Source organism: Tachypleus tridentatus, chromosome 4 (genome assembly GCF_004210375.1).
Source record: "Tachypleus tridentatus isolate NWPU-2018 chromosome 4, ASM421037v1, whole genome shotgun sequence".
Classification (NCBI taxonomy): domain Eukaryota; kingdom Metazoa; phylum Arthropoda; class Merostomata; order Xiphosura; family Limulidae; genus Tachypleus; species Tachypleus tridentatus.
Window position 1 is genome coordinate 55,341,979 of NC_134828.1, and position 64,876 is coordinate 55,406,854.

A 64,876-nucleotide genomic window follows, 5' to 3' on the forward strand; every position below is an offset into this window, starting at 1 on the left:
CACAGTATTTTGATATAACAATACTCCACATAAAATACTTCTAAAGATTTTTTTGTGTACTTTGTCTATTTTGTGATGCAATGACTATTTAGTTATTAAGAAAAGTATTCGTTTTAACACAACAATTTCACAAAATGCTACATTATATAAACTTTTAATTTACGGTAGTAACAATAATAACTACGCAAAGACGTATTTTTGTCTAGATTTTATTACGGAATATCAAACAAGAAATACTGGTAATTACATTACTATTAAAGTATCTTAGACAAATATAAGAAACCATAAAACCCGAGTGTTTTCGAAAAGAGACTTTTCTTCATCAAGGGTAAACTCGAACATCCTTGTGATTCGACGATAAATGTGAGGGCTTATAATACTGAAAATATGGTTTCGATATTCACGTTTAGCACAGACATATAGTAGCTTTGCGATTAATGATAAATAAGCAAACGAGATACTAGTAAAGACTAAATTAAGTATGAAAAAAAGTGCAGTGACATCACGGTGACATAACGTAGACTAGACACCAGCAAGTTTTTGGTTAGCTGTGAAAAGAATGTTGCAAGCGCTTGATTACATCACACATATAAAATAATCGTTAAATAAAATTAACAAAAATAAAGAAATTACACCACAGATGAAAAAAGGAAAATAAATGGCTCTTTCGACCCTTTATGTGCAAATTGAATAATAGTAGATAGAATGCGTTGGTAAGTTACCGTAACCAACATTTTTTGAGGCGTGTAATTCACATTCTTTTCAATATGTATAAAAAAAATTGTACCTCAGGTTTGGAACCACTGGCATACTGTGTAGCTTTGTGGTTTTGTGCTTAAATACAAACAAACAAGCGTCATTACGTAGTCAGTCTGATGGGTATTAAGGCTGCTCCTAACTATCCCCTCTTCCTTCTGGTCAGTAGTTCCAAGTTTTGTTACAGTGGCAGATAGCTTTTGTAGTTTTTCCATAATACAAAAAATACAAATGCTTCTATTTACACAAATATTCAATATGATTAAGGAGTTAAAATTATAAAAACAAAATAACACTACCAAAACTTTAAAACACACACACACACAAATCTTGCCTTAATTCAGTTTAATTGTACAGACAACAAATGATAGATCACAGTATATTCACTACAAAAGCTGTCTACCCACCCACACTGAACAGAATAGCTCCGAACCTAAGAAATCTGTCCTGATGAAACAAATTACATAAAAACTCACCGAGAATCTAGATAAACAATGTTACAAAGAGGTTATAGGGATACTTAATTACCGCTCTACTTCTGAAAGAAGAGAAATATTAACTTATATCTTTGTTCATGCAAAAGTGGATTGTAGTCCACTACAGAATAGTTGTCATACATGTCATATATATGTAAATCTCATAATCACCGGTACGTAGACCAAACCCACATCACTCTCAGAGAGCAATTAAAAAAATAAGTCTTCAATTAAGACCGCAATGGCCTACCTGTTGTCTAACACTTGAACCAACCAGGTCATAATATTTAGGAAATAACTTTCATAACCATTGAAACTGGTTTCAAAATTAATTAATAAATTAAAGGATTGCTACATTAAATGCCGTTTATCCTTGTGGAATAAAACTTACATTCTGGAATTAGTAATCATCGTCCATTAACTTGTTTCCTGGCTGACAGTTATTCTTTTCTTTAACACATGCGATGAAATTTTTTAGTTTCGCCCCTAATTTTTTTCAGTACATATTATTTAATCACAAAATAACGCAATATCGTGTTTAGAAGTTAGAGAACAAATATTTCTACTAGTCTTGACTTCTATCAGTTTGTTCCATTTACTGTTGTTTTTGTTTTATTACTTGCTTTTACGATCATTTCACTTTCTAAATTATTTCTACTTAATATTTTCTAGCTAGTCCATTTTCATACTCTGTCTTTACTTTACTTTATCAATACCAAATACTGATTCTCTTTTACATTAATCTTTTTAAAACAAAAATTTTATAGCCTCTTTATATCTGAGATACTCGTTTCCTGTCATGCTGCCCAAAAAATAAATGAAACTCACAACATTCGTTGAAAAGCCAACTGAAACACTTCTTGTTATGGTAGATAGTCTACTTTTCGTAACCATGACGTCACTTCACATTTTTTTGCGTCTTACTTATCTTAGTAATTCTAAGCCTGTCCCTGATGAAGAAATGTCAACCTTCTGAAAGTGCTATGGTTATATTGTTTCTTTTTTTTAATCTTTAATCGACAGTTTTGTACCTACGTGCTTTTCTAGCATCAAGAACCTCAAGTTAAAAATGATTCAAAAACCACAATGCATTAAGAAACCAAATTTTCAGTACTAATTTGAAGTTTTCTAATCTTTAAACTGGAAACATTCCTCTTTCCACCAGTCTTCAAGTTAACAACTTTATTCAAATGTCAGTTTCTCTTGAGGTGTAGTATCTTCACCTTCCAACCAGTATGTTCGCATTAGTCCTTTACCCTGTAAATGTTATACATGTATTATATTACATGCATATATTTATTCTTGCCGAATTCTAATGGACTGCGATAGACACAAAGTCTTACAGAGTGGTTAAAGACTATTTTGCCAGAATTTAGTTTAATCTATTAATACATTTGTTTGATTATCTATGAAAGCTATTTGAAACATGCTGTTTTTCAGTAGCATAAAATTGATTGTCTTGTAAGTAGTTACATAAGTTTTAATGTTTGTTTGTTTTATGTAGATTATTTTTGTTTAAGCAAAACACATTGTCGCAATGGATATGACAAATATAGTGTGGTTGGGATATTATTATTATAAGCTCTTTCAGTTCTCGAAAATCTCCAAGGGACCAGATTAAAAATGTTGTGTTTGAAAATGTAATAGGCCTAATACGAACGTCTTATGACATGTATTATTGTAGCCAATTTTCGCTGGTTTGTGAAAGGCATACACGCCATAACAATTGTTATTGTATCAAATAACTTGTATAAACAGTGTTCCAATCACTATTATGTTTTTTTTTTTTGTATCCAAGCCGACCTATAGAACTCTAGAATAAACGAAATACTTCCTTTTTTATTTTTATAATAAAAAATGTTTTTTTATCGGACATGTATAGGTTTGTTTTGAAGATAAGACTAGAGATAAGACAGCTAGCCATCATCACTTACTCTTGGGCTACTATTTTATCAACGAATAGTGGGATTTGACCGTCACATTATAACGCTTCGCGGCTGAAAGGGAGAGGATGTTTGGTGTGAAGGGTATTCGAACCCGCGACCGTCGAGTTGCGATTCCAGTGCATTAACCACCTAGTTATGCCGAGCCCACGAAATACGTAGTTTGTAAAGGATATGACAAATATAGTTTGGTTAGAATACTATTATTATACACTCTAATAATTTTTGAAATTTCTTAAGTGCCTAAATTAAGAATGTAGTGTTTGAAATGCAATAACTAATACAAACGTCGTATGACAAGTATAACAGTAAATATATTTGTTGATTTTATTACTGAGTGTTGCCAAAGGCGTCGCTAGGCACTGGCATATGGGGCCCTTGCCCTGATTCTATTTGACGGTGCCTTGAATCCCCAGTTGGTATCGTGAAAAATCAGAACAGAAGGCCATGATAGATGTCATAATGAAACGCCGAATGTTCCCATACCTTTGGAGCACCTCGACAAGCCTCTGAGTGTTTCATTTTAGCTGGAAAAAATCCGAATTTTAGTGCTATGTTTGGGTTAGTGTTGGAAATAAACTTAGCGTTAGCGCGAGGATTATTGTAACAAAATGTTAAAATAATTTCTAACAATAACTTGACAAAATATGAGATCCGAAAAAATTATTGGAGAGACATTAGAACATAAAATATTAACTTTAATTAATTGTTTTTAAGACCCGTAACGGTTGAACACGATGTAGAATTAACAAACTTTTCTCTACGATAAGAGTGCGGAAAGCTTGAAAAAATAAAAGTATTTTAACGTAGAGAAAAGTCAGTGTATAATTTCTACATGGACTTTAAGTATTTACTATTCTAGCATTCAGATATTATTTCGTTTAATCGATTTATGTCTAGATCTTCAAGTCTCCCGCTCTATTAGTAGAAATACTACAATAGTGAATAAATATTTCTTAGCCTCAGAGGTAAGCAAAGAGTAAAAGATAAATATGTACTTATTTTCGTAAAAACAAGTGTATAACTGGTGTTAGCAACTGTGAAACTTGTAGGAAGAGAAATAAATTAATATTTGATCCATGTAAAACTCTAAATAGAACTAGCGGCCTACGGCCCACATCCAGAGGGTCGCTATTATGCAAATTTAGTTTATTTAACTAAGTTATGAATGTTAATTAGCTGGTCTACTTATTTACGTGCTTTAACCCGTTGACTACTAATTTGTTTTGGAATTGAATGCGAGTGTTCTGTGTATAATGTATGGCTCGCAAAAAAACATTTAAAGCAGCTGTAGTCAAAGTGTTAATGTAAATAAATGCTAAATTTGGGGTCCATTTTTGTGAAATCCCTCTGAAAGTGTTTTTGTGAAATACGTTTCCTAAAGGGGCCTGGGTGAAAATGTTTACCTTTTTTGTAAATCTCGGGAGCGAGACGATTTGCTTGGCACTGCTTAGAAGTCGGTGAGACCAGTGGCTTAGGGGAGTTACGTGACACAACACACACATAGAATCTTATAGATATACAAAAATCCATGGAAACGTATGAAATATATATAACATAAATTAAAATATTTTATATGATATAGTATCTATCTACCTTAAGACGACATATAGTGGTGCTGAACTAACACAATTCATTAATTATTCCACTGTTCGATTAGTGACGTAGCCACCATTTGTACACTACGTTATCTTTGTGATAGTAAGAAAGCTAGACATTCTACAATTAAAAAAAATTGTAGGTTTTTATAGGATAGTTAATTAGCAGATTATTGTAACTAAGGTGGTGGTAGCGTTAAAAAGCAAATATAATAATAGTTGCGACTAGTGTTATTTTATTAGTGCCCAATTAATTATTCGATTAAAATAATTGTCATCTTATTTTTGCTAAATAACATGTATATTAAAACAGATATTGCCGAAGTAAGGTATGCTAAATATACAAGAAGAAATATGCTTTAACTAACAATTACATATTGCTACTTACTTTGATTTCAATATCTCCTCGAACCGATAGACGAAATTTTCCAAAAGTGTCGAGAATGCTTTTGGTATCGTGGCTAACATGAATTTTCAAAGCTAGAAATAAATATAACTAGCATAAATGCACTCAGTTAGGTATATAAATATTGTCTGTATGTTATAAAACTATTGCTGATGTGCCTTTTTTCCAACTGTTGCTAATAAAATAGCCTAACAAAGAATTTTAAATTCTAGATAAATATTTCAAAGCTTCTTACCACATATCTATTTAAGAAAAGTAAAATTTAAAAATAAACGCGAGCAAAAGTTGTTTCAGGAATATTGCTTTAAACAATCTGTAAAGCAGAATTACTTTTCCCAGTTTAAATAAGTAAATTTATCTCAGCAACTTTTCCTAAGTTAGTGTTCCTCTCAGCTTTATTTACAACTTCTCAACTAATGATAGACTACTTATTATGTCAAACGCAGCTTTCAAGTCTGTATAAAATACACACAACCTTCCGTTCTTCATTTTATATAGTTTTTATCAATAAAATTCATACGTTATTCACACATATATACTATCAACTGACATCGTCTCTTTCCTAAATCCCATCTGACACACAGATAGAACTTTATTGTATTGGATCTCCTTCTCAGCTCTTTTTTCACCATTATTGTAAACAATGTGTAAGATGTTTGATGATAAAAATCTTATTCCGTAATTCCCTTTCTTTCTTATTTATATTCAAGGTTTTGCATTTTATGTTCATTCTAATCTTTTTTATTCTGTCTTGAATGTTTGTGTTTTTCTTAATTCTTCATCAATAGCAATGTATATGTTTTCTCTCTTCCTTAATTATGTTATTAGATTTATTGAATTTTCTTAGATGCCGACTCTTTGTTTAATCACCTGCAGAGTAATTGTCGAGTTGGAATTTAAGAATTTTGAAAGTATTTTTCAAACTTATGTTTTGCCGTTCTTTCACACTGACATTATATAGCCTTTTTTCGCAAGAATAAAAATAATCATATCAATTAAATCAGATTTAGACACGATAGTTCAAATTGCTTCTCTTAAGTAATTTGATTACTTTGTTGAATAAGTTGCTCAAATTATCAGATGGAAGCTAGATTATTTGTTTACCTGAACTACGTCTTATGCACAAAATGGGCTAAGCCTTATTTAGATTTAAGCATAGCCGTTCATAATTTTGACCAGGGTTAAATCAACTGATCAGCAGCATTCACTATCTGAGCAGGTACTTTAAACAGGGTAGCGAGACTGGGTGTCACTTTTATAAACTCACTCACAGTTGATAAGAAGAAGCGTATTTGATAATACCATGTCTTGAACAAGTGAGCCTAGGGTTTACCAGACGAATACTTTAAGCACCAGACCACTTTTGACCCGGATACAAGTGATTATACCAATCAAGTTTATGATAATTTCAACTCCATCTTCATATTTTTACGCAGCTAAACAATAATCGAGATATTCTAGAATTAATAAGGAATTACTTATGAAAATGAAGCAAACTATCTGAAATATTCCGTGTAATTAGAAACAATAAAGCTATACTCAGTGATGACGAGAAACCCACTTGTTGAGAAAATTTATATGCAAAAACGGCTCGTTTGGGCTGAGAAAACACTTTACATGGAAGAGCGAACAACGTTTCGACCTTTTTCGGTCATCGTCAGGTTCCTTTGTGAACCTGACGATGACCGAAAAAGGTCGAAACGTTGTTCGCTCTTCTATGTAAAGTGTTTTCTCAGCCCAAACGAGCCGTTTTTGCATATAAATAAAGCTATACATTTGCACCTTTAGTTTAAAACTCAGAAAAAGACGAAAATGGCCGTTTAATCTTTATCGAGCACTGTATGCACACAAACCTGGTTTAAAAAGCATAATTATATCTACTATTACGTTTTCTGTGGAAATATGTTTCAATGTGATCTTATGTTTGTGTCTCTGCAGAGAGACATTCTGTTTTTTCTATTGTTTCTTCTTCTAAGAAAAAACTTTACTATCGACCGCCATTCCTTCAATTTTTCGCGGGTTGGCTTGAAACTTCGTAGGGTTATACTTTGGTAATATATTTTAGTGTGATCTCATGCCCATGGTAGTTTTACAACGTGGTAACGATTTATTGCTCTACAACTACCAATGTTCAACAAAAACTTATTCCGGGAAACGCAATTTTATGTTCAACATAAAATGCTACTTTATCATATTTATCACTATTCTATACATTTTGCGATCTGTTTTTTTTTTACCACAAGTCACAAGTATTGCATCATAGAAGCATTTTTTATCTGTTTGTTGTTATATTCTACAGGTATTTCATTACACACAATATTTTTGAAAAGATTTGCATCCTGAAAAGTTTTTGCTGATTGTGACAGGTATCTGGTGGGTATGCACAAATATAGTATTGGTTTTGGTTCATCACGTAGGATTGTTTGTTTTTGAATTTCGCGCAAAGCTACTCGAGTGCTATCTACACTAGCCGTCTCTAATTTAGCAGTGTAAGACTATAGAGAAGGCAGCTAGTCATCACCACCCACCGCCAACTCTTGGGCTACTCTTTTACCAACGAATAGTGAGATTGACCGTCACATTATAATGCTCCCACGGCTGAAAAGGCGAGCATGTTTGGTGCGACGGGAATGCAAACCTGCGACCCTCAGATTAAGAGTTGCACGTCTTAACCCACCTGGCCATGCCGGGCCCATCACGTAGGAACTCTGAGAAATAGACAGTTAACTGTTTACCGGCAATAACGTATTTAATTGCATTTATGTTTCTAATACGTTATTAAGTTCAACATAATTAAAAGTGTTTTGCTCCTGATTTTCGTTTGTATTCAATGTCCAGTGCATCACGTTGCAGTGTCCAACAGTAGTCAGCAAACATTGACGGATTCCAGTTGCCCTGATATCGTTTTTCCATTGTAGTAAACCTGAAGATTTCGATGAAACGGTACGTGATGGGCACATTTGGATGTGATTTTTGTGATCAGCAGCCAAAAATCTATTAGGAACACCCAACAGTGTTCAAGAAGCAAAAACTTTGTTGTAGAGTGTTATTAATCAATTTTATATTCTCTAGTGCAAATATCTGATTTGTGTTCAACATAGTCCTTCTCTTTATCATTAGATTCCATCCAAGCAGTCAATATTATGACATTGCCTCACCTTTACCACTGTCTTCCATATTGTAAAATTGTTCTGTGTTTAACGTGATTCGTAACTTCACTGTCAGAACTGTTCCAAATATAGCAATGTTTTATACCGATTACGTTATTCTACATATTTACTTTGAGTATAACACAGTTCTTACCTTCACCATGAGGTATCTTCCAAGCAGCCTACAATATATCTTTATTTCCTTTCCTTTCTACATAATTTGATTTATGCACAACAAAGTTCTTACCTTCGCCGTTAGACTCCATCCTGGACGCTGTGTTTACAGTGTCACCAAATAAACAATACCGTGGCATTCTAAGGCCGACTACACCTGCCACACAAGGACCTAATGAAAAATGTAAAATGGAGAAGCAGAAAAACGTGCTTTTAAATGTTTTCATATATGACAAACTATTTTATTAAATGTATTATTGCTTATACTAAATAAAAGCAATATATACATATAGAGTGGTTAAAGATTTTTTGTAAAGTTAACTAACCTATTTGGATGTTGCTACAAATTGTAAGATCACATATTATATTGAATTTGTTGATAAGCGGTACAATAGCCCAAATTACACATAACCAGAAATATATTTTAATTCACAAAATTCTTAGAAAAATTGTATTAAGGAAACTAACCAAATTTCACAACTGGTTAAGATGTTGAAATAGCTTTAGAAATGACGATTATTCGCTTTTAGAACTGGTAATATTACATAAGCGTTGCTTGAGAAACGTATGTCATATTTTTATGCATTAATGATTATATAGGATATCGTATTATAAAATATCATACCGGAATGAATTCCAATTCGTAACTTCAATTTTCTCTCGGGCCGGTGTCGGATTTTGAAATTTCCTATTGCAACAAGCAAAGCAAGGGATAAACGAGCTATTTCTCGCGCGTGCTCATTGCCGTTTTTGATTGGCAAACCAGAAACCACCATGTATGCATCACCGATAGTTTCCACCTTTGAAAACAAAACCTCTGATAATTAATACCTAATCTCAGTTCATGTGGTTTAGAAAAAAATATATATAAATATATATAATTTAAAATCATTAAAAATGAAATTATTAGACGAAAAATAATTCTGTTAATCATGACAATTACTGCAAAATAGCCACATTTCTTTGCTCCTTATATACGTATAAATGTATTTTTACAGTACACTTAGAAAAAAATACTTGTAGTCAAAAAACAATCACATAATTTTATAATAGTTAAACGTATATTTTACATGGTACTGAATTTTTTATTTCAAAATTCATGTAATGATAATTAAAATATCGGTATTTGCTAATATTACATTCTTAAGTTTACAGTATTTTGCACATACTTAAAATAAAGGTATGCTGCAAGTAACAGAAGTTATTTAAATGAAATACATCTAAGAATTACCTTGTAAACATCATAGTTCTCGATGGTAGAGTCAAAACAAGTGTAGAGGTCGTTTAGAAAATCAACAACCTGGTCAAAAACACGGTAGGATTTATTATTAAGCTATTTTTCCAATTAAAATTTCAAAAGATATTCCTTCTGAAAGATTTCTACAAAATTACTTTTATGATACTTTTCTTAACCACGTGACCTAGTTAATTTTAACTGATAAACCCAAATATTTCTCAGGGTTCTCTCTTGCGATGCACATATAACAGCAACATTCTTTTGGTTCTGAAAAACTTCATGAAAATTATGTTTATCATCATATTAATTCACAAATTTGATTTCCAGTCCAAAGTTTTAGTTTCCTACTTGGCCTACTAGCTTAAAAATCTGAATTTAATATGACCTTGGAGTTTATTTATGTTGATTTTTATTTACTTCTAAATTATTAATATTTATCTTCTAATGTTTATCATTAAATGCCAGAACACTTTTGTTTGTTTATTTCAAAATGTTTCACTATGTTTAAAGTGAATATAGCTGTCTGAACTGATAGATTAGAAGAAAAATAACTGGATCGACAATAGTACTCACTGCAAAGACGTGAGCAACTTTTGTGTGATCGAATAATGGGACTTGACATTCATTTTAATAGCGCATCCATGGTTCAAAAGGGGTAGGGCGTTTTTTCTGCAACAGGTCAAAAGCCATGATCTCTTGGAATCACAGCAAGGAATATTAACCAGTAGGACGCTTTCTGACTCTAATGTAACATACATTTACTTTTGTCATATACGTTTAAATCTACTGTTATATACGATCAAAATCATTATGATGATATACCTTTTATAGCTTGTCATATACCCTCTTTAATATACCTTCAAAGAGATTGTTATACACATTCAAAACAATGTGACTCACAGCTTACTAAAATGGACAAGAACACCGTATCTAAATCACATTTGTGTAACTAAAACTGTTAATTTTAATAAGACAAGTTTTACCCGGTTCGATTGCAGTACGGACTGCAGCTCGCTTTGTCATAATCCTAATTGAAGTTGACTTAACACAGACTAAATCTGGTGGGACTTTATTTAACTCAGCTTTCTTAACATTTACATTTCGGGTCTTGTGTTTCCAGGATGTTATTTTATTTTGAAGTATAAAGACGAAGATAAAACCATCCTAATGAAAGCAAAAAGCGAAAGGTCAATACGAATAAACATGTTTTCAATTCTGAAATGGATCGTTCTTTTATTTACAAAATCCAAAGTTTTATAAACGATGTTAAAAGCAAACATTGGGTACATGATATAATAATATAATAACGTGAAAGCCCTCCGTGGCTCAACGATACATCTAAAATTTTATAACGCTAAAACCAGGTGGTTTCAATATTTGTGGTAGGCGTAGCATAGAGTAATCCATTGTGCAGCTTTGCGTTTATCAACAGACAAATGAAATATCAAAAATTAAGAACAGTTTCAAGGCAAATAAAGTACCTCCATCGGTGTGCTTTCTGCTGATAGAGCTGTAAAACCAACAATGTCACTGAAGAAAATAGTCACACATTCAAAGGCTTCAGGTCTCACGTGATTACCCTTCTTTAACTCTTCTGCAACAAATCTGAAAAATTAAGACAGAATATGCTTTGTTGTTAGATTTAATAAAATTGTCATAATTCATATGGTTTATATAAATGCATAGTTTTTCATATTTAATAAAAACATTTCTGAGTTCACATAGGGTATTATTATTAAAGTAAGTACTAACGACAGTATATTTTACAATTATTTCTAATAAGCATTTCTCAACTACTTAACATTATCCTTAAAGTATTAGTTAACAGTGGTATATTGTTAGTTTTGACAAACATGGCGACGTTTCAACGGGTTCCCCGTTGGTTAAAGCGATAAGTCTACAGATTTACAACGTTAAAATCAGGGTTTTGGCTTCCCTTGGACTTACCAGATAGCCTGATGTGGCTTTGCTATAAGAAAAACACACAAACATACACGATTTAACGGGAATACATGATACTATTATTGATCATAAAACCGTATCGTTCAAATTCTGTCCAGTACTTTGATCTATTTTTTTTTACTACACTTGTTCTTTCGAATAATTTGTACTATGATTCGAAGAACAAAGGTTTTTCTGTTAAAAATGCTTTTTGACAGTCGTATGGTAGCTTGTTTGTTTCAGAATGTTCACATAAAGCTATGGAAAATGTTAGCTGCATTTAGCCGTCTCTAATTTTACTAAGTCAGCGAGTGAAACAGAACACCACAATCTGTTCTTGAACTATTCTTGTTTGTTTAAAAACACACAATTATTTTAAAACATTTTGTGTATTAAAGAACCGTTTGATTGATTATTTGGAATTAAGCACAAAGCTATTCAATGAGCTATCTGTGCTCTGCCCACTACGGGTATCGAAACCCGATTTTAGCAATGTGAGTCCGTAAATATACCGCTGTGCCATTGAGAACTTGTTATATTAAATAATGAGGGTTTATCGTCAGTCTATATAATACCCAACCACAAATTATGTAATATGAAAGCTAACCATATCGAACGAGATATTGAAAACAGATTTACGTATCAAGACTTGACCTTTTACATGTCTTGTATTAGTAAGGAAAAGAAACTTTAGGATGTTAATGGTTTATAAATAGTTGTAACTTCTTTAAATTTCTTTTTTCGCCTCTTGAGGCACTAAAAGTAACTATTACCAATGAAATCATCTTTTTTTTTCAATTATTTTCGTTTTATTAAGGCTAATCGAGATAACTTCATTCTTTATCATATTTTTCCAAATATATATTAGAGATGTTTGAGTTTTTTTTTTTATTACAGCAGATGTTCCCAGAGAGATGTTGTAAGTTGCATGTTCACATTCTTTTCAGGTATAATGATGTATTTCAACTCAGAAACATTAAAAATGTTTCAATCATTTCAATAGTATGATTAGAAATAACTCATTTACATAATGAATACGTACAATATTTTGTTTAGTTATCTTGAATTAAGATATAAAAATTATAAAAGAAAACCTAAAGAATATGAATATATTTTACAATTTGAAATAATTTGGTCTCAGTTACGTTAGAAAGAAAACCTAAAAGTCTGCATAACAACCTATATAAACATAAATTGAAACTCGAAAGAAAGTAAATCATTGAAGTGTCCACAGCAAAGTTGAATTTTTGTAGTAGAACATGCGTTAGAAGTTGTAAAATCATATTCAGTTTTAAACAGATATTCAACATAGTAACAATAGAATAAAGTTAAGAAAACGTATTCACAATTACAAGAAATTTGCGTATCTTTGTTAAAGCCAATAATTTTTAAATCCTTTTGAAATAAGTATTGCATCAGAAAACAAATCTTTGGAAACGTTATAATTCGATTTAATTGGTTTAGTTTGATATTTGAAGATAGAAGACGTGGCAGTCAAGTTTAATGGACGATGTTTGAAATTTAAATATAAGTAGAAATAAGTTATATGATGTAATTATTATATTTTAAAATAGATTTGGAGTCATCAGAGTTTCAGATAAGGAAGACTGGTTTCATCGTTAAGCCTTTTATTTTGGAGCAAAAGTATTTAAACGTGATAAAAATTTAAGTTATACATCAAAACATTTAACTATACTCTTCAAAACAAGAAACCCAAAAGGGACATTTTTGTTATTTTAAAGAGAAATATATGTAATAACGTTACAAGCTCAGAGTATGTGATGTTACACGTGTTAAGGCACTGATTGTCAAACCAAAATGACAATAAAAGTTGTGCACTTTGAAAACGGAGGAAAACCTCGGATTTTTCGCCAAAACGCGTGCATGTCCAATAAATTTGTTTGAGAGATCTGCATGTTCTGCAAGTGCAACATGTGCAAAATCCCTATAAAAGTGACGGGTTTTCGGTTTCCATAGCTCTGTGTTAAGCCACCGACACGCAATACAGTTACGCCAAGACTGACTGAAGCACAACGCAACAACGCCATTGATCGCTTGGAAGCAGGCGAATCTCGATCAGATGTTGCCAGAGCTGTGAATGTCCACCCAAGCACCATCACAAGGCTATGGAATCATCACCAACAACATGGATCAACTCGTGACCGTCCACGATCTGTCAGACCTCGTGTGACCACGCTAGCACAAGATCGCAACATCCGGTTACGTCACCTTCGGGATAGGACCACCACTGCGACGTCACTGCCTCAACCATATCAGGGCTGCGTAGGATTTCCGTTCAGACCGTACGCTACCGTCTACGAGATTCTTAAGCCCCATGTGCAACCCATCATGGTGAACGTCAACGATGTTTTTCAACATGACAACGCCCGTTCTAACACAGCCCGACTCACCACTGTCTTCTTGAGACACCACAACATCAACGTTCTTCCCTGGCCCTCTAGATCACCAGATTTAAACCCCATCGAACATCTTTGGGACGAGCTGGACCGACGTCTGCGACGGCGACAACCTCAACGGCAGACTCTACCTCAGCTTGCAGCAGCTTTACAGGCTGAGTGAACAGCCATTCCACAGGATGTGATTCGTCATCTCATCGCTTCCATGGGCAGGAGATGCCAAGCAGTTATTGATGCTCACGAGGGGCGTACTCGTTATTGACGTTGAGTGACGTTAAACTTCACTTAGTGACCGTGGACTTCGCCTTTGCAGACTTTGGATGTTCAGCAGTGAATGTGCAAAGTTTCACACATGTCATACAGAACTACCCGGAATAAACTTGTTAACAATTTGTCTCATATTTTGCCTTTTGCGTTTGTTTTTTTGAAGAATATATTAATGAGTTTGGACTAAGGCATATTCATGGAAATAAATTTGTTTTAATAATAGCTACAGTATTCAGTAATTACGAGTATATGATTATTCTGACCTTGGAAGAAGCTGACACAAAAGCTCATCCGTTTTCTTCTTCTCCTCAATTAGTGACTTAGATTTCTCTTCAACCAGCTGTTCAAGGTTGTTAGCATACTGTTCCATTCTGGCCAGCAGGTTATCAAGAAAGTTTTGATTGGACGCACCTCTGAAATCGTAAAAAACAAAACAAAAAACATTTCGAACCATGCATGAACTTTCTGTTTCACAGTCTCACACACTATCGGCTACCTTCCCCTCACCAGCCTGGCGCAACATGATAAACAAAAACTAAGGAGCTATTTTATTTACTCTGAGTTTAAAGCATTTTTAGCGTCACATGGAAAATTTGATAGTTTGGTTTTATTAGTTGGGATATTATTTATGTTCAGATTCAAAACATTAACTTTAAGAAATGAGATTTTTGAAAATCGTCACATAAAAGAAATTACATAAATACTAATTCCAGTTTTCGGAACACTTAATTTTCAGCCTGGTATGGCCAGGTAGTTACGGCGCTCAACTCGTAATCTACGGGTTGCAGGTTCTAATCTCCGTCGCATCAAACATGCTCGTCCTTGTAGCCGTGAGGGCGATATAATGTTACGCTCAATCCCAATATTCACTGGTATAAAAGTAGCCCAAAAGTTGGCGGTGGTTTGTGATGAGTAGCTGCCTTCCCTTTGGTCTTACACTGCAAAATTATGGACCGCTAGCGCAAATATATTTCGTTACAACGCGACATGTGGAATATCGGATGTAGTTATTATGTGTCTTGAATACGGTTTACGTATTCAACTAGTATATTACGTATTTAATTTTCTATATGGTAGAGTCATTCTGACCTGTTCTCCACTGTAGACGTTGAGTCGAAAACTAACTAGTTTAAAAGCGTATAGTTAGAGCTATAACCTACTCAACATTAACAACAATGTAATATTCAGATGATCTTGAGCAATCGTTTAGTGATTAAAAACTTTTATATAGAAGTACTACAGACTTTCTTCCTTTTTTTCTTAAAAACACATCAAAACTAAAATATACTTTTTATATTCTATCGATCTTTATATTTCTTTTGAAGTTAAGCACGAAGCTACACAATGGGCTATCTGTGATCTGCCAACCACGGGTATCGAAACTTGATTTATAGCGTTTTAACTCCGTAGACATAACGCTGTGCCACTAGAGGGCTCGATTGTTTGTTTGTTTGTTTTGGAATTTCGCACAAAGCTACTCGAGGGCTATCTGTGCTAGCCGTCCCTAATTTAGCAGTGTAAGACTAGAGGGAAGGCAGCTAGTCATCATCACCCACCGCCAACTCTTGGGCTACTCTTTTATCAACGAATAGTAGGATTGACTGTTACATTATAACGCCCCCACGGCTGAAAGGGCGAGCATGTTTGGCGCGACGGGGATGCAAACCCGCGACCCTCAGATTACGAGTCGCACGCCTTAACACGCTTGGTCATGCCGGGCCCGAAGGCTCAATTTTTATACATACTTGGTAATTTTCTTGAATTGAACTTTAATATCTGCAAAGCTAGGCCTACATCCTGGTAGCTCCGACCAACAAGCACGAACCAAGTCCATTAGTTCAGCTGAACATTCATCATAGGCGATTTCCGGGCGATATGGTGGCGTTGTTCCCATTTTGACACGGTTCAAAATTTCTGTTTAAAAATCAAATGTCTTTATTTTAGTTTCGTGAAATGTTGTTTGCAATAATGTTAAATTTCTATTTATTTTCTTATGGTAAGTGTCACTGATAATGCGACTAACCTTCAGGCTCTATAATAACCTTGTTGTTTCCATGTCTTTCCTCTAATCTGAATGGTCCAGATCGAGTAATTATTTCTTGAAGTATGATAGCAAAGCTGTATACGTCGCCCTTTTTGGAACCTGTTTTTGTAGGAAAAGGTTCTCTAAGGTGTTCAGGAGCCATCCAAAAGAGAGATCCTTGAATGAGAGGGAGAAACATGAATCGTTTTAAGGTTAATCTTCAGTAACAGATGTTTATATATGATTCAGGTTTGTACGATTAAGTGTGATACTCAGAACGGTACCATAATGTTGAATAAGTATACAGCAAAATACAAATAATAAAAAAGAGCAAACCAGAATTAAGTTGTTATCCTACAGATCAGGGAATAGCTTTATACATTTCGTGGAAAATAAGCTACTCAGGATTACTTTATCTCTGACAAGGCACAACTGCTGTTATAAAATAATGTTAATGGTGATCTATGAATTTATTTTTTATGCAAAACACGTGTCAGGTGACTAGCCATGTGATTTGATATTCATATTTCAACTATTCACTCACTCGAAGTATGCTAACTCGATGAGCGACTTGCGACAGTATCCGAGGTAGTCGTGATCCTAATTAAAAAAGCTTTGTTTTATTATTTGTTTGACTGTATATTCTGTTTGTTTGTTTGTTTTTTGAATTTCGCACAAAGCTACTCGAGGGCTATTTGTGCTAGCCGTCCCTAATTTAGCAGTGTAAGACTAAAGGGAAGGCAGCTAGTCATCACCACCTACCGCCAACTCTTGGGCTACTCTTTTACCAACGAATAGTGGGATTAACCGTCACATTATAACGCCCCCACGGCTGAAAGGGCGAGCATGTTTGGCGCGAAGGGGATGCGAACCCGCGACCCTCAGATTACTAGTCGCACGCCTTAACACGCTCTGTATATTCTGTAATATCAAATAATCTTTTGTGAATATGAACTCAAAGAGTACATACTTGTATGTCAACTGACATAACTGCTGATTCAAAATTTGTTTTGAAGAAATATAAACTTGGATTTGTGATTAATAATAGTTAATCATAGCAATTGTGCTTTATCGTAGATAGAATACTGAAAACTTTGGTTATCTCTTAATACTTTTCAGTAGTGTAGTAAAAATATGAATGAATACCCATTACAAGCAACTGTTAATATTATTACATAGTAAATGTAATTTTATTGACGATTGAAAATCATAAAAATGCAATAACAAAATAAATAAACTCTGCAACAAATTAATTTATTAACAAAACGTCTAGCTAGAGCGAGGAGATCGTGTAAAGAGAAGTGTAGGTATGAGATTTCCGAAACATCTGTCAATATGTTAATAGTAAACAAATACAATAAATTCAAAAACTAACATATATTTTGGCGGTGTTTTTGCTAAACATATGTTTATTGTTTATATACATATGAATAACACATTTCATAGATATGTGTGTGAATAAAGATGTTTTATTCGTTCTAGATTAAGATAAAATTACACTCTAACATTCTTTTTTATAGCAGAAGACAATTGTTTCCTTTAATATACAAAGCATTTACTGTTTGTCTTCCAGAAGAAATTAGCAACCTAATTAGGATGTAGTTCAAACCTTACACATGGCCAGGTAGTTAAGGTGCTCGCCTCGTAATCCGAGGATCACGAGTTCGAATCCCCGCTATACCAAACATGCTTGTCCTTTTAGCCATGGAGGCTTTATCATGTGACGGTTAATCCCATTGTTCGTTGGTAAAAGAGTAGTTCGAGAATTAGTTGTGGGTAATGATGACGAGCTACCTTCCCTCTAGTCTTACACTGTTAAATTAGGGACGGTTAACGCAGATAGCCCTTGTGTAGCTTTGCTCGAAATTCAAAAGAAACATATCTTACAATGACACCAACCAGAAACATGTCAGTTTTCATCAGCTTACTTTTATGTCAACAAATACCTTTTTTGTGCGTCGTGAAGGAGGATGCGCATGTGAACAGTTATAGAACAAAGTTTAAAAAATCCAAATTAATGAAGCTACACTGAGTAAGAGAGGGATTTCTACTGCTATGAATAGCAAAACTTTTGCTGGTACTAACTACAGCTCTGATCATCTATTTATTAATATCGCTTTAAGCTCTTAGCTCAACTAAGAGAAAGTCGTTAAATCAGTAATTTCTGCGATTGGTTCAATATTCATAAGAATTTCGGAAAGGGAAGAATTTCGTTTCCATAGTTTAATTCTGTATTATAGTATTCCTGGACACTGTGGTTCTATTACTTGAAGAGTACCATATCTCTGTTTGAAATTATGATGAAAATATAAACCTGGAACTCAGTAGACACCTGCAACTAGCACATTAACTGTTAAGTTCAGCTGTATAGAAGTACATTCAAGAATCTTTCGACGTTATGTGAAGTTGCAACATCAGGAATATTATCCAGCTGATACATACCAATATTCTAATTAGAAGTATTATAACATGTGGTTGCGAAAAACAGCACTACAGAATTTGGTCTGTTAAAGAATCAACATCTGATCAATTACTATATTTTTTTTACCACAGAGCTAAGGACTTTTAAGTAGAATTTAAAAAATATTCGAGCCAATTGTCATTTTAGGTACAGACCTTAAAGAAACTTTAGACTATATGAGTTGTATTTCTGTATATTATTGGGATTTTGTGTGTTTATTGAATGATCTATTTTTAAAATATAGCCTAACAGCAGGGATACGTGTATATTTAGTTTTAGGTTTTCTATTAGATATTGTTTCATGAACAATAACAGAAACAGTTTTACGTGTGACTGGATTGTTGAAAAGTGCGATGAGAAACTTTGGTCCTCGTACAGTTGGTAAATTATTGAAAGCCAATATGGAGAATTGACATGCTTTGGACATGAAAAAAATTTCGGAATGAATTAATGTGTATTGTGCTTTTCTTATAATAAAACAACATCGGGCTATCTACTTTGTCCACCGAGGGGAATGGAATCTCTGATTTTAGCGTTGTAAATTCGTAGACTTAACACTGTCCCAGAGGGGTACGTGAATGAATCAGAATCTAAGTATTGATATGCTATTTTTATAACTATATGCGATATGATTTAGGAAGTAGCTCAAGTAAAAAGGCTAAAAGTCGAACTTTCAGTGGTATAAAAACAGTTGAAAAGTATTTCATGTGTACAACGCTGTAATGATGCGTAAAACACGCACTGAGTTTGTGAGTAAATTTTGATGGTTATACTTGTTTGATCAACAATACAGATATGTTGATCTTTAATACAAGATTTTGGGAAACAAAATTATACAGCACAGAATAAATGAAACTGACTTTTAGTACTTGGTAATTATACCTTAATTGTTGTTAAACACATAACAAAATGATTTAACAAACATTCTTTGTAAGTAAATCTTATGATACTTACGTGGATTTATTTCAGTATCTAGGTCAATCTGTTCGTGTACATATTTCAGGCCGTAGTCAGTTATTTTCACCATAAAACGTCCGTCAATCACACAATTGGTTGACTTCAGGCGACCGTGATATTCAAGTGAGCTGTCGTGAATATATTTCATACCCTGTAAAACATCAGAAGTTAATTACATAACACACCCTTCCCCCGCGTCGCGCCAAACATGCTCGCTCTCCCAGCCGTGGGGGCGTTATAATGTTACGGTCAATCCCACTATTCGTTGGTAAAAGAGTAGCCCAAGAGTTGGCGGTGGGTGGTGATGACTAGCTGCCTTCCCTCTAGTCTTACACTGCTAAATTAGGGACGGCTAGCACAGATAGCCCTCGAGTAGCTTTGTGCGAAATTCAAAAAAAACAACAAACAAACAAACACACCCTTCTAGTACTATTAAGTGAAGTTGGATTATGGAACACTTCACAGACATATTAAGAAAAACATGCAATCAACCAGTCTACTTACAAAAGAAGAAGAGCTTGGTCTAGGATGGAAACTACAAGACAGTTCAGTCACCTATCCAGAATCAAAGTTATAGTAATGATGGCTAGGACAGGACAGGTTCACTTCATGATATATATATTTCTATAATATTTGTAAGTACTGCACCGAATCGGAAGTATTTATATCAGAAAAGTTATCTGTTTGTATATTTCACAGAACGAATGGAAGTTCCATGTATATTTTTAAATGAAATAGAAACCTGGATGATAATAAGTTGGACCAATGAATCAACAACGTATGCCTTTTTGTTTTATGGTAACTATAAAAGAAGTATTCCATTCTTCGCTCTGTCGAAAACGCTTTTACACTTCTTCTTTGGTAATGCTCCACGATATATATTGTTGCATGGCAACAAAACTATCACATGGTTGTTTTCCAGCCAACTATGGTGTTTATGTTGAATGCTCAATATTAATGTTGATTTTTAAGAAAGGTTTTTTATTCTTTATTCCTTTGATAACTTCGTTGATAATAGCAAAATAGTTTAAATCAGAAGTTTTATGACACTGAGTTGTAGCCAAAGGCAATATAAATTTAACAAGAAGTATTTCAGCTGAACCTATTGTTACGTTTGTGTATTAAATTACATTTCAAATAGTCCTACTGTACAAACGTTATACAGACAGTGTTTAAAAGTTTGAAGTGAGGTGAATTAATGTTAACATTTTTTTGGGTATTTTAGTACATGTATTAGAACATAAAAAATGAGCGTTTATTACAACCAATCCTTTGTATAGTCGAAAGAGTTAAAAATTTGTGTCGGAATACCTGCATTATATTTTTAACTTCCTAACCTAGAATATAGCGAAAATGTTAAAGGGTGCCAAATCCACAAAATCCGGATTCTATTCATTTAACACCATAAACGTTAGGTATTACAAGACGAAACTGCTAAGCCTGGTTAGATAATCATGAAAGACAACGAATGTTTTAACAAGATATAAAATAAGTTATACTAATTTATTTTACTGATCATGAATTATAAGCGTCTTGTAATGAAATTTAGTTCCTGATATGCATTGATTCAGCATGCTACGTGTCTACATAATGTACTGACTATTAATGTGATTATTTGGATAAAATATACGATATTCTGATGTGGTTATTATACAAGAATGTGGTTTATCATTATCTGTTTAAATGACAGTCAGAGACAGGGCTCAACCCACAAGCAGAAGCAAAGAATACGTTCATATTAACACTGGAGCTCCTGACTGTTTGGTAGTTTAAGCAGTTACTGATATTGCATTCCGTAACTCCGGTTATGTATATTTTCGCTCCGAATTGCGACGAAAAATCATGCAATAAACAAAGGAAATAAACCATTTAATAAAGAGCAATGCAAAGCTCTCAGATAGAAAAGTGAAGGACTGTGTGTGTGTTTTTTCTTATAGCAAAGTCCACCAGAAAAGTGAAGGAAATGATGAACTAAGGAAAATATGTTGATTACTAGATGGAGTTCCTGTTCCTTGGACGGGGTTTTGAATTTCGCACAGAGCTACACGAGGGTTTTCTGCAGTAGCCGTCCCTAATTTAGCAGTGTAAGACAAGAAGAAAGGCAGCTAGCATCACCACCCACCGCCAACTCTTGGGCTACTTTTTTACCAACGAATAGTGGGATTGATCGTGACATTATAATGCCCCCACGGCTGAAAGGGCGAGCATGTTTGGTACGACGGAGACTTGAACCCGCGACCCTCGGATTACGAGTCAAGTGCATTAAGCACGTGGCCATACCGGGTCACGATTTTTGAAGGGTAGTGTAATGTTAAGTCTGTTTGTTAACCACTTGGCCCATTGGACGGGTGAAATAAAAACTCATTTGTAACAAAGATTAGGAAATTGTGCTTCCATTTTTTTCTCAACGTAATAAACATTAAAAATGTTATAAAAATACATAAAGGTACCAATACCAAAAAAATACAGTGTTTTGAATAATTATATCAATATTAAATTAAATGGGGGTTCTGCCCCCTCATGACCTTTCTCATGTCATCTTATATCACTGTATTTAGTTATTTTGGTTTAGTTTTTTTTTTTTAATTAGACATCAAATTAGATGGAAGTCCAAACTCCCGCCCTTCTCATGACCCTTCTCATATAATCTTGTATCACTGCCAAGTTTGGTATTAATTGATCAAGAAATGTGGAGAATATAGGAACAGATATGGAATGATAGTTATCAGATCGTATATTTTTCCCGGTCACACCCTTTACTTTAAATATAGTAGATTATTTTGTTTGTTTGTTTGTTTTGAATTTAGCACTAAGTTACACAATGGGCTATCTGTGCTCTGCGCACCACGGGTATCAAAACTCGGTTTTTAGTGTGCAAGTCCGCAGACATACTACTGTACTAGTGGGGGTTGTAGATTATTAACAGATTTCAATCAAATTAAATGAGCATAATAGCGTACATTATTTATTAATACCTTTCTAAGGGGTCGTTCTTCATAATATTTAAGTAACTAAAACTATTTTATTTTGAAATCTGGAATAAGTTTAAAGTATAAAAAATAATATAAATTATTGAATACCACACAAAAACGTGTGTATTTTATCCGTTAGAGTCCGTGTTTTAGTTTTTTCATAGGCTGAGTAAGATAGTAAAAGAAAAACTTGCTACGAGGGTCTAAATTCACTAAAATAATTGCTTTTCTTCTCAAAATGTGTGTGTTTTCTTATAGCAAGGCCCCATTGGGCTATCCAGTGAGCCCACCGAGGGGGATCGACCTCCTGATTTTAGGGTTGTAAATCCGTAGATAAACCATTGTACTAGCGGGAGGCAGTAGGCTCAACCTACTGGAGAATTATTTAAACTTCGAATTGAAAATACGCTAAAACAACAAAAAACAGTAGCGAATTTAAAAATTCAAATAATTCATTTACTGTTTAAACTATTAAAACAGTTTAATGTTATCGAATTTTAATGATAACTACTATATAAGAAAACTTTAGTGTTCCAAATTTCTTAAATTTACAGGACTTCACTAAGGACTTTCAGTATTTAGTTTTGTTTTTTGAATGAAAGTACAAGAAGGTTTTGTACTTTTTCTTAATAACAATCACAACATAATCCGCTTCCTACATAAAATATATCCTGAATATTTATCTTATCAGTATTATCGATGATAAATATGTAAGTAACCTATACATATATAATTCTAAGCAAAATGGACATACCTCAAGGATATCATTGACCATTGAGTATCGAAAGGTCCAATCGATATTCATGGCATCCTTCTCCAACATGTCCTTTTATAAAAAAAACAACGAACTATTAACACTAAATCTATACTATGACATTCCTGTAATGTGATTAAAAGAAGCATTAACGGCTGAAGAACATACAGAGGGCTTACAAAACTTTATACGTATATTTTCTTGCATTGGCAAAAAAGGCAGTATTTTTTATTTATATTTGGTCCACAGTGAAGTCAGTTTTATAATGATAAGCCTTATGCATAGAATAGCAAACATACATATAAACCTTTACGAAGATAAATGTTCATACAACGAGGTTGATGAGCAATATTGAATCAAATAAATGACATACTCTTTTGAAGGAGAGCACTGCCAATATTTCCATCGGAAACACGAAAATTCGCATAAGAAATGCTAATATATATCACACAGCAACGATCTCCAAAAACCACATTCAAGTTCTCAGAAATTCTCTAACTGACAAACTCAAGTTACAACCAATACACTGGATTAACATTATGGGGTGGACGACTTTAAGTCGAGTAACTTTGCTGGAAGAAACTAATATCTGTAAGTTAAGTTCAACTGCACTATGGAACGAAGTAGAGGTGAGCAAAGGAAGGCCCAACTAAGCGATTACATTTGATTATTTGATTGGTGTTGTGCTTTTAAAACTATAGTATACACAAGCAAAGAGAAACAAAAAAATATGGTAGCGAATTCTACCCCACTGTCGCCTTCCCCTTCGGAATCAGTTCAAAATTAGGGACAGTGGAAGATAGACTTAATACACTTTATATGACAAAGACAGAGCTTGCAAGTTTAATGCCAATGAGAATGAATTCGAGACCTTCATGTCATGACCCATCAATTCACCAATGCTGAACAAGTTTGAAGTGGATAGTATCAATCACTTATAAAGATAAAGATGGGCATAACACAGCTGATCCATTGTGTAGTTTTGTGTTTAACAAAAATTAACACATTAAATCTATTTCGATATTTGGTAAATCGAAAATATTTATAATCGGAAATCGTAACTCCGATAGGTCTATTATTTCATGATAGTTAGTCTAATCGAAGCTTAAATGAGAAATGCTGTAATAATTCAAAGCATATATTTTGAGTAATCGGTTAGTTACACGTGACACTAATTAACGTAATTGTTGCTTATTGGTAATAAATTAAATAGCCCAACGTAAGTCCAAAAATGGGTTAAAAATGCTGAAACGTTGTTTTGGCGAATTTAGGTTAACTACTGTACTGTGTTTGTATACACAACGGGTTCTCTGTGCTCTTTCACTACGGGTATCGAAACTCAGTTTATAGCGGTGTGAGACAGCAGACATACTGTTGTGTCACTGGCGGGCTACTGTACTGTGCGATAGTGTAAGGACAAAGTCCAATATTATATTTTAGTCTATTTTCGAAGAACAGGCGAAACATCAACACTTTATTAATCTTCATATTTAGCACAATAAAAACTCACTGGAAGTGTTTGAGTTCAACAACCACTGAATATTGTATGTGTTCCCTTTTTATTTAATAACTGCAGACAGTCTTTCAGGTATTGTTTCAACACCTGTAATCAAAATTTCCTTTGGATTTTTAAACAAATAACTCTAATACACTCCCGTAAAGTTTCTTTAGAAATAACATTTGATTTATCGAGTTTTTGATCTATCATTTCCTGGATCTGCTCAATAAGGTTGATAATGGGGTTCTATGTGGACATAACATCATCTGAATGACTCCAGCAGCTTTTTTCTCAGCTAAGTAGTTTCTGTATAGATTGGATGCATGTTTGGAGCCATTACAGTCTTGGTATACCAACAATACGCAAACAACTGGGTATACCATGATGGATTAGTATCTGATGGTACCTGCGCTGCTTCATTATTTCTTCTGCTCTGCAAATATTCCCTATTCTCTCAACCATAAATTATCGTACCGCTTCTCTACTGCTTAATTGTAGGTGCTATGCATTGAGGTAAGTACCTTTCACCTTTTTTCCGCTGGACGTTCAACCTATGCTTTGAACCTTTTATTTCAAATTTGGACCCATCCGTCCGTAACACCTTTTTCCAATCACCAATTGTCCAGTTTTTATACTTTTTAGCACATTTCAGTCTCTTGACAATATTCGGAGATTAAGGTAAAGATGTTTAACTGATACATGACCAAATATTCCATTATTATTGTGTCTTATTGATATTGTAGATCTAGATCACTTGGTACATGGTCGTTTATCTCGTGGTAGAGATCAGTGACAGTATTCCTTCTTTCCCGTAGGCTGTATAAGCAAATATACTTAACAACAGTATAACTGAGTTTAGGTGTTCTGCCTCTTTCTTTCATATTTTCAAATTTACCTGTCTCAGTCACATGATCAAACGTGTACTTGAAAATGTTTGGGGAGCATTTCAAGTCTGCTGCAATTTGCGGAGAGTCCAATCAACATCACGTAAAGCTTTGTTGCGAACTTTTTGCTCTAGTGATAATTTTCTCTACGCTTTTTTGGGCCGTCGCATGACAACAAAACTTAATATATGGTGTTAAACACTGTTTTATCAATTTTTATTTGTGGAGTGCTATTAAACTGATTTCTCGAAGCATATACAGGTACCATATGCTGTCTCGCTCTCGCTTTTTTCTTTATAGTTAAGAAATTGCATGGGACACCCATGAGAGTTATTTCAGACCCTAACTTTGATTGGTGTGCTAATTCAAGCAGAACTCTTATGAAATGCCCTTGGTATAAGTATATAGGAATTCTAAAGAATGATAAGTATTCTCACCTGTCAACAGGAATCAGTGAAGCATTACCATAATGTTGAAATTTACATTCTGTAATAGTATGGAAGAATTAGCCTCATAACATGAAAAGAATGACAAAAATATTCTCTTGTCCTAACGGTTTTGCACAATACTGTAGATTACTGTCCGAGTAATGGAAGAAAGTTCCATTAGCTTTCTATAGAAAGAACACTTAAACTAAATACTATTTTCATAATTTTTCAGCGATTAATTCCTGACTAACAGTTTTTAAAGTAAGTGAATAATGTATGCGAGCAGTAATGAAAAAGCTATGTCAACGTAATTAGGGTTATGATTATAACATTTGGACAGAAAAGTATATGTTAAGAGTATAAGTCAGGTAACAATATGGCATGGTGTGAGGTACTCATCTGATGTAATATATGGGTTGGTGCCCTGGCATTTAGCCATTAATCAATTGTTGTCTGAATAAAATCTGAATATAAGTCATTGAGGTATCTAAAGATTAACTAGATGCTTAGAAGAATGATTCTGTCAGTGTTATTTGTGTTATTCTACTCTGTTGTTATTTCAACTGGTCATGAAATACGTGTTACTGATTACACTAAGATCATATGGTCATGTCATTTCAAATTGTTATACTTTTTTGCTATGATATTTGAAACACAGTCTGCTTTCAGTTACAAAACTTCAAATGAATTTATAGAAATAAAAGTAAAATTTAGCGAAACAAGAGAGATTTTTACATTACCACAGTCTGGATGTGATTTTAAATTTGTTTTTAATGTAATGATATTTCTTTATTTCGTGAGGATAAAGTAAATAATGTTAATACTCTGGTATATATAATTTTTTGAAGCATTTTAACACTAGATGACTTAATGTTTATTGTTTGTTTGTTTTTGAATTTTGCACAGAGCTACTCGAGGGATGTCTGTGCTTGCCGTCCCTAATTAGGCAGCGTAAGACTAGAGGGAAGGCAGCTAATCATCACCACTCAAGAGCTCTTAAGCTCCCCGTCGCGCCAAACATGCTCGCCCTTTCAGCCGTGGGGTCGTTATAATGTTTAAACTGGATAACTTATCTACACGCATTGGATCACAGACACTCCTGAATCATCTGGCCCGAATCTATTCGTCTGTTTGTTGAGATTTTGGCAGAACTACTCAAGGGCTATTTGCGCTAGCTGTTCCTAAATTTTCAATGGCAAACTACACGGAAGTCAGCTGATCAACATCATTTACGGCCAATTCTTGGACTGCTTTGAAAAAATAGTGGTAGATACGGTCATATTATAAATACTTTTCTTCTGAAAGAATGGTGTTAGGTGACTAGTTTCTGTCCGTTTTGACATCACAACCTGCATCTTGCGAGTTGAGCGCTCTAACCACCATGTCATTCCAAATCGTAACTATAACATAACTATAACAACTATAACTGTTATGTTAGTTATAGGGAAAGAAAAATATAACTCTGAATCTTTAAATTTGTTGATTCGTATTCTGAAACAGGAGTGAGTTGTGTGATTTTTTAGACAAACCCGTAATCAAGAGGAGTGTTCTGTAGTTAATAACTTGATTGAGTTTGAACTTGCATAAAAAGTAAACAGATTGGGCTCATTAAAAAGGTAGTGAAAACAATATTTTTTTAATTAGCTAAAATAATAGAAAAACAACGACAACAGAAAAAACAGTGAAGAACTCGTTACCTTTCAGACTCTAAAGATAAATCTCTGTAAGACTAGTCATGATGAAAACCAACTTAAACTGGCCAAAAAAAGTGACTGAATTCAAAGGTAAATTTGCTTTATTTTGTTATCTTTATTCACTCAAAGTATTGGTCGGTTTTCAAATTTAGTGAACGTCATAGTTAGCCGGGAAAGGATATTATAGTGCCAGTCCTTTCACCATGGAATTCTATATGCTACTGAACTATTTTCTCATACATAATAGACAATATATTTATATATATACTTAAGACTCTGAAAACTAAAACAGCGTTGTCTTAGCAATTTTCTGGACGACATATTGCCATCTTTACTGTCAAGAAAATAAATAAAGGATAAAATGAAAAATCTCTTCATAACTAAATAAGGTATAAAAAGATAATATACTTGCATGTAATAGTTGAAAAGGCAAAATTTACATATTATTAATTCAACAATGAATAAGATTGATTAGACATCTTTCTAAGTTTTTATTGCTAGATTACTTGCTTTAGTTTCCATTAAAAGTGTGTTCTAAAACTAATGTTACTTTCTTAATGAATGTATCATACACGTCAAAACAAAACAAAACACTCCTACCCGAAGACTTCCACGAATACAATGTTCTGTGAGCAAAGCATAGTTTGGTTCGTCAATGCACATCCCTATGAAACGCACCAGGTTTTCATGAGTAAGCTCTCCTATCTGAAGAATAAGCGAACAAGAAGAACAAGTTACATATAACAAAAATCTTTAGAATTATTTGTTCGTTTTTACCTTAAATACGAAGATTATTTAGCAGTTAAGTTTTCTTAATCAAATATAGATTTATTACCTAGCTGTGAGAATTTCATCTACATTTTCAATGTTATTGGTAATTCAGGCTTTCTCTTATTACACAGTTTGTTCGAAATTCAGGAATTATTCTTGTCTGTTAGTATCTTTTGAAATATATGCTGATCATGTTTTTATGTACTTAACAGTTATTACTAATTCTTGGTCTTGACATGATTGTAGTCAGTATCGCCTCAAGTATTTAAATATAATAAGCAATTAAAACTGTCTTTGATCTTTTCATGCAGCCAATAACTAATACTTTCTTTGATTTTTCAATATCGTTAACAGTCACTGGTGATTTTGGACTTCCAAAACCTTTGGTTGAGCTTAATCTTTCCATGTTGTTAGTAGTCAAAACAATCTTTGACTTTTTAATATATTCAACAATCAGAATTGAGTCTGATCTCCAACTGCCCTTGACAGTTTGCCTTGCGTTTGATATTTACAGAGTTATTAACCAGGAGTGCCTTTGACTTTTCAGTGTTTGTGATCGAGACTGTCTTTTGTCTTTCAGTGTTACCAGTATTCAAGTTTGACTATTTTTTAATATTAAAGACAAACAAACAAAACTATTTTCTGATTTCTAGAGGACCACGAATATCTGTTTTGATAGAATGTATTTTACAACATGTATCATGACGTTTGATGTCGAGTGCTAAATACACAGTTGAAATAAAGTATTTAAACAGTATAATTATACGAAGACTTTAAGCAAGGGGGAACAAATTTAGTTAGAATGATTCTTCTTGTTGAAAAAAACCCATTAAATGTTTAGATAACATTTTAAAACATAAAAGTAATCACAAGATATTGTTCGAAACGGTATGTCTCCAAAACTTTCATACTACCCAATAAAAACAGCACTATGAGCTTGAGATGTATTTACTATCGATGCCGATAGGGAAAGAAAAAAAACAAAAAGAAAAGCATGGTAGAGTACAGAAGAATGTAGAAGACAATGGGTTACAATAAATTACACTGAAAATGTTTTTGAAAAACGGCATCAATGATAAGTAATCTGCCAAATTACCTAAGAACTTTGTTCCCATTTCTCAGTGGGCTTTTTCTTGTTTCCAAAATCTTGAAACAACATACAACATTTTATGCATTCAAGCGTTAAAACTGAACTTGGAAATGATAATTGTTTTTTGTTAATCGCAAACTTGTATAACAGGCCATATGTGATGTACCTACTATGGGTATTGAGTAAAAAAGTTTAGTGTTATAGCTCTCAATCTTACATGTGAGCAACTGAGCGTAGACTGAAGATAAACAAGGACAATCTTTTTATTCACTTTCCTGGGTTTTTGTTCTTTTTATTTTATTCATAAAATAAATTGCTGGTTGGATAGCGGTAAGTTGACTGACTTACAATGCTAAAAGCCAAAGTTCAATAGCTCACTGCGCATTTTTATATTAATGTAACGACTATGTGAGACCCGAAAAAAGGGATTATATCATAGAAACATCAGGATAAGTGTTCACCAGCTGTGTGTTTTGATAACCTTCTACATTCATTAATCGCTCATCCACTTTACATACATTACAGCAATAGTCTGACTGTACTGATTTACTTCCGATTTGTTTCTCCTCATTGATTTTCGTTAATAAATGCTTTAAAATCTTAAACTGCCCCATTTAACTTTTCATACATTAGGGCACTCTTCACATCCCTCACAGTTTAGAAATGAGTATTGGCTTTAGGAGAAAGCTAATGTTGTTACTTACACCCTACCTTGTTCAGAAGTTCAGCATGTATTTGTCCTCACTGACAGCACTTTACAATATATTTTTTCATTGAAGTGAAATGAGCAATTAAACTAATACCTAGGTTTGATATATATCTATGTATAAAGGTTAACACAAACAAACTGACCTGTTTCAATTCGACCATCACCTGGCGAGACAAGTTCAGTTTGCTGACACGTAGTGGTTTTACTACAACTTTATTTCCCTGAAAGGAGAGGACGTAAACAAATCACACAAACAAACACACGTGCTGTTAAGCCTTCTTTTCTTCAGTCTACTGTAATAATACGGTTCTCTCTAACAATGTAACAATAATTTTAAACGTTAGAATTCACGCACCGAAAGCCGACGAAATATCAAAAAATTAATAGGTCTAAAACTGTTATAAAATTTATATGATAATAACTTTAAAAATATCACTTGTTTCACACTTTGAAAAGCTAATGTGTTTTTAGACTTCACTTGCATTACGAACTTTTATTTGTAAGGTGAAGTTATCATATGTTTCAACATTCAAATAAAATTATCGAATCTAGGATTCCAGAATGTTAATTATAAATCTGCCTGTAAGTGGGTTGCTAAGCTACAATCAGGTTTCCTTGTTTTGAAGTCGAACAGCAATGACCTAAGTTGGTCGAGAAGTAAAATAAGGCGTTAAGAAATATGCTGCGATACAAAGAACTAGTTTTTTCCCCTATACTTTTTACGAATAGGTATTGTGATTCTTAGCTTACAATTTTCATATCGTATACTCGTGCATCGATTCTAGCAATAGGAACAATAAATCATGGCACAACTAACTTTTCCTAACTTTAGGATTTATTGAGAGCATTATATTTACCAACAAGTTTATTTTGCATTTCTAAACTGTGGTATTGACTTATTTAAAGTTCTTAGATTTATAATTATTATACTTTAAGGATGAAGATTAAGCATTATTTGACGACCTTGATGCCCTTAAGCCTTATGAACAAATATAGAACAACGAGTTTTATGAGTAAGTGATAATATAGAATTACCACGATCACTAATAGCTTAAAAAAGAAACGAATAAAGACATTTTCTTTCTAGGGTACATTGCTTATAAAACTTAATTGTACAAATAAATATTATTTATGCGAATAATTATTAATTTTCTCATCTCACTTTGCACGTTTTGAACATGGTTTTAGTTAATTGAATACTTTCTATAAACTTATTGAAGTACTGTGTCTGTGTTTAATGCTGGGTGAAAATTTCTAATCTAAGGTTTTAATGTATCAATATAAATTTATCACAATCTTTTTCATAGTTTAACAAAGTTTATATTCTTTTTTCGCGTCAAAACTATATTATATAAAACCATATAATATAAGGAAGGATAATTTCATGGAATTTGAAAGATAACGTTAATACAAAAAGCATTTGATGACAAAGATTTTATAAATAACATTTTGTCAATAACTTTTTAGTAGAAACATATTTGACATATATTTACTGTTTAATAGTATCCGAAGAAAAGGTAAGTTAGTAATTTTAAACCATTCCTGACTTGTAATGACTCTGTAAACAAAACGTTATTTCGTGTTTGAGTGTATTATTATGTTATATTTTTGTTGTTGTGAAATTGTGTTTACAACAATTAGAGAGTTAACATCTAATCACATTAACATAGAAATTATCAAAACAGATTTGCTCTGTACTACTTTGGCGTAAAAAATGCTTCAACTTCACATAAAAGTCAAAAGCCTGAACTTGCACATTCCAATGATTTACACCTTAAACATTTAAACAAGTATACAAGTATGTTACCTTGTATAAGCCAATAATCACACCACTCACTGCAGCTAGTTCTTGTGGAGAGCTGCCGTTGGATGTTTTGGGATTCTAAAGATATAAATGAAATAAATCATTTTATTTTATATCTTCAATGTTTATTTTCTACAAATAGAGCAATATGGTACATCTATCAATAGCATAAAAATATTAAACAAACATATGCCTAAGTTTTCGTTAATCAAACACGATAATCTTATATATTTTAGGTAAAGGAAGGTTGATATGTACTACATGATCGGTACTCTTCAATTTAATGAATAACAAAAACAAATAAATGTACTTTCAAATTCGGAAATAAATCCGAGGTTTATTTGAGAGTAAGCTCTATGATAAAGATTAAGTATCTTTTGTTTCACTAGAATACCACAATTTTCAATTAAATGAAGTATCATAAGGTTTATGGTTACTTTAGTTAAACTTCTGAATATATTGTTACTAGTTTCGTCTGATCAATCGAAATTGATTAATTGGAATTTTGTTCCCCTCATGGGGCCCCGCCATTCTTTAAGCGAGATTTGTTTACCAAACTCCCTTTCCTTCATTATAAAGAGAAACATTCATAATATACTGTGAGAAAATATAAACATTTTTAAAGTACACTCGAAATATCAATAAGAACGGTGGAACTTAAAGTAAAAATGGCTTATAATATGAGTATAACACAAACAAAAACTGACAAATATCACTTAAACCTTGTCGCATAACGTCCTAGCAGAAAGTGTTGAAGTATAAACGATTTAACTATTTTATTAAGTTATCTTATTAAGTGGCTCTGTGATAAATGGAAGGTTTCACAATTAACATAATTGTTGCTCGTGTAAGCAGATGTGGTCTACACGGTAAAGTATTTTTTGTTCCTGTAATCCGATGTGACAGTTAACATACTTTTTGCCTCTGTAAGCCTCAATATTATGGATAAAGAGATTTTTACTTAGCCAAGATGTTAACTCACTTCAAAATATATTAGAGTAAGCCTGATTTAGATCTTACCAAAGACTTTAAGTCTGTTTGTACTTCATCACCAAGTGGTAGACTTGTGGCAGATTTTTTATTCACTTTGTCTGGAAACACAATGTCTTGCCATCTTACTTTCCACCAATACTCACTCAAAGTAGACTTGTACTTGATGCGTCTACAAGTAATATTACACACATAATTTTAATACATTGTGGTTATCTTTTATTTGTAACCCATATAGATCATTTTGTTTTGTAATAATGAACATTCTGTATCAATGTAATGAGTTCAAAGTGATACCACAACAGATACTTTTTTATATCGAATTTTTCATAACAAATATCATTTAGCCTCTCAAAAATACTTTACAGAAAGCTACTGTGATCTTCACTTCAATATTTTATGTAACCAAGAATGTAATAGAACCAAAATGATTTCATTCTTGTTGCCGAAGGTTTGTTTGTTTGTTTGTTTTTGAATTTCGCACAAAGCTATCCGAAGACTATCTGCGCTATCCGTCCCTAATTTAGCAGTGTAAGACTAGAGGGAAGGCAGCTAGTCATCGCTACCCACTGCCAACTCTTGGGCTACTCTTTTACCAACGAATAGTGGGATAGTTCGTCACATTATAACGCCCCCACGACTGAAAGGGCGAGCATGTTTGGCGCGACGGGGATGCGAACCCACGACCCTCAGATTACGATTTGCACGCCTTAACACGCTTGGCCATGCCGGGCCTGTTGACGAAGGATATATTTATTACCCTTGCCATATATCTGCTCTAGAAAGGGCCTAGGCCCGGCATGGTCAGGTAGTTAAGGTGGGTCGCGAGTTCGAATCCTCGTCGCACCAAACATGCTCGCCTTTTAAGCCGTGAGGGCGTTATAATGTGATTGTCAATCTCACTCTTCGTTGGTAAAAAAATAGCCAAAAGTTGACGGGGGGTGGTGATGATTAGCTACCATACCTCTAGTCTTACACTGCTAAATTAGGAACGGCTAGCGCAGACAGTCTTCGTGTAGCTTTGCGCGAAATTTAAAAAACAAACAGAAAAGGCCAATAACACTATTAGTGTGTATAAAAGCATACGCCGTGTATTTGGACCAGCAAAGACCTATAAAAGGCTCAATTAAAAAAACGTACTGTGTATTTGCTCCGTAAAAGACTGTATGACGTATTTATGCATTCTGAATGCTGAAAGTGTATGTACACCAAAGTTCAAATAATAATTTGCACGTGGGTGGTCAAAGAATCTATCTAGTGTGAGAGCGTTTACGTGTTTTTATTATTATTATAATAAAACCACTTCGGGTTATTTACTGTGTCAACCGAGGGGAATCGAACTCCTGATTATAGCGTTATAAATGCGAAATTTATCACCGTTCCACCGGGGTACGTGTGAGAGCGATTTATATATTAGTTTTTGTCGCGAGTTCCTTACCATTATACACGTATAAATTTACGTGATGTTTTCATATAAGCTGACTAGAAAATGAACACGATTTACCTTTTTCTTTCTATGTTCGTCAATTAGGGGTGGAACTGAGGGTGAAAGGGTTGTATTTGCACTTGATCCCTAAACCATTAAACTTAACTCCTAATTCCCAAGAATCACTGTAATGTTAGTGTTTCTTCGTAGTTTCTGTTTGTTTATAGTTAAGCACAAAGTGTTGATTGTTTCGTTTATGTTTAAATAATCTCTGTTTTTATCGTTAATATTTTTTTCACTTTGTTTTCCGCATATCCTAATCCATAATCATTACGCTAATACCTTACCTTGCTGATAGACGATATTAGTACGCATGGAATTGCTTCATGTTAAGTTTAAGTATATAAAAGTTCTTATTCTAGTATTGTTTCAAAGACACGTGTAACACATTAAACTTGCACAAAAATTAATAATCATCAAAAATGTATTGACTTTATGTTTGTGCTTGTCCTGCAATGGATTAAAAATATACTAAAAGCTATGGACAGGTAAATCTACATGCCTACTAGTGACTGTAGGAAACTTCATTCGAAGTTAAAAAAGGTATGAAATTTCGCATAAGAAGAGGTAGTTTTATAACTTCCACAACGCCAGTTCTCAGATCTAAAATGTGTTTATCTTCTCCGACAAACTTCTGTGATTGGAGGATTCCCATTATTGTTCTCAAAGAATGACAACTCCATTTCGACTACAATATTAAATGTGTTTTCTTCATTGCTTGCGTAACATGAGTTACTTTTTTTAGGTTTGTGAATTTAGGAAAGGCACACTATTTAGAGAGCAACTTTTGTAAAGTGAGGCATTGATTTCTGATCCAAACTTTTAATGTCTACCTAACCTAATTTCAGGAGGGCGAATGTAGAAATCATAGATAAAAATAGCGGAAACAACTAATACAGAACATCTTATGTAATTATTCACCAACTCTACAAGCCTTCGCAACCAGTATTTCAACATCCTGAGGAAATTAGATGTACTTGTAGAAAGTTTATGAGAAATGGAACCAGGACACACTGTTTCAGAGCCTGAAACATTTGTAAAACCATTATATACCATAGCCAATAATTATTTCAGTTTAATATTGAAAGTTAGGATATGGTAAGCCAGATTTTGAAAAAGACAAATCCAATTAATATGTTCCACAGACGAACTGCAATAAATACTATTCAAAAAGCTTAATATATTTATACACGAATTCTAGTGTTTAAGATATTGATGATAGCTAAATCTGAGTTAAGGAACCCAGAAGAAAACAACATATGAAACTTAATGGAAAGTGCCATAAAAAAGTGTTACCTTCTTTTACGCATGGAACCATAATAATGTTATAATACCTATGAAGTGTTGTCCAAAGAGAGCTCTTTAGAAGGATAATTAAATTCTAAAAAAAAACCTATATAACGTCACATTGATGCTTAGTTGTTAAGAAAGAAAGAAAAAACCTGCAAAAATAAAGAAAACACGATATTATATAGAAAACATTTACAAACCTATAACGCAAAATTGACTATATTTCAATAAGACTCAAAAGTTTGAATATAAAAATCACTGAGAAAAACCATACGTCCGATTAATCTTTCAAATCCGGTTGATATAATAATATGTTAGCCTAGGCAATAGCGATTGATATCATATGATGCGAGCATTTTGCACGCAGTATTTTTAATGGTTCGCCGCAGAAACTTGGAAAGTTTTGCGCGTGGGGTAGTAGAAAGGTTTACGTAGGAAGAAAACGAGGACTTAAAGATTATTAAATAGACGATCTTATTTCTTCAGCAATTTTCACACAATTCACGTGGATGACCAAAAGGGAATTTTCTTAAAGAAGGGCTTTTGTCGGAAACGTTGTATATGAGTTTATGAATATATATACAATTTTCTTTTCCAACATTTTTGGGGGAATTTTTCAACAGAATACCTTAATACTTAAATTATTTTTATCACACATGTTATAAAATTTCCATATTTTTACTTGAAAGTTGCAGTTTTGCTAGTACGCACTCTTTGTATTCATAAACAAGAAAAGTACGTTGGTTGAATATGGACCAATAGCTAACATTATTAGTGCACTATATCTCACTGTCAATAATCGCCAACTATTCACGAAGTGATATGCAAAAAAGTTAATTTGTAAAATGTTAGCAGTAGCTGCCTATAATGGGAGAAACAAGAAACGTTTAAAATATGATAAAGTGACTAATATGGTGAAAGTTGTCAGTAGGAAATCAGTAATAAGAACAAACAATGAGGAATTCTAGTATAATATATTTTGTAATAACTGTGCTGGTTTTCTTAAAACCAAACTAACAGTTAATTAACTGGGTCGTAACTTGTAATAGGTCTTTGTTGGTAATGGAAACGTTTAATGACTGCACGTTAGTTAATTTAAGTACCGTTCTAAATTAAAATTTTTTTGCTAATTTTAACACATAACTAGGGGGAGTTATACTTTGTCTCCCACATGATACCGAAAGAATATGCAACTAACGGAATGATAACATTACTCAAACCTTATAGAAAGATACTATTTTGACAATAGTTTTTATGAGAAATAATATTTAACGTTATAAATATATTTTGAGAACAACTGTCAGGTTTCAAGTATCTTACACAGACTTTATTCAGTGAGATATTTAGAATAAAATGGACGAATTTAAATTGCGTTATTAAACCCTTTCTTGATATATCAGATATTAACTACTAATTCCAACCACCAGTTATCGTCATTTCTTAAATTCTGATCTACTTAATAATAATTGGTTAACTACTTGAGCTTTAGTTAAGAACTTAACAGTTGTACCTAGGAAAGGATTACACAGTTTAACTGATCATTTTCTTTCTTGTTAATCACAAAACGTTTACATAAAATATGTACAAGAATAATACCTACTTGTAAAGTAAAGCTCCAGCAATAGAACCAATGACACATAGTCCAAAAACTGTGATACCAACCGATCCAAGAACCGGGAAACTTTCTAAAATTAAACACAGAATATAGTTAATGGTAAATAAAAGAGGCTGGTATGCATACCTAACTATATCAAAACTAATAACTTTGTCAAACTTCTTATTTTTTAATATTATGAATCAGTATTTCAGGATATCTCCTGAAGTACTTTTCGCACAAATAAAACAGCCTGAAAGAACACAACAAGTGTAAATAAACTGAGCAAATAATTGTTACACCAAGCACTAATTACCCTTCTACTATCCAAGTTTCGAAATAAGCATACACATGCTGGTATGAACATCCTAATATGACTCTAACTCTAGAAGAGCTCTTAAAATATTACTTATCCAATAATTACTGGGTAAAATTCACTAAGTATTAATATTTAAATACAAAGACTTTTATTGTAGTTTGGTAAAGAGGTTTTCTTATGTAACGATCAACCATTTAAATCTTCAAAGATTGGGTTGGCAAGAAAAATCTATTTAACATAACTTTTTTCTATATTAGTTTTTTTAAACCATTGATCAATTAGCAAGCACGCGAATAGAAAAGATTTTAATTAAGTCATAACCTACATTTTCTTACCACGGATTTCTATATCAGAGAGGAAAAACAGATTAGAAAATTAAAATTGTCTTACAATTTAAAGTCTGGGTAGTATGAGAGGGGCTTTACTGTATGTTTGAGATAAAATCATCTGAAAACACCCACCTCCCAAAAAAAATCTTAGATATTTAACCGATAAGCAAAAGCTTAATATCAAATATTATGAAGGTCCAAATCGCTCCAAAGGAAAAAATATCACGTTTCGGCCATGAGTTTGATAAAAGTAACATTTTTCACATCAGTAGTGTTTCCTGGTGCAAATATAATTAACAAGTGAACTTTTAGTTTGGTTCAGTTTTGCTTTTAGATTTGTTACTTCTAATATATAAGACGAACTATTCATCATTTAAACCGACACAAGCATCAAATGCATGTTGAGACTTAAACTGATATCCAATATCATATGCAGTGGGAATCTTAGCTTTGTATCAGATACATGTTGTGCTTATTATCCTGATTTACTCATAACTCCTGATGTTCATCAGATGCACCTTAAGCACCTTAAAATAGCTTAGTGAAGCTGATTCATTTTATAAACTTGGCTAAGTGCACTGTGTAGTTCGAGTAGTAAAACAGAGCACTGTGAAACTAAATTGTGATCTCTAGTTCAAATCCTTCAGACACGAGACCTGCATTAGTTATCCACTTCATTCGGACTTATATCTAATAATCGCTGGTGCAACTTTTACTAGAATTACAGCTATGATACCACATAAAGAGATTAGTGTGTTTTAAAGTTTCACAGAAATCTGTAGATGTAATATCTTCGCATAATCGTCCCAAATTTTGAAATGATAAATTAGAAAGATTGTTTATTTGTAGTTAAGTTGGGTTTTGTGTGATCTGCCCATCACGAATATCTAAATCCGTCTTTATCATTGTAAGTCCGCACACATATCGTTGTGCCACTGGGTACTTCCAACTATGTAACCACTCACCGATAACTTCTAGCGGTATAAGTACACAGGAAAACCACTTTGCCACAGGGGGATAACTAGAAAGAAGGCAGCTAGTCAAAAATAACCACCACCAACTCTTGAGCTGCTCCTTTGTGACTGAATAGCGGTGAATTCTTATAACGCAGTCGTATCCTAAAATAGTGAAGTGATTTCTTAAGGTAACGGGACGCGTGCCATAATTTATGGTTTGTTTGTTTGTTTTGTTTGTTTTGGAATTTCGCACAAAGCTACTCGAGGGCTATCTGTGCTAGCTGTCCCTAATTTAGCTGTGTAAGACTAGAGGGAAGGCAGCTAGTCATCACCATCCACCGCCAACTCTTGGGCTACTCTTTTACCAACGAATAGTGGGATTGACCGTCACATTATACGCCCCCACGGCTGGGAGGGCAAGCATGTTTTGCGCGACGCGGGCGCGAACCCGCGACCCTCAGATTACGAGTCGTACGCCTTACGCGCTTGGCCATGCCAGGCCTATAATTTATGGAATCACAGACCAACCACGCTAACCCTAGGCTACGTACGTATCTTTTAGAAGAGATAAATTATTACGGTTATTAGTTATAACATTACTTGTAATAGAGTTTTATGTGAGCTTGAACTGATAGTTTGTAGAAACTGTTTTATCAGATCCTATTAAAGTTAAGTTTGAATTTGATTGTTTGATTGTCATTAAGCAAAAACATTACACTATGGCCTTTTTGGGCACTTCTCAACACTGGTATGCAAAACGATTTTTAGTGTCATGAGTTCTTATGGTTACTTCTGTTTTTTGCAAGAATTACATTTCCTAGAGTTTAGAAATTTCACAACGTTTTGATACGAATTTACAGGGTGAGTCCGTGGTTCATAGCATATAACCTTAATTGACTCCTAGAATAAACGACAATTGATAGCGAAAGAATCAAACTATTTGTAATGTCACCTTAAATCCTTGTTGGTTGACTAAAATCATACAAAGGCATTTATTAACCGTCATATTACATACTATGAGCGAGCACAACTTAAAACGTTAATAAATGTGCAGACTTAAATTTTATATGATTAAATATATTTCCATATCAGTTATTTTATCTTGATATTCCAAATCATTAAGCAATCATAAGGAAACAACTGAAATATTCAAAGATGTATCACAGTAATACAATTTTGCTTGAACTTAAAATGCTTTTTGTATAAGGTGTTCCCTTTGGTTCTTAAGAAGAGAACACTGATAAAGGCCTCAATACAAATGTCGTCTAACTTTAAACTTCAGGCTGAGGTCTGTAATAGATTCAAATGATACTATTGCGTGTAAAGTTTAATTACATCCGTAATATCGAAGTTAAAGTCTGAGAAACAACTAATTTTACGTACGACAAAATATAACGGAATCAAAGTTGAATAACACACATAAAATCCAATTTTATGATACAATTGCGTGTAAAGTTTAATTTCATGTTTAATATTTAAATTTATACTCTGTAAGGACGGTGCTAGCTTTTTTCTTGTGAGGTCTCCAAAGTGGACTAAGCAAGAAAAGCTGAAGAGGTTGTACTCCACATCTTGTGGATGCACATATTACAGTATTTAGAAATTGAACAAACTTAAACAACCAGCATTGTTCGTTGGATGAAGGGGCTAGAGGGTAGACTGAGGTACATTTTTGGGGTATCTTCAATCTCAGCATGATACCTCTTTTCTCCATCGATCCTTTGAGTGTGGAGATATTATTTGTTGTAAAACTTAGCGACTAGCATGTGTGTGACGAAATATAAAGTATTTTTATTTTTATTTTTATGGCAAAACTCCTAAAACCATTTGCTATCTCCTTTTAATGTTAAACTACTGACCAACGGGTTGTCAGTCAACAGCACGATACCATCCATCATCTATATTTAGCGATTGGCTGTTACTTTTACAATGCACACACAGCGTAAAGTGATGGGAATATTTTAATGTGTTGTACGTATATGGACCTTGTTATAAATGCATCGAAGTTAGAATAATAACAGTTAAGATGAACCTACTTTGTGGCAGACAATGAAGAGCATCACCGGTAAAACCGCAATAGGGAATATCTGGTGGAGGACCATCCAGTCCACCTGGCCAATGGATATATGTGCCTGGAATCTTTTCATAACGTCTTCGGATCCCATAATACGTTGCAACAGGCTGAAGTTGATAAATAACAATTTATAATCCAGTATGAACTCTTATTAAACCATTCAACAACAAAACTAATAATCTGAAGTCAGTAATGTCAAATAAATAAATAATCACAATGATCAATCCAGCTAAAGCCAAATATTCAGTTTCTGTTAGAAACATCCTGGTAATTGTTTTAAATTTAGTCGTTATTTGTAGTTCAAATTTCGTTAAGAATGACTGAATTAGTTTGCCAGTCTATTTGATCAGCGCTTGTAATTGATTGACATGTCCATTTATTTTGTGATTTTTGGAAGACACATTCGCTAAAAAACGAAGCACCGAATATAAGAATTAGTGATAGCTTCCTTATTAGTATTATAAATTTTCAGTATGTACAATGGAACTTACAAGGTTGTGAAGAGTCCAATATAATTAATGTGCCAACATATAAGAAAGATTGTAACTTGTTTGATGTATGACCCCTTTGTCAGTGCATACTAGAAAAGCACATGATGTAATAAAAGTAGATAAACTCATAGTTTAAGAGCCACACATTCCGAAAGACTTTCTACCTTCTGAAATAGGTCGGGTTATCAGCACTGTATAAGTAAAAGGTTCGTTTGTTATCACGCATAAAGCTACACAATAAGTTATCTATGCTGTGACACTGTGAGTATCAAAATTTGATTTTTAGAGTTGTATTACTTATGAATTACCCACTGAGCCATCAAGAAGTAATTTATAAGATGAAAATCTGTTACTCTTTTTTTATTTGTGTGTTTTATTTGTTTGTTTTAAAGCAAAGACATATTAGGCTATCTAGCAGGTCTACCACGAGGAATCGAACTCTAAACATTGATGTAAGTCTGTAGACTTATCGCTGTTCCATCGGGGTACTCGAGTCATTTGTAGTTAAGTCAATATTTCAGGCTAGAAAACGTGCCGCTATTTTCAAAATATTTTATTTCCATAAATTAACAAAGTAAAGGTTACCCGTTAGGTAATAAATTAACTTGGAAAATACGTAAAATAGAGCACTACCAAGAACTTTGGAAAACTAATAAAAGTGTGAACATAAGAAATATATCGAAAATACGAAAAAAATGCATAATTCTCTGGAACATCAACATTGTCTCTGAAGGAACTCTGTCTCACCCTCATAATTCCAGTCTCAGGATCCAGGTCGCTCAGTGTGTAGTCTGCCTCTCTATCGCCATTTGCATTGATGAAAATGTCCCCTGCCATTCCTGTGGCGATTAGAAGAAATAAGATAAGCTTTACATATACATTTCAGACAAATCTTTTAATCGCTCCAAATTTAGAAATCGTGATATCAGAAATTCTACAAGTGGAATATGTTGGGTAATTATTATAACGGCTGAAAGATTAATCAGAATTTACTTTTTTAAGTAATGTTCCTTTACCAATAATTTCTTACTCTTTTATTACATATTTCTGTAATTTTTAGTTTATAACATATTAAACGTCTTCGATGTAGAAATAATGTTGCCATTTTTGTTTCACTAATATATGGTTGTTTCAAAATGTCATAGGATTATTCTTCTTCATGTGTCAAATCTGCGGCAGACATCGACAACCATGCCAGACTTCTCTGTTGTCAATCCTCCTTATCAACTCGATAGGATTAACATCTTTTATTGGTTTTTTTAGACTGAAAGAGTTGATAAACCCTGTGGCATATGAAAGTAACAAGCACAATGCCCCGGGAAGAAACATTCTCTGTAACATTTTTATTTCATCATATTTAAATATAAAATGGGTGAAATCATGTTTTTTAGTGGAGATAGTGCAAAATAAATTTTTGTGATTTTTAATTTTTAAACCTGCAAGACCGTCGCGCCAAACATGCTCGCCCTCCCAGCCGTAAAGGCGTTATAATGTGACAGTCAATCCCACTATTCGTTGGTAAAAGAGTAGCCCAAGAGTTGGCGGTGGGTGGTGATGACTAGCTGCCTTCCCTCTAGTCTTACACTGCTAAATTAGGGACGGCTAGCACAGATAGCCCTCGAGTAGCTTTGTGCAAAATTCAAAACCAAACAAACAAAGAAAACCTGCAAGTCTTTTCTGCATCAAATACCAAGATGGATATATATACATATATTAATTATTAAATTATATTTCTTTGTTGAACTTAGTGCAAAGTTACTCAAGGCTATCTGCGTTAGCCGTTCTTAATCATGAAGTGATAAACTAGAGGGAACCAACAATATTTGTTTGTAGTTAAGTACAAAGTTACACGATGGACTATTTGTGTTCTGCCTACCATGGGTATCGAAACCCGTCTCTATCGTTGTAAGTCCACAGACATACAGTTCTACCACTCTGGGGCTTCCAACTACGTAACATCACCTATCGACAACTCTTGGTGTACTCTTTATGAAACAGTAGTGGACTGATTGTGACATAATAACCCCTCCACGGCTAATAGGACGAACATGTTTTGTGACAGGGATCGATCCCGCTATACTCAGACTACGAGTTCAGCTCCCTGAACACCAGGCGATCCTGGGACAAATGATTAAATACTAGACAGAACAATGACGGCACCTTGAGAAATTCGGAGAGTTCAGAAATCACAAAGTTTTGACACGACCGCATTAATTTAGTCTTGTTATCCATTTCATGGATCTTTTGCTCCGTAGCCAATCACAAAGGGACAATCCGGCTCTGGATTTGAGTATAAAAATGAAGGAAATCTACAGTGTTTTATGAATTAATGTTTCATTACTTTGGTGGACAGAACTATGTTCATATATTGATATGAATAAACCATTGTGTAAGCTTTATTTAAATTAACTTATGAATTTGTTTGTTTAAAGTTAAGCTCAAAGCTACACAATGGACTATCTGTGCACCGCCCACTACGGGTATCAAAACTCGGTTTCTAGTGTTGTAAGTCCGCAGACATACAAATGAGGTGCTAGTAGGGGGTTTAACTTATGAAAATAACGACTGCCAATATTTTACTAGTATATCTTGCTTCTTACTATTTTTTAAATTATCTCCAGATGTTCATATTTGTCTTTATCATATTAGGTCATTTTAACCATAAAATGTAATTGAACATTATTCATTTTTATTGATATAATACCATAGTAAGGAAGACCAGGGTGGTTCACTCACTTTTTTTTATTTTACAAATAAAAGTCATCTGTGAACTTAAATATAAGAAATTAAATACCAATATAATTTAAACACCTTACTCAATTTCTGGAAAAAAAAACGTAGGAAAAAGTAATTGATTTGTTATGTAATCGAAGAGTATGGGCTGTGTATTAACCTACCCCGAGTACGAGCAAGTTACGGTCTGGAGCAAATTAGCAGGAATAAAATCAAATCAAAACACTCTGTATGAGTCAATATCTTCATTGCACATTTAGGTTTCTAACGGCTTCTCATGAAATTGGGTAGCCCTCCAGTGGGTCACCGGTGTGTCTGCGGACTTCCAACGCTAAAAACCGGGTTTCTATACCCGTGATGGGCAGAGCACAGATAGCTCATTGTGTAGCTTTGTGCTTAATACAAAACAAACGATATTGCGTACAAAGATTCAAAGTTTGAAAGCTATATCACAAAGAAATAATATATATGAATCAACGCAGTGGAGAAATTTTAATTATTTTTCGTTCGTTTTTCCAATATTTAAACATTAAATAAAAGCAATCGAAAATAATTTTAAATATTTTGCTATTATATTCTTCATTGTTTCAAAGCATACCAAATACATGCAAATTACTTATTATGTGGCTGGTTGGCACTCGTGACAATCTGCCTCAAGTGAAATGTGTCAGTGTGTCAGAAATTGCTGTTTTGCTGGAAATAACTCGAGTGTGCCATCTCAATTACAGATATCAAATAAAATTATATACAGAACAATGCACTTCTAAATACTATGCAACAACTTACATTATTTTAACAAAATACTTAATGTAACATGAACAATTTTGCACACGACAGAGACTTCCGATCCCAGTGAAACTACAAGAGCAAGTGATACGCATTTAGATTTGTTATAATATTATAGTTATTAACTTTAACATAGGAAATATATCTGTACTGTTTCAATCAGCTCCGTCAAGTGGAAAGAGGTCAGTTATTTCACCGATACATTTCTTGGATGGCATATTTTTAGTTAAACATTTTATCACATCTGAAGTTTAATTTTTAGCTTGAGTTAATTTTCGAATGTAGAGTAATATTACATATTACATTCTGTTTGTGGTTGACAATATTCAATTCCCAGTCACAATGATAAATAAATAATTACACGTGTGCGCGTTAGAGCTTTTTCGTACATGAAAATATGAGAAAAATGCGTTTGTTCTAATACTTATTTATTTTTCCCTGCCAATCCAAGGCATTTTTCTTTTATCGATGCCTCAATCAACAGAAGTATTGTCTTCAAGATTAAATGCAGTTGAAATATGTAAGTAATTTTCTTTGGTAGTGGACGATGTTTGAGCTGTGTAAACAGTTATCATCCGTATAGGAGGGCGTTCGGAGTATGTAAACAGTTACTTCTAGTGTTGGAAAGTGTTTAAATTGTACAAATAGTTGCGAAGATGAGGGAATATTTTTAACTCTGTTAATAATTGTCTCCAGTGATGAGGTGTTTAGACTGTGTAAACAGTTGTATCAAAGAAAATGACCAAATTATGTGCAGAAGAATATAAAGTAATTGAACGTGATGGAAATGTGCAAGAACATAACCAGGATCATCTCAGGAATTCACTGAGAAAACAGTGACTGTACCTCCGTAAAATGTGCTGTTCCATAACTTTTTCGCCAGAGTTCTTCCATCCAGTGGATCACCTCCTTCTACAAGTGTCTTGTTCAGAATATATCCATAAATCAGGACGCAGTCATAAAACGCTCCTAGGATAGGGTCAACCTGTAGAGAAAGAGAACTACAATAGTCAATTTGTAGAAAAACTGCGATATCCAAATACATTTCTGCTCACTTGTCGGCTTACGTTCGCGTGTTTGAGAGTTTAACAATTGAGAATAAAAGTTATGTTTAATGGCTTTGAAAACTTTTAATCGTTTATTCAAATGTAGTATTCACACAAAACACACACTTCTGCACTTTAATTTCACAATCATGTGGTGTAGGTCAGTTGAACTTGTTCATTTAATGTCAGTTCAGTTCCTCTTTTTTAGCTGTAATGTGAACAACAACAACTACTTAATATTATGGACGTTACAAAGTTGTAAATTAACTCAAAGGGTGACAAAGATAAAGTATAACTAAAACAGTTGATTTTACTGTATAACTTATAGTTAAGGTTAAATACCACAAAACTACAACCTACTTATCCACATACTTGGTAAATACAGATCTGTTTTTTTTTGTTTTTGAATTTTGCGCAAAGCTACTCGGGGGCTATCTGCGCTAGCCGTCCCTAATTTAGTAGTATATGACTAGAGGAAAGGCAACTAGTCATCACCACCCACCGCCAACTCTTGGGCTACTCTTTTACCAACGAATAGTGGGATTGACCGTAACGTTATAACGCCCTCACGGCTGAAAAGGCGAGCATGTTTGGTGCGGCGGGGATGCGAACCCGCGACCCTCAGATTACGAGTAGCACGCCTTAACCCACCTGGCCATACCGGGTCAAAATACAGATCTGTATAATAACTCGAGTGAAAGTTCGCATATGATAAGTTTTAACAGGTGTTTCTGTTTACATGGTCATGGTGAAAAAACTACGTTCATATGAATAAACAGTCTGAGCAATTTCACACATTTATTTTCTTTTAGTGTTTTTATTCTTACATGCTTAGTCTGTTTTGTCTCACTGACAAACTTGTGTTTACTTTTATCATGGGGTTTCAAACTGTTTGTATGAAAGTAAGGAGATATTTTAAAATGTGAATGTGACTCCACTAGTTGTTTAAGGGCATTCCTTGTGACGTAAGTGCAAGCATTTGTCTCTTGCTTGATGAAAAATTATTCTGGGTTTTAAGTTATCACTTTTTAAGATGAATACTTTATTATTTAAGTAAAGTCTTTAGTGATTAGGTATCCAAATTAATGTAATTATTAATCAAAATGTGATATCACTTAATATACTTAGAAACTCAAGGATATACTTGCCCAATTAAAGGAACAGCGCCACCTTGAAAATTTACCTATAGTATTCTTATTTATGGCGAGAAATAATGTTGATACATTAGGCTGTTTAACATCGTCACTGTTGTGATTACAATTAATTTATCTGTCATTACACATTCGTATTAACCTTATTGTATTTATTTCATTCCTTTTCTAGTCCTTCGTAGATTTTCAAGAATTAGAAGAATGTATAATAATAGCAATCCAAACACACCGTGATCACTATATCCATTATCTGCTACGCGTTTTGTTGAATCCAGACCTTATCAGGTAAGGATTACTATTGTCAATTATGTTCATGTTTTTGGCTGTTATGCGATTAACAATTTGGACTTAATATTACGGACGTTAAAGAGACGTAAACTATTTCAAAGGGTGACCGTAGTGTGCGGTAGATTATTTATATAAGTCACTTTCTACAACAACAATTATTGTGTGTGAACGCCTTTTTCAAACTTATGAAATGTGTTTGGAATACAATTGCTTGTTTTGTTTGTTTTTTTAATTTTGTGCAAAGCTACTCGAGGGCTATCTGCGCTATCCGTCCCTAATTTAGCAGTGTAAGACTAGAGGGAAGGCAGCTAGTCATCATTACCCACCGCCAACTCTTGGGCTACACTTTTACTAACGAATAGTGGGATTGACCGTAACATTATAACGCTCACACGGCTGAAAGGGCGAGCATGCTTGGTGCAACCGGGATTCGAACCTGCGATCCTCGGATTACGAGTCGAACGCCTTAACACACTTGGTCATGCCTAGCCGAATACAATTGCTATACACTCTTTTATTTTTTGAAAATCTGTGAGAGATAAGTTGTAGAATATAGTGTGTACATGTATTATAGGTCTATTACTAATGTATAATGAAAGGTAAAGTAATTTTAACTGCAATTTACTATATTGTAAAAGGCGTTGACACCATAACTTTGCCGTGATTAAATTTGTTGTACTATAAAGCTCAGGTTTTAGTTTCAGTTTAGGAAATGTTATTTAACTTGTTTTCTGCTTTGAAATGTACGTTCAGCAGCTGTGCAAGATCTAAGAGGAATTAAATTGTTTTTTTGTGTCAAACGATTTTACTCAATGGTCTAGCAACAAAAATGTACGGAAAGTGCTCTAACTTCCATTATATTATCAATGGGTTAATATTAACTTAGATTTACATTAAATTAAATAATTAATATCAAAGAAGTTATTGTTTGGCAGACCTGTCATCTTTTATATTATATAACAGAAATAACACTTTTATTCTTTGAAAAAAACTCAAGCACACATCTTCTAAAACATCTACCATCAAATTTTTACAGCTAGCACCAAAGACATAAAAATACAACTGATTTGCTCCTATTTACTCGCTTATTAAACCTCAATAAATCATTAGTTGATGCACGAATGTTAGATAACACTGACGTTTTCTTTTGTTTTGTTTTCAGTTTCTACAAGTGCGGAAGCTAACGACCGGACCTGTATTTTCTCTCATAACGTAATTTTATCTGAACATGTGAAAGTGGTCAACAGATCTTAGAAACACGGTTCATGGTCAACATGTTATTTATAATACACAGTTCCTGGTGAACATGTTATGTACAATAAAATTGTTAAGATCTCACTGTACTTCTAGTGCTTCATTTAACGTCTATCTTTACATTATTTTTGTATGTTCTTATTCTTAAAATCTAAAGATGCTCGACAACATTAGTTTGAACGAAACCAAACACGTTATTAGCTCTCTGCCAGTACAGCGGTAAGTTTTCGGATTTACAAAGCTAAAATTAGGGGCTCATTTCCTCTCAGCGGGCTTAGCAGATAGCCCGATGTGGCTTTGCTATAAGAAAAGCATACCCCCCACTTGTGTAGCTACAAATAAACAAAGTGTCGCAGCGCCATTTCACTATTTTACTTTTAAAACCTTCCTTTTTTATGACTTTATTTACAACTGTATATGAGATGTGAAACTATAAAAGCAAAATGTGATCTACTCATTATAAAGTTATATGTTACTCACTATAAGACTGTCTGCTGCTTTCTGTAACAATGTGTATTACTTCCATAATGTTTTCTGTTGCTCAAAGTAAAATTGCTTAATTCACAATAATACTGCATGTCTCGCCATAATATTGTCTGTTGCTGGCCATAAAACTGTGTTCTACTCACCATAGGACTGTTTGTTACTTACCATAAGACTGTTTGGTATTTACCATGAGGCTATATGTTAGTTAACATAAAATTATGTGTTATTTGCTATAAAGTTGTGGATTACTTTCCCTAATAGTGTCTATTGCTCACTATAAGATTATGGTTATGCATTATTCAACATAAAGCCGTGTGCTTTTTACCATAAAGCTGTGCAATACGCATCACATTACTATGATACTCACCATAAAACAGTGCCTTACTCACCATAGTTTCGTCTGCGTTTGAATTATACTTTAGTCGGGAATTTTCTAAAACTTTTGCAGAAAACTGTTTGTATTGTAGAGTAGCTGGAACCCGGAGAGTCACTACCATAAGAGCTTCGTACATTTTTCGGGCGTTCTAAAATAGAACCAATAATCTTCGTTTTTAAATATTGAAGTAATAATTACGTTTCAATACCATAGTGTTATTTCATCACTTAATAATTTAAACAAACTCCGAAACAGAATATCGAATTATTTCAAAGAAAAGTGCCCTAATGTTATAATAGTAGATTTGTATATTTTTTTTTGGAATTTTTCATAGAAAAAATGCCGGAATATTATAACAATAGATTTGTATTTTACAGAAAAAAGTGGCATGATGTGATAACAACAGATTTGTATTTCACAGGAAAAAAGCGCCCTAATATTATAATGACAATTTTGTGTTTCATAGTAAAAATGCTCTGATGTTATAATAGTAGATTTGTTTTAAGCAAAACAAACTTTATATTTAAAATTTGTGGAGGAGAAGAGACTTTAATATACATGTGGTTTTATATGATTCATTGTTAACGTAAGTGCACCCATTTCATATAATTATTACACAAATTAGAAAAATATGCGTCTGTACTAAAACAGTAACATAATAAAAAACTCGATCATTAATTATTTTGAAAACAATTTTATCTAAATAACTTCCTCAATACTTAAGACGTCTTGTTTGGTTTACGTTTAAATAAAATACATCAAGTAAGATCAAGATAATTTGAAATTACCTTATTTCTATAATCTCCTGGTTTGTACCACGAAATTTCACCATACTTTTCTTTGTTTTCAATCAGTTGAAAGGTGAAGAAAGTGTATTCGCCGTCGCCCATCCCTAGGTTATAAGCTTCAAGAAGAAGGCTACGAATAATTTCCCAACCAGCGACGAAGACAAATACTAAAGAAATAGAGGTTTAAGGGGTGATTTAAGTATAGCTTAAAATAACTTAAAATATTCATGAAGATAATTGAAGCCTAGATAAATTTTACTATTATTTTAAATAGGGTTATAATTAGCAGTGGATATAACTCAGATAGCTCATATGTGTACTTTGCTCCAAACAATAACAACAAAAATAAGATTGAAAAACACCTCTGACTTAATTTTAGTCTTAATCAAGGGTTCAATTCATATGAATACTTAACGAATAGCAATCCATACAACAATATCTGTTTTAGACATAAGCAAGTCTAATGTTCGTTGAGTAAACAGCAAAATCCCTGTACCAGAGGAAATCTGCTCAGCTTAGTTATTCCTAGTCATTTGTTTTTGCAAGAGTCGAATGTTACTACAGTTCTGTTTGATATACACGTTATCAGATCATCTTGCACTGCTAATTAAGAAAAGTTAACCGAAGTCGTATTTTGATTGGTTTATTAAAACAATTCCGCATATTATTTTTAATAAAAAAGAATGGCTTGGTGATAGTCACAAAGGATACAAAACAGATAGTCCATTGTGTAGTCTTCTGCTTAATAATGAACAAACTATTAACAGTTCGCAACGAAACAACGCACCTACATCTTTATGCAAATTAATTGGACAATGACTAGAGTGATTTTTGTTTTCTTCATTAAATAAGATTCTAAAATACATTTTTAAATATAAGGTTCCTTATATATATTTTAGCAAAAATATATAAAGTTCAATAACGTAAGTTTAATCATTTTAAATTGGATATGTTTACGGTCTAAATATTAAAATAAGAAAAATTCTGTATATATAATATTTTAGTACTGTGTTGCTAGGCTTACTAATTTTGTGGATTAATCACGTTGAATGAGGTTTATACGTTCTTCAATATAGTTTTTACTCGTATAAAAATTTTCTAAAGGGCACTTTATTGACATAATTGATTAAATATTTTCTTTGAAAGATTATAAAATTATTCATCTATTCAGGATTACACAACCCAATTTAAAAGTCTTGTTAGGTTATCCCAAATAATGAATCAATAACAATAAAATTGAACAGTTACCTCTGGCTTCTTTACTGGCTTCTGTCAGCAGCTTTGTAAAGTTGGCATCTATAAACGATTTCTGCGAAAATTCTTTTAACGAATAAAAAATTTCGTAATCATTTATGTCCTTAAAAATATCCACCAAGCTCCTTTTCATTAGAATTTTTTGCAGATTTGTCTCGTCCACAATAATAGCGATGTGATGCCAGTTAAATTCCTTGAGGATTTCTAAAATAAAATTAGCCGCTCCTTCCAAAGAGAAAGAAAGTCTAGTTAGAGTAGTAAAAATGGATTTGTCAGAAACTGTGGTATCGATACCTCCTGCAGTGTAAATTGGAATATTCCAGTAGGATGCCATCCGCCCTACAGGATCAAGTGCTAGTGTGCAAGCTGGACCGACGAAAGCAGTAACTCTTCTCAAGAAATATTCTTCTGCGGCATATGCACCAGCAACATTTGCTTTGCAAGAAGAAGCGCCATCGCGAAAGACGATATTAAACTTGATATTGGAATACTTCTCATTAATTTGAGTCGTGGCAAGTTCTAAAGCAGGCCTGATAATTTCCAAACTTACAGGTAATTCCGAGTTTATGACAAAGATACTTACTATATCTGCTTGAAAACGTGTATCATATTTTCTTAGATCAGTTGAGTTTTGATAGTTTCCATAACAGAAAAAGGGTGAAAAGAATACTATAGCAATATATGCTATTCTACTCATTACTAAAAGGAAGCTACGTTTTTCTGGGGAATTAGAGAATATGTGAGCGCCCGAGTATCCCAAAACCTGGATAATGTTAGTCTCCAAGTTCTGTTGAAACTTATATTGCATTAGACAGATTCATGAGCTAGGAAATCACAAGAATGTTATTTCCGTTTCAAAGATGAACCTTATTGAATAAGGTGTTCCTGAGAACGTTTAGTGATAAAAAAGTTCACTTGACAACTTTCATTTCCTCGGATGAAGAAAACGAGCAGTCACGCTACGCTGATCAAAGACCCATTATGTAATTTGTAAGAATACCGATAAGCCTATGTTTGTATACGTATATGTATATATATACCTTTTAACTTAAATCGTAATTTAAACAGAAAACTTTGTTTTGAATCTTAACTCTTTTAGATAATCTGTTAAGATTACTTTATGATAGCATTAAGTATGTGTTCTATTAAGGGATTCAAAATACTCTCTAATAATTCAGTATTCATTACTTGAGCTTGAGTGTCAACAGTGGTCACGTTAATTTTTGTTGCTAAATTATTACTTTGTATTTCAGGGGTGGATGTAAGAAGGTTTCCGAAAATTAAAAATAATTAATGCACTCATTTGTATCTGATTTTATAAAATTAGTGAAACAAAGTTTACTGCTGTTCTGCGAAAGGCAACCTCACCCACCTTGTTAAGAAGTAAGCAATGTCACATATAAATTTTATGTTATCGTATAATTACTTGAATGTTTGTGGTGCACTACAACTTTTACCGTTTAGAAATAATGGGTGTTTATGCTCCATGGAAGAAGGATTGGTTTGTTTTTAATTTTGCACAAAGCTACAAGAGGGCTATCTGCGCTAGCTGGCCCTATTTTTTCAGTGTAAAACTAGAGAGAAGGCAACTAGTTATCACCAACCACCGTCAACCCTTGGGCTACTCTTTTACCAATGAATAGCGGGATTGACCGTAACATAATAAAGTATCCACGGCTGAAAAAGCGAGCATGTTTGGTGTGACAGGGATTCGAACCTTTGACCCTCGGATTACGGGCCTTAACCACCTGGCCATACCGAGCCTGGAAGAAAGAGGGTATTGTCTTAACAGTTTGACATTCACTGCTGTAAAGAAGCTAAAAATGTTTTTGAAATTAATCATTTAATAGAATACCGAACACATTTTTCGTCTAAATTATGGTTATTACTTACAAAGAAAACGTCTTTATTAAGTGAGATAAACTGTTATGAAAATGTGTACATTTCTTGGCAAGGACATTAATATAAGTTAAGCTTATCAATCTGATGGCTTAGTTGGCAAACTTTATCAAATATCAAAGGTAATTGCGAACTAATTTTAACAGTAAAAAATTTGGTTGATATTTGTTATACCTTTTCCTAAGTCACTTTGTTTTATAAATAAATAAATAAGTGAAAACAACAGCAACAATAAAAAACATGCTCTAAATTGTGTGTAGTATTTTAAATACAATTAGTCTATGTATTTTAATTCCATGTAAAGAAGTATAAGAAGTACACATAGAAACTTTTACTGAAATAAGTGTCACAATATTATTTTTTAACACTATTTTATTAGGCAGTATGTCATTGAGATCTTATAATAGAGAAGTTATGCTGATAAAATAGGTAAAAAAGACATGCATCAGCTTATCACAGTAGGCTATGGAACAATGAAACACGTGTTGGTCTGTTGGAAATGGCTTATTAGTGTCAGGCAAATGTGTTCACAACCAACGAAATATATGTGTAACGTAAGGATGAATCAAAGTATCCTTTTAGATGCTGTTTGGTTTACATTTAACTCAGGACTCTATTGGGTGTGAAGTATTTCTTTGTTGACTGCACTTTCCAAGATGATGAAATCATTGGAATACTAATTTTGCAGTCTTGCAAATAATAACGAAGAGTGGCTGACTGATTTTGTACTGTATTTTGCGCATGCTTTTGATTCATGAGCCCAAACAAGGAACTGTATAGTCCATATTGTTAAAGTTACACTTTGAATAGGTAAGTTTGTAGAGGACATAAGAGTTTTAGTAAACATGTTTTTAAGCTTATAATAATAAACTATAAATAGTAATACTTAGGTGCAAATATCAGGATCCACTTAGTATGTGTCTGTCTCTCTGTGATTTCTATCTTTAACATAAAGAACCACTTCTTTTCTACGTGGTTTTTCGCTAGCTTGCTTTAATTAAAAGATACGCGCGCGCACACACGGATAAGACAGCTAATAACAAGATTCATATCATCAGGGTCCACTTAGTATAGTGCAAAATTCCAGACCTCTAGGTTCTTTGCTTTTGGAGCTATGGCGATCAGACATATACAGACACGAACGAAGCCAAGTACTTTAGAGTTTTTGTGGTTTGTCTTGTTTTTTATACTAGTCAGTATAAAATACTACCTTTCAAGGATACAGTGTCTGTAATGAAGTATATAGTTGCGAATAAAATTTTCATGTGCGAATTTTACTTATCGAAGAAAAGATTTTGCATATGATAAAAATACACGTATTTGTGGGATTGGATATCGGGAGTTTAAATAAAAGACATTTCATTAATGTTTTAATTCTAGAAATTAAACATCTTTCATTTAGTTCAAGGATGCTAAAAAAAATTTAAGGCAGTTTTCAAGAACTTCTAGAAATGCATTTTAAGTAGAATGTCAGTGTAAAGTGATGAAACGTCCATAGTTCAAAGAAGAATGTTAATAGGCAGTCTACCATTATAAGCTCTGAATAATTTCGAGGTAATAAGTAATGCTTTCAATGCAGTAGTCAACATAAGTAGATAGCTGTAGGCAACGACATTAAGGTTAGATATAATAAGACGATAAGAATTATTGGTCTTATAGATTATGGAGAGAAGTTAAAACCTCCTTGGGCAGGCTTAAGTACTGAAAAGTAATTTATCCGTTTGTTTGGTCCTAAAGAACTGTTTTAATTTATTATTTCAGTTCTTTGTAAACTCATGAGTATTTTTTAGATAAAAGAGTTGTGGGTAAGCTTCACTCCTTCTTTGTTTTTTATGAACCACAGAATGGGATATTGAAATCCGGTTTTTAACATTATAAGCCGACAGACATTCCTATGTACCTCTGGTGAGGAGAGACAAGCTTCAACTACGTAGCTTCTTATAAATGTTCGCACTTTTGTCTTCAAAGCTAGCAATGGTAATTATGTCAACCAAATCAATATTCTTACATTATATAACACTCAGTTAGCTGGTAATATGCATTTAAAGGAAAATGGTTGTGATTTCCATAGAGGTCATATTTTCTTGTGCATGTCTTTTGTCAGTTTCTTAAAGCCAAGTGTACACAATCAAAGTACATTTGTTTGCTTGTACAAGCAATGTTAACAGTGCTGTAATTTGGTAATGGTTTAACTAGTTCCTAAACTAAAAGTTAGTGTGTATTCAACAAACTCATATAATACCCTTGCTATAACCAATACAAGTTCTAATAAATTTCCTTTGGTTTGATTTATATTTGTTTTATATTGAGAACATTACTGGAATTCTCTTTTCTAAAGATACATACAGAGCCATGTGTCTGACAGTACAAGGTATGATGAATCACGTTTTATTTTGAAATAATAAAACGTAATACTGTAATTTATATAATTATGTCGATAAAAACAATATTAGAATATCTGCACTCATTATACACATTACAATCACTATATTATCACATGCTAAAATTCTACTGATTTTATTATCCATTAAAAGGAGTAGTTTATATTAATATCCATAATAAAAAAGTTAAATTATTACGAATGTTGACTGATTATTAATTAAACAGCGATATTCAATTTACAATATTACACATCAGAAGGAAAAATCACATTGCTTTTGTTAATAATGACTTATTAGTTCGTTAAATTATTTTATTTTAAAATTTTAATTTTTGTAAAGAAAGATTTATATTTGTCAAATATCTTTGTGAACTTTCCCTTACGTAGTTTATTTATTTGGTGAAAGAAATTTCAGTTCATATTAATTCTCAGCAGATAGCCCGATGTGGCTTTGCTATAAGAAAAACACACACAATAATATTAATTCTGATGAAAAGTGTTTAAGCACTTTTTCATTTATGAGTTGTATTTTGTAATATATTTTATAAAAGTTTATAGTAAGTCAAGAATAAATATTAAGATTATCAAGATTTGAAAACACAAGGATATAATTGTTAACTTTTACAATTCTATCACAACTTTGCTAAATTTATCCTGTAATACATTGGTTGGAATTAAAAATATTTGAAAGTTATTTTTTATATCTCGAGTACTAAACTATTTCGAAACAGACACATTCTACCCCAAAAGACACAGTTTAGTACTCGAGATACAAAAAATAACTTTCAAATATTTTTAATTCCAACCAATGTATTACAGGATAAATTTATTATTTTTTATATCTCGAGTACTAAACTATTTCGAAACAGACACATTCTACCCCACAAGAAATATATATGTTAATATATCGCCCTTTGTTTGTATAGTTATAACTATACATTGCAGTGGCGTTTTGCTATTAATTGGAATTTAAAAGTTGTTTTTTTTAAAGATAAGTTCTAAGTCTTATTGCTGAATACAGCCAGTGTTACAAATTGTGCAGATCCATAATTGTTATCGCACTGTAAGTGGGTATAATTATAATAATAATAATTTTATAATAATATATTATAATTATAACACTGTAAGTCAGCATAATGTGTGAACAATCCACAAAATTCTAATGTTGACCAGTTTTCGTCAAGCAAAACGCTATCGTTTGTTCGTATAATAACGTACAGTTTGTGAGCTTAACTCAGATCATCGCTACGTTAGAATTTATATGTAACTCAAACGAATGCGGTAAACTTACTAAATATTTTAGATAAACTGTTTATTCATACTAACACTTGAACGTTTATCATCTACCAGCTGCAACTTTGGCCTGGCAGAATTAACCGATATCTTTGAATGCGTAGAAAACTGTGAGTAACAGAGCTTTTTGAATATTTTATAATTCTATATTTTCATCAGTTTCAAGTTCACATAATTTTTTACCTGTTCGGTGTTTCATCATCTGAGTATTGTTAATATACATATCTGAATTGTATCTGTTTATAGTATGATTTTCTTGAAATAATGCTTGATCGGACATTTCCCATGTCCATATTCTTTTCAGAGAACAGTCCAGAAATGTTGCTCTTTTATGTATTGAAGTTTTTAGTATATTACAAAAAGAGATACATGTGATCACAAATAACAGTATAACGCGAATATTAAGAAACTTTTCATAATTTATTCATTTTAGTAATAGTATAAATAATTTGTACAAAAATATACATTGCCTTTGAATCTGTTTTCTTTCTTGGTAAAAAAAGCGTAAGTATTCAATATTAGAATATCCATTTTTCTATAATTTCTCAGAGAAACTTAAACGTAAAGTAACAGGTTAACACTCATGCTAAGCTTTAATGGTTTTATTATGTGTTTTGAGACTATTAATATTGATTTGTAAGTAAAAAATAAGAAAATCAAAGCAAGGAGTAGTTTTATTTTCTCTATGGTTAGATTCACTAAAATATTTATTTTATTGTGCTACTGACATTGTACAAATAACAGATTTCAACATCAATATATTTATATAACAATAATTCACGTCAAATGCTTCTAAAATATCTTATTTTTGAATATATTATAGAATTATATGGTTCAATGACTATTCAAGCATTAAGAAAAACATTTGTTTTAACATAACACTTTTACAAGATGCTACATTATATAGACATTTACTTTATGGTAGTAAAAATAATAATTATGCAAAGACATTTATAGAGACATTTACCTTCCAGTAATAACAAATACCAATAATTACACAAAGAAATATGTTTCTCAAATTTTTATTAAGGAATTTCAAATAAAAGCTATTAATAATTAATTTAACATTAAAGTTAACTAAAAACAACAACATAAGAAACCCTGAAACTTGGGTTCTTTCGAAAGTTAGAACCTTCTTTATCAGGGGCATACTTGGGGTTTAACGTTAAGTCTGAGGACTTATAGCTTTAAAAATTAGATTTCGATACTTACAACACAGGTTGGCCTTTCTACATCTTTGTGTTTTTTAATAAATAAAGAAACAGGGTGGGAAGTATGAAAACTGTGAGGAAGGTGGAGTGACAATACGACTACGCAAACTACCTTGACATCCGAATGTGTTTTGACTATCTTTCAAAATAATATTGTAGGTATGAATAATTTCCGTCGTGTAGTATGAAAGAAAACGAATGTTAGGAATAAGGAACTAAAAAATATTAGTTTATAAAATAATTTAACTTTAAAAGGAGACTCTATTGAGTATTGATAAAATAAAAAATCGATTAGCCAAAAATGTTAGGCAGAAAGAAATAAAACTGTAAAAATGAATATGGAATATTCTCGCAAAATTATAATAAGTATTAAGAAATAATAGAAAAAAATAAATAACTTACACAATGCATGAAATAGGAATAAGATATCTGTGAAACAGGTCGCTGCTTTAAAAATCCAGGTTTTTTCACAAGGTTGAGTTGCACTTACAGTAACAATTCAAGAGGAATCTCTGTCAGACTGATTTAATACCTGCTTCGATACATATGGGAATCACATCATTCATATGATGACCGGTTTGTTAGAAGTAATAGGAAGCAGAGAACTCTGTGGCAGTGTTGTTTCTAATGCAACCCTTTTTGGAGCCTAATCTTGGTAATTTAATTTTTTACACTGTATTAGAGGAATGCCTTTGTGCAAGTTACTTATTTAGTCATATTTCCCGGTAATTTTTTTCCATGAACGTGTTGGTAAAACAAAGAGCTTCATTACACAGGTGACGACTATTCCGTAGCGGATTGTAAACCACATTTGTATAAAATAGGATATATTTAAGATTTCGGCTTTTTCTATAATATCAGTAGAAAGTTGCTTTAGACGGTCATTGAATTGTAGTAAATGAAAATATATTTTCTGAATATAAGAAATGATAAGTAAAAACATATGTAATTCTATTGGGTTATTCATTACTACATTTTATAAGGATGGTATTTCATTGAATTTTGTTCATGTTTTCAACCTGTTTGTGAAATTTAGTATTGTGAAAACTGTTAACATAAGAAAAATATTCTTTGGATAATTAAGAACGTTATCCAAATGAATAATGTGACATCAATGCCTCCTTATCAAGTGTAGATTTGCTATAAGAGTTGGCTTTCTATATGCCCTTTAAATATGTTGGCATATTTAGAAACCATCTTGGTACACATTGTGGTTCTGTTAATTTGAAGAGAATTTTCGTTATTGAATTAAAATTTGTTGAAAATAAAATGAGACTGAAAAGGATTTAAAAGGTTTTGGGAATTTTTTTTTAAATTTCAATTGCTTCATCGTGTGGAATACTAGCGTAAAAAGAGGAAACTTACATTGTTCTGAAAAGCAGAAAGCTTCTCAGCGGCTATGTTTGTGTTAGAAGTTATGGTCATTGAGGAGTCTTCTCAATGTATTCTTTTTTCATACCTAAAAAGAACCAGTCATTTTATAAATATTATTGAGGAAATCAGTTGCAACGGACATTTACCTCAATACAGTCTTTGGAGTCAAAGGAAAGGAAGGTTAACAACTTGGAGAAACAATTTATATATCAGATGACTTGTTTTGGAAAAACAACTATTCTCTAATTATTTTCAAAAGACCATTTAACGATCCAAAGACAAAAGACGAAACTTCCGAAACGTCATCCTCCAGACGTAAGCTGCTTAATTAGATGTATAATCATCCATATACTTTTACAAATGCTTTTCTAATAGGAAGCTACCGCCCAGTTTACAGACAACTAAATTTAACGACCACTTTTACCAGATAGCTCTGACTTGAAAAGTATTTTGAAATCAACATTTGACGATTGGTTATCATACTCTATGGTACAGTAATTAGTGAAAAATGTTGAACATTTTAGTTTAGGATTCTAAAAGAGAAGGAATGTTAATAAAGAAAAAAATCAACTTATTATGAAGTGAGACCGAAATAACCTAGATACTGAATGCTGAGAAGGAGAGTGGGTGCCAGACTAAATAGTAAACGCTTCGAGATGTCACTAGTTCTAAAAACATAGGTATTGTATATCAGTTATCGCTAGTTTTATTGAAATATAATTATATATAAGAATAGTCTAATTGATGCAGTAAAACAAAGCTTCAATGTACGATAACGAACAATACTCGCATATAGAGATACAGTACAAAAGCTGATGCTAAATCCAGGTAATTAGTGTGTGAGATAGCTAGTCATCGAATTAGCCACCAGGTTATCTACTTAAGCTAGCTTCACTCTTTAATAAAGTTCCACCATTAACGAATGTTCATTTGGATTCACTATAAGTTTATTTTGCATTTTTGTAAGATTTTTTCTTTAAGATGGAATCTAAGTTAAAATAACAGTGCATAATGACAAATAATAAAAAATAATTTCTAACTCATCAAGTACTCAAAGCCAAGTATTAAATGTAGGAGTATTATTTACTCCTACATCGAAACAACTGGGCATAACAGTAATATAACCTGTTACAGATTGTCACACTGTATCTATAAGCAAAGGCTTAGCTAACAACAAATTGTGAATTAAAGGATTAGAGAATATTGGTTATTAGAGTTAAATAGAATCATACAGTAGAAATGAGTAAGTAAAATATGGAGTAAAACTGTTACGAGAATTAGAAGAATGTCTTGTTTTACGGTAATTTAGACATTCCAGAATAGACAGATGTTAAAAAACTGATATATTTATATCTGGGTTGCAGGTGGAGCAAAAAAAAAAAAAAAGGCTCATGATCAGTTATGGTTAACTCAAGACTTTAAGTATGTTATTAAATGGCAACTTAATAACAGAAATCAGAAGACCAGGAACGCCTAATGCTATCAAGAAACAAATAAGTATGCTATAACTTAACAAAGGGACAATTTGTCTACGTATTTGGATATATTGCAAATATTGGGTAATAGATTAAGTCGAGTTTATGTAAGAAGGTTCAAATGGATTGGAGATTCAAGAAACATTAAAACCAAAAAATAAAAAAGGTTTAATTATTAACCCAGTGATATCAGACGTTACTAGATTTGATAGAAGTAGGTACAAGAGAGAAGCAATTATATGAATGTAGGTGTTTCCAGATGAATTATTTGGTTCAAAAGAAATATAGGCATAATTGTACAAGTAAAAACAAAAGGGTACTGGAGTAAAATTAAATAGAAGGTGTTATAGGGTACTGGAGCATAAATTAAATATAAAATGTTATACTTTTACACGCTGCTTTCAGGAGTACATGGCTATAGATTGCTTTAAAGAAGAGTAAGATACGTATGAAACAAAGAAGTAAAATATTTTAACTTTGGATATAAAAGTTTATAACTCGTGAATTTCTAAATTAGCCAAGGTTGTATCAAGGTTGAGCATGATAAATAGAAATGTGTAAAGTCGATGGAAAAGGAGTAAGTATTAGCAGAAAGCGTAAGTTCAGCCGGGCCAACTGAGAGAACGAGAATTAGTTCCGGCAGTAGTTGTTAAGAGACCGAGCGTGCGTAGAGCCAATAAAATTTCTCGAGTAGTTGGTTTAAAGGTAGAGTGTATAGAATGCTGGTTATTAATTGACACATGTGCTAGATCTTCGCTATCAAGTGCAGGCATAATAAAGAAAAATCTAACATTGTTAGATAATGCATGAAAGGAAATTACAAAAAGCGTGTTAACTTCTATGACGAGTCTCTAGTGAAAAACAATAGGAAAGTATCGTGCTCAAGTAGAAGTTTGAGATTTACATTTGAACATTCATTTCGTGTCTATAAGCAGATACACCTAAAACAGACAGTATTTTAGGCCAAATTCCTCTATGAAATTATAGTACTACATAATCATTACCAAAGGAAACATCGCTTAAAAACGGAGATGTTTCGAAGGAAGAACATTTTCACACTTATGTGCAAATAGATACTCATGATAAATCAAAATCAAAATAGTTCTTCAATCAGACGTTCAATTCCACGTTTTATTAACATAATAATAAGGCTAAAGACCAGAAGTTAAAACACAATAGCACTTATATTCCCCATATAGTCGTACTGATACGACACAGGAGAGTCAGAGTAATTGAACGAGTGTTATTTCGCAAGAGTGTAGATAATTGGTAATATCGAATAAATTAACATGTCTAAGTGACGGTCTTTAGCGCTTGGCGAAGGATGCTGCTCGAAACGTCGCACAAAATAAGTGAGAAAAGGTTTACCTTTAGACGTATCAACTGGATATTTATTATCATGTATACAAGAATGATTCTAGATTTAAGTGGAATAATAAAAGTAAGGCTAATAAATACCATAAAAACTCATTAAGCCTGGCAGTAGCAGAAGGGTTAAAGTAAGCACAAAAATAATAATCAGCAGTAAACAATTGTAAAGCAAACATAAAATAAAACTAGAGAACAAGTATATACATAACAATAGACCCCTAACACTGGACAAGTATATACATAACAATAGACTCCTAACATTGGACAAGTATATACATAACAATAGACCCCTCAGATCTTAGAGAATGCAACAAACCACCCAGCCGGGAACTCTGGTAGAAAACAGTTATTAGACTAATTAAGGATCTTGAAAGAACTAATGTAATTTTAGAAGCTAAGCTATTGGATTTCAAGCAGAGTGAAAAATGTTAACTGAATTAGTAGGAACAGATGAGTGAGTTAATACACTAATGCCTGCGTAAATTAAGTGTCTGAGTGAAACACGGTGCCTATAAAATGGTTAAGTACAAATAAGAGTAAACTAGTGCTTCCTAAACATGTAGTAGTAAGTAAATACAGCTAGCGGTATACAGTAAATAACCCCAGTGTACATTAATATAAAACAGATACTTTTCGAAAGCAATCCCACGTAGGTAAGCCAATTATTACAAAAGGTAGTATTATCAAGCTTACAAGACTGAATGTTTTTGGTTATTTAGAGGGTGTAATAGTTTTGTAGTGAGTTTGGAAAACTCTTAACATTGCATGATAGATCGTGTCAAGCAAATGTGACGTGAAAATCTTCTAAATGCAATTTGTAAAGAAGAAAGTATTTGGGTTATGTTATGAGTGCAAAAGATGTAAAACAAGAAAGCTATAAGTATGTAAAAATAATACAGTACCATAATCACTGAAAGATTTTGAAACATTTTTAGAATCTGTGAAAGTTTAAAGAAGGTTTGTTTAATATTTAGCAATGCTAGTAAGACACATATATATGTATATAGAATGGAAAAAATATATAGTTTTTCAATTCACAGTTAGAAGCAAGAAATATTTAAGAATTTCATGGTTTAATTACCTAAGACACCAATTTGAGTTATCGGATTCTAATAAACAGAAATTTTAGGTTGTACAACAGAAACAGTTTTGACACAAGTAAAAACAAGATGGTACACTGTATAGTATATTAAAGTAAACAGCAGAGTAAAGCTGAGATGAATTATTCAGTGACAGGACAATAATGTTCAGCAATACTGCATAATGTTAAGATAATTCGTTGTTATTTACTTGAGTGTTAAGTATTCAATAATTTTAAATTAATTTAATTGGTCTGAGGTTATTTTAGTTTCTCGTTAATGGTCATTAGTAAGTTTTTAAAAATAAAAATGTGACGTTAATCTGTGTGTTAGCTTCAATGATGAAATTCTTTTTATTAGATGTAACAATCGTTCCAACTTTTTTTTTCCAAAGCTCAAGTGTCAGTTTTGTTCGCCAAATCAATTTCCCCATTTGATGTGACACTTAGTGTGAGGTAGCATGCATTTACACTTTAATAGGCATGAGGGATTTCAAATTGTCTGTTATTATTTGTATCCATATCTTAAACCTCAAGTACAATCAACCAAAATACATGCATAAATTTCAGTCCAAAATTATATATATTAGGACTTGTATAAGCAATGTTAAAAGATCCGACAGTAATTTTTAGCCTGAAAGATGATTTACAGTCAGAAAGTTTATAATTATATTATTATTCTTGATCAGGAAAGA

General features: G+C 32.9%; 1 protein-coding gene across 1 annotated transcript; it reads right to left on the minus strand.

Annotated features, from left to right (window-relative positions):
• Positions 1-206: 206 nt before the first annotated feature.
• LOC143249178 (atrial natriuretic peptide receptor 1-like) lies at positions 207-52,945 on the minus strand. The gene is made up of 22 exons (XM_076498637.1): positions 52,095-52,945; positions 50,847-51,013; positions 50,072-50,206; positions 46,304-46,442; positions 42,686-42,777; positions 41,410-41,554; positions 37,776-37,860; positions 33,430-33,571; positions 32,413-32,487; positions 30,749-30,826; positions 28,636-28,740; positions 23,532-23,603; positions 19,803-19,956; positions 16,388-16,564; positions 16,110-16,278; positions 14,628-14,777; positions 11,221-11,344; positions 9,734-9,802; positions 9,128-9,302; positions 8,576-8,674; positions 5,162-5,253; positions 207-2,489 (listed from the first exon to the last, which is right to left on the minus strand). Exons 1-22 carry the CDS (start codon positions 52,906-52,908, stop codon positions 2,415-2,417), a joined length of 3,333 nt encoding a protein of 1,110 aa, XP_076354752.1. The 5' UTR covers positions 52,909-52,945; the 3' UTR covers positions 207-2,414.
• Between the last annotated feature and the right edge of the window lie 11,931 nt (positions 52,946-64,876).

What these genes read in the sequence shown, in the direction of transcription:
- LOC143249178 (XM_076498637.1), bottom strand. Translation starts at nt 52,908, where the DNA reads ATGCAATATAAGTTTCAACAGAACTTGGAGACTAACATTATCCAGGTT. An exon ending in TGATTATTGGCTTATACAAG is followed by an intron (nt 30,827 to 32,412) that starts GTAACATACTTG and finishes CTCTCCTTTCAG; the next exon opens with GGAAATAAAGTTGTAGTAAA. An exon ending in GATGGAGTCTAACGGCGAAG is followed by an intron (nt 5,254 to 8,575) that starts GTAAGAACTTTG and finishes ATTTATTTCTAG; the next exon opens with CTTTGAAAATTCATGTTAGC.